At 46.4% G+C, this 57,148-nt stretch overlaps 5 protein-coding genes across 7 annotated transcripts in view; 4 read left to right on the top strand and 1 right to left on the bottom strand.

Moving 5' to 3' along the window:
* The window catches only part of ddr2l (discoidin domain receptor family, member 2, like), a 14,545-nt gene extending 168 nt beyond the window's left edge, over window positions 1–14,377 (top strand). Inside the window, exons 1-20 of one of the 2 annotated variants that reach the window (XM_037483396.2) lie at window positions 1–93; window positions 4,899–4,997; window positions 5,077–5,179; window positions 5,394–5,469; window positions 5,945–6,097; window positions 6,184–6,331; window positions 6,571–6,676; window positions 6,769–6,958; window positions 7,276–7,522; window positions 7,811–7,900; window positions 8,000–8,142; window positions 8,309–8,420; window positions 8,510–8,626; window positions 9,042–9,167; window positions 9,575–9,819; window positions 9,895–10,022; window positions 10,106–10,303; window positions 10,396–10,630; window positions 10,741–10,890; window positions 11,426–14,377. The exon at window positions 1–93 is cut by the window's left edge and continues 168 nt beyond it. In XM_037483396.2, the coding sequence (XP_037339293.2) occupies window positions 4,937–4,997; window positions 5,077–5,179; window positions 5,394–5,469; window positions 5,945–6,097; window positions 6,184–6,331; window positions 6,571–6,676; window positions 6,769–6,958; window positions 7,276–7,522; window positions 7,811–7,900; window positions 8,000–8,142; window positions 8,309–8,420; window positions 8,510–8,626; window positions 9,042–9,167; window positions 9,575–9,819; window positions 9,895–10,022; window positions 10,106–10,303; window positions 10,396–10,630; window positions 10,741–10,890; window positions 11,426–11,560 (2,763 nt within the window). In that variant the 5' untranslated portion in view covers window positions 1–93; window positions 4,899–4,936 and the 3' untranslated portion in view covers window positions 11,561–14,377. The remainder of the gene's footprint in view (window positions 94–4,898; window positions 4,998–5,076; window positions 5,180–5,393; window positions 5,470–5,944; window positions 6,098–6,183; window positions 6,332–6,570; window positions 6,677–6,768; window positions 6,959–7,275; window positions 7,523–7,810; window positions 7,901–7,999; window positions 8,143–8,308; window positions 8,421–8,509; window positions 8,627–9,041; window positions 9,168–9,574; window positions 9,820–9,894; window positions 10,023–10,105; window positions 10,304–10,395; window positions 10,631–10,740; window positions 10,891–11,425) is intronic. The other variant, XM_037483397.2, reaches the window with a different exon arrangement.
* A 4,268-nt stretch (window positions 14,378–18,645) lies between these two features.
* On the top strand, window positions 18,646–22,511 carry LOC119225276 (protein-lysine 6-oxidase). Its single transcript, XM_037483023.2, has 6 exons — window positions 18,646–19,171; window positions 20,194–20,302; window positions 20,663–20,794; window positions 20,895–21,051; window positions 22,103–22,198; window positions 22,392–22,511. Exons 1-6 carry the CDS (start codon window positions 18,646–18,648, stop codon window positions 22,509–22,511), a joined length of 1,140 nt encoding a protein of 379 aa, XP_037338920.2.
* Window positions 22,512–24,873: 2,362 nt separating this feature from the next.
* Window positions 24,874–31,037, top strand: sncaip (synuclein, alpha interacting protein). 2 transcript variants are annotated; one of them, XM_037483057.2, is made up of 12 exons: window positions 24,874–25,001; window positions 25,861–25,949; window positions 26,335–26,407; window positions 27,286–27,803; window positions 28,128–28,296; window positions 28,371–28,645; window positions 28,729–28,908; window positions 29,019–29,132; window positions 29,282–29,407; window positions 29,491–29,660; window positions 29,789–29,878; window positions 29,987–31,037. In XM_037483057.2, the coding sequence occupies exons 2-12, from the start codon at window positions 25,890–25,892 to the stop codon at window positions 30,876–30,878; spliced, it is 2,667 nt and encodes an 888-aa protein (XP_037338954.2). In that variant the 5' UTR covers window positions 24,874–25,001; window positions 25,861–25,889; the 3' UTR covers window positions 30,879–31,037. The 2 variants fall into 2 exon arrangements, with proteins under 2 accessions (XP_037338954.2, XP_037338955.2); XM_037483058.2 differs by having other exon boundaries at window positions 24,888–24,996.
* A 2,725-nt stretch (window positions 31,038–33,762) lies between these two features.
* rnf214 (ring finger protein 214) lies at window positions 33,763–38,437 on the bottom strand. The gene is made up of 6 exons (XM_037482525.2): window positions 37,642–38,437; window positions 36,440–36,669; window positions 36,228–36,361; window positions 35,893–36,121; window positions 35,294–35,503; window positions 33,763–35,211 (listed from the first exon to the last, which is right to left on the bottom strand). Exons 1-6 carry the CDS (start codon window positions 37,748–37,750, stop codon window positions 34,483–34,485), a joined length of 1,641 nt encoding a protein of 546 aa, XP_037338422.2. The 5' UTR covers window positions 37,751–38,437; the 3' UTR covers window positions 33,763–34,482.
* Window positions 38,438–38,497: 60 nt separating this feature from the next.
* snx2 (sorting nexin 2) lies at window positions 38,498–51,249 on the top strand. Its single transcript, XM_037482527.2, has 15 exons — window positions 38,498–38,701; window positions 40,736–40,826; window positions 40,916–41,070; window positions 41,349–41,415; window positions 41,688–41,731; window positions 42,014–42,155; window positions 42,262–42,340; window positions 42,695–42,770; window positions 44,101–44,214; window positions 44,528–44,621; window positions 46,509–46,714; window positions 46,808–46,951; window positions 49,702–49,782; window positions 49,873–49,944; window positions 50,285–51,249. Exons 1-15 carry the CDS (start codon window positions 38,603–38,605, stop codon window positions 50,333–50,335), a joined length of 1,515 nt encoding a protein of 504 aa, XP_037338424.2. The 5' UTR covers window positions 38,498–38,602; the 3' UTR covers window positions 50,336–51,249.
* The last annotated feature ends 5,899 nt before the right edge of the window (window positions 51,250–57,148 follow it).

The raw sequence follows: 57,148 nt of genomic DNA, 5'->3' as shown, positions 1-57,148 counted from the left end.
CGACCGGAGCTCAGAGACCCGCCGGCCCGGAGCCCAGAGACCCGCCGGACCGAACCGGGAGAAGCTCGCCGCCGTTCTGGAGCCGGAGGACAGGTAGTCAGCTGACAGGTCGTGCGCGTGCGTGCGTGCGCGTGTTTGTTTCCGCGGAGGGTCTCACCGGGGCCTGAACCGGGGACGTGTCCGGTTTGTTGTTCAGGCTTCCGTAGTCGATTAATCGGGAGAGAAGCTTATCGACTCAGAGTGAAAATCATCTTCAGCTGCAGATACAGAAAACATGAAGAAAGATAAAGATGAAAAGAAAAAGTAAAAATACTGTTGATCATGAGATGAAGGTAGCACACATTTATTAAATAAGCATTGTGTTTGTGTTCTGTAGTCTGTAAAGATATTATATTACAGGTATATTATTACTATCAGAGATTAAACACTGCACATTAATCACAATTAATAATTACAACTAATATATAAAAACAATTATAAAAAGTTTGTTATTGTTAGCTTCAGTTAGCCGCAACACTTAGCAACTACTGCTACTGCAGTCAGCAGCTACAAGTATCCATTACAGTTAGCTGCTACAGTTAGCCTCTATAATTAGCCTCTTAAGTTAGCCGCTAGAGTTAGCCTCTACAACTATCCATTACAGTTATTCTCTACAGTTATTCTCTACAGTTAGCCTCTACAGTTTAATAAAGCTTACAGCTGGTCCCTTGAATCAGTCAGTCGGGTTATTATAAAAACAAACACCGTGTAGATGTTAATACGAAAGGTGTCCATTAACCACCATGTGTGTTTATTAGCTCCTCCTCCAGGTTTAAAAGTGTGTTTCACTTTAACCCCGCTTCAGGTCATGGTCCTGCATCACTTCTGTTGCTGCGGTAACAGAGTCAGTTCATGGCTGAGATGTGGTGTTGGTAAATACGTCTGAAGTGTTATCATCAAGTTGTGTGTGTGTGTGTGTGTGTGTGTGTGTGTGTGTGCGTGCGCGCCCAGGCTTCAGCTGATTGACCTCTCAGTTTTAAGTCTTGGATGGAAGTCAAAGACATTATTTATTCATGAGCTCTTTCATGGCGTGTCCAGCACGTGTCTCCGGGTGTGTTTGATACGCTCACCTACAGAGCTCTGCATGTTAAATCATGCACTCCTCACATTCTTCAGATACCTGCAGCTCTTTTTAAACCATCTGCTGCTCTTCTCGGGTTCAGCCCTCGTCACCTGCTCTCAGGTTACCGTTGCATTCTGGTCCTGTGCGCCTTCAGTCCGGGTGCTTCAGGAGAGCTGAAGGACTCTTTGGAGGACACTTCATACCTTCTGCTGCTCCTCGGCACACTTTGAAGTGTCTTTTCTGCCCAAAAGGCACCGACTGAGGGCTGAATGTAACATGTGTAACACACACTAGGTCGGATAAAAGCTTCAGTTAAATGAAATGTTACAAATACTGACGTAAGGTGACACGTGGTACTTAATGTGCTGGCTAGGTTGTAATACCTCATTAACGTTCTAAGATATGCTAAATAGTGATATTTTATCTTTATTTTGGTAGGCTGGACGTTTGCAGTCTGCTTACAGCCTGTGTGTGTGTGTGTGTGTGTGAGGCCTCTGCTCAGCTTTGTGTGTTTTTTATTGTTCTTATTTTATGGCATTATTTTTATGGCATTACATAATAACAGCAGCTACAGAAGGACATTGTTCACATTAGAATCTGTTAAAACACATTGTGTGTGTGTGCCTGTGTGCGTGTGTGTGCGTGTGTGTGCGTGTGTGCGTGTGTGTGCGTGTGTGTGTGTGTGTGTGTGCGTGTGTGCGTGTGTGTGTGTGTGTGCGTGTGTGTGTGCGTGTGTGTGCGTGCGTGTGTGTGCGTGCGTGTGTGTGTGTGTGTGCGTGTGTAGCTGACGCTTTTATTCAAAGCGACTTACAATAAGTGCATTTTAACCATAGAGACACAAACCCAGAAGAACAAGAAACAAGAAAGTGCATTTCATCAAATAAGCTGACATCTTGTACATCTTGTTGCAGATAAGAACCATTATAAGTCCAGTTTAAGGTCTACAGTGTGTTAGTGGAGGTTTAGAGGTGTGTCTTTAGTCTTTAGTCTTTAGTCTTGGATACTTCTTCACTCCGAGAGGCCTAGCTGCACACCGAGACAACTAGCAGCTAATGCTAATGCTAGCTAGCACATGCCTACAGATATGAGGCGTTCAGGTGCAGGTCTTCTGGCACTCTGAGCGCTGGAAGTGTTGGAAGACATCGTGTCTTAGTCTTAGTTTTGCAGTTTGACTGCTTTAGTGAAGTCGGCAGAGAGAGAAACAAACACTTTTATGATGTCAGATAACTGCTCAAAAGGTGGAACGTTCATGTTGTAATAATGCAAACGATGCTCTGGTGACCTGGTGATTACCAGTAAAGATCTGAGTCTTTGTGCTCTTCTCTGTTCTGTTTCTCTCAGTGAACTTCGTCTTATTCACCCCCCCAACCAGAGGGAGAGATTCCTGTGTTCCACAGCGAGGGGACGACATGTGGATTCCTGTGTGGGGGGGGGGAGGAACAGAGGGAGAGAGGCAGAGAGAGGGAGAGAGAGGGAAGAGGGGGGAGAGAGAGTTGTGGGGGGGGGGGGGGGTAGAGCAAGAGAGAGAGAGGGTTGCGTTGAATTTTAGGAATGTTGAGGCTTTTGGCTCCAGTTGATTCTGACGGAGGATTTGATGGAGGAGGAGGCGGGGGCGGGTGGAGGAGGGACCAAACCAGAGGGAAAGGAGATCAGAAGGAGGGCCGGGGGAGGAGAAAAGGAGGGAGGAAGGCAGACGGAAATAGAGGAGAAGACAAAGGACAGGAAGCAAATAAAAAGCACAACATGTCCATGTATTGTTCTATTGTACTTGACCCTCCATGTCAACAGAAGATGCTAACGTTAGCATGTCCAGCTAAGCATGGTGCTGCTTTTATTCATCCTTTTATGCAGACTTTGTGACTCAAGATGACCTCATTTAAAGGGGCAGTGAAGGTTTTAGTGGCGTCTACTGGGTATGCTGTGATTCCCCCCCCCCCCCCCCCCCACTGGCTCTGGACCAGGCGGGGGGGGGGGGGTACGTTAGGTAGGATATCGTCCTACGCTGTAGTTATAGTTTTGGTCACCTCCTGCGGTAGACCCCGCCTGCCCGACGTGACTACCTTCAGCAGTCAGGGTGAATTCATGAATGAGTTCAAACCTTCTGCCACAACGATGTTACGTTTGATGGCTCTTCTGTTGCGTCCCTGACTTCTCCGTGTAGGTGCACGGCGTGTACCTGCGTACCACGTAGACTACCACGGGTTGTCTGTCATGTTCTTCTCTAAACACGGCAAACCGCATTATGTTTGTTCAGAGATGAATGGATTGAGTTTGTCTCAACGACTGTACTGTCAGTAACGAGAGACGTTGATGTGTACCCTTCACCTCACCTGCTTCACCTCACCTGGTTCACTCCACCTGGTTCACCTCACCTGCTTCACCTGGTTCACCTCACCTGCTTCACCTCACCTGGTTCACCTGGTTCACTGTTGCAGAACCTTAAACAAACTGTTTTCATGTTGTGCAACAGTTTGCATCCACATTGGATCTATTTAATTCATTAAACATTTTCTGAGTGATGACTTGAACACAGAAAATGCTTCTTTTCGTTTTTCTCCCTCTGGATCCCCTCTCTCTCCCTCTCTCTCCCTCTCTCTCCCCCTCTCTCCTTCCTCCATGTTGTTTCCTCCCTCTGCTCATGGGATAAAGCCACAGAGATGAGCAACAGTGCAGGAATCTGAACTGAAGCCAACACATTACATACAACTCTGTGTCTCTGTGAGGCTGAGCCCGGTCACCTTAGGGTGGAGACTCGTTTGCGGGTGGGAACGTAGACCGCCCGGTGGACTGCTCCATCCCACCCGCACCCGTGAACAGGAAGCCCAGGTACTCGGATCTGGAGGCGCTGACCCTGATGCCTGATGGCCCCAGTGGAGGCCAACAGGACCACAGCTCTCCACCTGCTGCGCCTTGATACCGTGTCTATGTGATGAATGCAATCCTGGAGGAGACCACCTGTCTGAGAAGAACACGGCTGTGTGCTAACGTAGCGTTCATGTGGCGCGTCTTATCTCCTGCAACCGTAGCATCGGAGCCAGCGAGCTAACAAGCTAATCTCAATTAGCTCGTAAAAAATACTTCAGCTAAACTTTAGGTCCTTCCGTCCATTGTTCTTCCTCCTCCTCTCTTTGTGTTTCCTCTGCTTCACCCAGCTCTCCCCCCCCCCTCTCTCTCTCTCTCTCTCCTCCAGCTGTTTCCTCCTCTGACTCCATGTGTTGCATAACCTCCGGGAGTGGGCCGCTGTTTGTATTCAGTATTTACCAAGCACTCTAACTTTGTGAAATCTCACACACACACACTCACACACACTCACACACACACATACTCACACACACACACACACACTCACTCACTCACACACACTCACTCACACACACACACACACACACACTCACTCATTCACACACTCACTCACTCACACAAACACTCACACACACACACACACACTCACTCATTCACACACTCACTCACTCACACAAACACTCACACACACACAGCAGTCACTGGTCAGCCTTCATGCCGTAGAAGCTTGTTCCCTTCCGGATGTTTTCTGTACTGATGACAATTGTGTTAATTCAGTTGACATGACGACACGTGATTAAATGTGTAAAATGAATAAATGAATGATCAATATTTACATTTATATGATGGGGTTATAAGATGAGATCCAATATGTTCCTTCGCTTTCATTTCTACATACATTTATTTTGGGTTGGGAACAGGAGCAGGTGACACTAAAGTCACAGGTGATCACCACATGATACGTTCTGATAAGATTTCTATTGTTGTCCCTCAGAGATGTAGCATGTGTGTTGGTGTGACCGGTGGACCATAATGCACCTCTTCCTGCTGCTGATCCTTCAAGCCACAGCAGCCTCCGGACAGATCGACCCTGGTACACACACGCACACACACACACACACACACGCACACACACACAGAGTGCGTTGTGTTATGTTGGTGTGTGTTTGCAGCACACTGCCGCTATGCTCTGGGCATGGAGGACGGACGGATTAAGGACGATGACATCACAGCGTCCAGCCAATGGTACGAGACCACGGGGCCGCAGTACGCCAGGTCAGTGCTGATGACACGTCAATAACTCACCGTTACAAAACAAATAACAATACTATTACTTATCTTTTTTATTATGTTGTTAACTTCATTACTGTGTTTTGCTAACTGTGTGGTCGACCATATCTAGAGCTGCATCGCTAACATTACTTACTAGATGAACTGAATCATTAGCTGTTTGGTTAACTGTATTCATGTTTTTAATGGTATGGTTCAGGTTGAACCGGGAGGAGGGCGATGGGGCCTGGTGTCCCAACGGTCAGCTGGGGCCTTCAGACAGTCAGTTCCTGCAGGTGTGTTTCTACTTCCTGTTTCAAAGAGACACACTGACACATCCTCCTGATAGCATAGCATCGCCATGCGTAGCATAGCACCGCATGGCATAGCGTAGCATAGCATCGCACACCGTAGCATAGCATAGCACAGCATGCCGTAGCATAGCACCGCATGACGTAGCGTAGCATAGCATCGCACGCCGTAGCATAGCACCGCATGCCGTAGCGTAGCACCGGATTACATAGCATAGCACAGCATGCCGTAGCATAGCACAGCATGACGTAGCATAGCACAGCATTCCGTAGCATAGCATAGCATGCCGTAGCGTAGCATCACATGGCATAGCACCGACTGACTGGAGCAGCAGTGAGCTGAGGGGTTTTTGTGAAAGGAGTGTGGTCCAAACGGTGTCTTCAGATAAACTTCACGGTCACATCAGTACCTGTAGGTGAAGTGTGTCAGCTGACTTGAGACCCCCTCCCCCTCCTCCAGGTGGACTTGGGTAGGTTGACCTTCCTGACGGTGGTGGGCACGCAGGGCCGCTACGCCCGCTACTCCGTGAACGAGTTTGCCCGGGCCTACCGGCTCAACTACAGCCGGGACGGCCTGCTGTGGAGGTCCTGGAGGAACCGGCTGGGGAACACGGTGAGGCTTTCACTGGGGGGGGGGGGGGGGGTGTCAATAGCACTGGAAACACAGGAAGTGACATCACTCCTCATCTCCATCCCCAGGTGATGGAGGGAAACAAAAACGCTTACACCTCCATCATCAACGACCTCCACCCGCCCGTTGTGTCCCGCTACGTCCGCCTCATCCCTGTCACCAAGCTCCCCACCTACGTGTGCATGAGGGTGGAGCTGTACGGCTGTCAGTGGGAAGGTGGGACACCCAGAGAGTGTGTGTGTGTGTGTGTGTGACATCATCACTGCTCTTCTGACTCCTCCCAAACCTCCCAAAACAAAGATTATTATTCGGTTTTAAATTGAAACTAAAAACAGCATGAGGCTGTCTCCGGGTGGTTGACAGTACTTCCTGTATTTTATTTTGACACGTCCTCGGGGCGCCTGTGAGGCCGCCATGGTGCGCTAAATGTGTGCGTCTCTGCCGCCGACCCGCAGACGGTCTGATCGCCTACGGCGCCCCGGAGGGCCAGCTGATGATGCCGCCCGGGTTCCCCATCGCCAGCCTCAACGACTCCACCTACGACGGAGCCCGCGAGAGGAGGCGAGTCCCACACACACACACACACACACACACAGACACACTGCCTGCTGTCCGCCAGCCCATGTGACCGGTCCCGCCCTCCCGTCCAATAGGAGGCTGTCCGGCGGGCTGGGTCAGCTGACGGACGGCGTGGTCGGCCAGGACGACTTCCTGCTGACGCGGCAGTACCACGTGTGGCCGGGATACGACTACCTGGGCTGGAGGAACGACTCGCTGGGAGCCCCGGGTCACGTGGAGATGGACTTCCTGTTCGACAGGCAGAGGAACTTCACCTCCATGAAGGTCCTCGCGCCTTTCACTTCTTGTGTGTTTCTGACATCCGAAACCAACGGACTCATAATAAGCAAACAATGACCTCGTTCCTCAGTGATGCGTTCTTCTTAAACTGCTGCGTGGTCATATGACATCACATGTCAGCTGACCAAGAACCGTCTTCACGACATTTAGAGGAATCAGAGGAAGAGGAAGCTAAGCAACAGCATGTTATTTAAAGAGCTATTAATATATATAATATTCTTATTAATCATTTTGTAGTTTAATTAAAATACTGGACTGTTAAAATGACCTTTATCTGATATTCTGTTCATGACCTGCTTCAGGTTCACAGTAACAACATGTTCTCCCGTGGAGTGAAGATCTTCTCCTCCGTGTCCTGCTGGTTTAAGCCCCGCCTCATCGCCGACTGGGAGGCGGAGCCTGTGGCGTTTAAGACGGTGCTGGATGACAGGAACCCGAGCGCCCGCTACGTCACCGTGCCGCTGCAGCGCCGCGCCGCCAAATCCATCCGATGCCGCTTCCACTTCGCTGACTTCTGGATGATGTTCAGTGAGATCTCCTTCCAGTCAGGTAACACACATACAAACACACACATTCATACAAACACACACATTTATACACACACAGACACAGGGACGGACACACACACCTACACCTGCCCATCATCAGGGAGCATTCACTCATTCACACAGTCACAGCTGTATGTGGGGTGAAGTCAGGGACAGGTGGGCGGGTCAAAGGGCGCTGGGATCGATCCTCTGATTGGAGGACGACGTGCTCTCCACTCGACACAGTGTGAGGACACACCTACACAAAAACACACACTAAGCGAACGCCCCTCCTCTGTTTGTCCCTCAGAGGACACCGTCCTCCCCACCCTGATGACTCAGAGCTCCACCTCCTCTCCGGCTAGCAGAGGCAGCGCCATGACAACCACACCTGTGCCAGGTAGGACCTCTGACCTTTGACCTCTGACCTTTCCACCACATCCACAAACGGTAAGAACTGAGCCGGGGTCAGCCGCTAACCAACGCGCTGCGTCCACAGCGCCCGACCCCTCGGCCAGCGCCGCCCCCGACAACGGCAACACGCCCGTCCTGATTGGCTGCCTGGTGACCATCATCCTGCTGCTCGTCATCGTCATCGTCTTCATCCTGTGGTGCCAGTACGTCTGCAAGGTGCTGGAGAAGGTGAGAGGTCAATATTCATCAACCAATCAAACAGTGTGTGAAAGGTTTGATCAATCAATCAAGTGCTCACAATGAAATACAAGTGTAGATGTTAATATCATTAATAAATAGAATAAGAAGTGAAATATTTAGATTCTTAGTGAAGCTCCTCCTCCTCCTCCTCCAGGCTCCCCGTCGGATCCTCAACGAGGAGGTGACGGTGCGGCTCTCCTCCTGCAGCGACACCATCATCCTCCAGACCCCTCCTGTGCCCCCCCGCTCCGGCCACGCCCCCTCAGGTAGATATTTATTGAACTCACCACTGAACTGAAACCTTTGTCGTCATGGATACGCATCGCAGATCTTGTAACGTGTGGCCTCTCCTCAGACTCCGCCCACACCGACCCCCACTACGAGAGGGTCTTCCTGCTGGACCCGCAGTACCAGAACCCGGCGGCGCTGAGGAGCAAACTGCCGGAGCTGTCTCAGAGCGCCGAGGCCTCAGGTAGGCTGTGAGAGGATGAGGTGATACGTGCTCCTCCCCTGCAGAGCTCACCCTTTCACCATCTTACTGCAGCTTAAGATCCACCAGTTTGAACTGGGGAGGAAGTGATAGATGTGATAGTATCACAATATTTTGCTCTGCGATATTGCATCATGCTTAGTATGCGATTTTACATATATATAATATTACCCTTTTTAACTATAATGAATCATATCATTGTGTGACTTGGGTACGGTGATATCATCAGTCTGCCCCCTGGGGGCCGTTCTTAGAACCTTGCGTCTCCTCACTTCCTCTCTTTGCTTCTCCTTTTCTCCTCCGTGGTGTTCAGCACTGATGAAGCATGCTCACTCACTCTGCAGCTCTCTGTCCACCCTTCCTCCTTCTCCTCTTTCTCCTCCTCCTCCTCCTCCAGCTCTCCTCCTCGGTAACCCTCTCTACGACTACCTGCTACTGACTTTGTGTCACGTGACACAGGTAAGAGCTGAAAGGTGTGGCTTTGGGGAAGAGGACGTCGTCTATGGATGCATTTTTCATTCCAGTACATGAACTTTTTTATTCTCTATTAAATGACAAAGTCTCAACTGATGAAATTACCAATAACCAATAAGTTTGATCGGTTTGCAGACATTTCGTTTTAATGAAGGTGTATCTCAGGATAACAAAGGATTCCATCACAGTAGTTGGTTCAGTTTTTGCCGTCTTTCCTGATATGTTGATCAGAACCACATTGATCCCACATATTTATAATATATCTGTCTATGTGTGTTTGAGACACCTTTACAGACGTGTGTCCACTCAATGCAACACAACCACGTTTTCATGGTAAATTGTGTCCTCTGATACAAAATGATCAATTATGGCCTTGGCCTTGAATGAAGCGATATCTAGTTAAGGATCACATGATCTCCTCCCCACCTAATGGAGCTGGTCCTCTCCCTCCACCAGCGTGTGGAGGAGGCTACGCCGAGCCCGACGTCACCCAGTGCACGCCCCACCAGTGTTTCCATAGCAACGCGCCGCACTACGCCGAGACCGACATTGTGCGGCTGCAGGGCGTGACGGGCAGCAACATGTACGCCGTGCCCGCCCTCACCGTCGACTCGCTCACCAGGAAGGACATCTCCGCCGCCGAGTTCCCGCGCCAGCAGCTCATCTTCCGGGAGAAGCTGGGGGAGGGGCAGTTCGGAGAGGTGAGCAGGAGGCGGGGCTAAGAAAACCACCCGGTGCATGTGATTGGTTCAATCAAGCCTTCCTGTCCCCTGCAGGTCCACCTGTGCAAGGCCGAGGGACTCCCAGTGTTCCTCGGGGAGGGCTCCCCCCCCCCCGGGAGGGACGGGCACTCGGTGCTGGTGGCCGTCAAGCAGCTGAGGGCCGATGCCACCAGCCAAGCCAGGTACGAGGTGCAGGAGGCGGTGCTTGTCTCCACCTCTCCGCCCACGCGTCTAACGCCCCCCCCTCTGTCCCTGCGTCCGCCAGGAACGACTTCCTGAAGGAAATCAAGATCATGTCCCGCCTCAACGACCCCAACATCATCCGGCTGCTGTGCGTGTGCGTGGCGTCCGACCCGCTGTGCATGGTGACCGAGTACATGGAGAACGGAGACCTCAACATGTTCCTGTCGCAGCGCGAGATCGAGAGCACGCTGACGCACGCCAACAACATCCCCTCAGTCAGGTTGGAGTGGAACCCCCCCCCCCCTTTACACACGCTAACCTCTGCAAAGCATCTCAATTCAAAATGCTCCCCCCCCGTTTCCCCCCCCGCAGCCTGTCCGACCTCCTCCACATGTCGGTGCAGATCTCCTCGGGGATGAGGTACCTGGCGTCCCTGAACTTTGTGCACCGCGACCTGGCCACCAGGAACTGCCTGCTGGACCGCCGCCTCACCATCAAGATCGCCGACTTCGGGATGAGCCGGAACCTGTACAGCAGCGACTACTACCGCATCCAGGGCCGCGCCGTGCTGCCCATACGCTGGATGGCCTGGGAGAGCATCCTGCTGGTGAGGGTTAGGCATGACACCTCCACCCGTTCCTCACAGGGGGGTCTGCAATGCTTGAAACTGCTTCACGCCTTCATGCTGACCACAGCGGCCTCTCGCCTGCTCTGCAGGGAAAGTTCACCACGGCCAGCGACGTGTGGGCTTTCGGCGTGACGCTGTGGGAGATCTTCACCCTGTGCAAGGAGCAGCCCTACAGCCTGCTGACCGACGAGCAGGTCATAGAGAACACTGGCGAGTTCTTCAGGAACCAGGGCCGACAGGTGAGGCGGACCAAAGGCGCTGTGGCTCCATGGGCTCCGAGTGGAGCACCAGGAGGTCGTCTCCTGGAAGCACCTCCTTTTGAGTGATTGTCCTTCTAGATTAGGACGCAGCTGGTGACTCACTGATAAGACTGGTCCAAGGATTGGGAACCTTTGAAGTTTGTTCTCTTCTTTTGAATCTACTGTTTGGCTTCTTCACACCTTTAATAATGACTCAAATACAGCAGACCTGATTTATTTATCTGTTCATATCTCATAGACATATTTAACTTCACACGTGAAGGATAGGAACCCAACCCACATCTCTGTGGTTCTTCTAGTTCTTCTAGATGTCCACCTGCTGCACGCTGCTGGGGGGTCGTTTCCGTGAGATAATCCACAACTACAGTCGCAGATTGAAGGGCTGTATTCGCTCTGCTGCGCTTCCTTTGAGGGATTTTAGCTCATTTCCACAGAACGGGAGATCCGAACAGGGTGGGCTACACGGGGGTGATCACTAACAACCTCTTCCACCTCTCCTGTGCCCCTGGACCAGATCTTCCTCTACGGCCCTCCGCTCTGCCCGCCGTCCCTCTTCGAGCTGATGATGCGCTGTTGGAGTCGCGACATACCAGACCGGCCCAGTTTCGAGGGACTCTACCGGGCCCTGAAGCCCCACGTCAACCAGTGAGCCGCTGGGACGGACTGGGACTGGTGTGGGACGAGAAGACTGAGGACTGGGATTCTGTTAGGAGTAGATGGCCTTCAGAGGGAATGAAGGAAGTGGGCTAGCTGTGGTCAGAAGGTGGGTTTGTTTCTGTCCTGAGGGACCACGAGGAGGTAGAAGGAGAGAAGCTGGTCAACAATCCTTTCATTCTGATCCGTCCCTTTAATCTCTTTAATCCCCTTTGACCAAAACCTGGTATCACACATGTATAAAATATCTCTCTGTTCTGTTGTCTTGGTGCTGAAGGTACCATAAGCTCTATATTCTTCTTCTCTGGCTTTTAAAGATGCCAAAAACTGGACGGACTCTTCGGTCTCGTGTCCCTGTGGTGTTTTTTATTGTTATTGTAAAGCACTGTTTGTGTATCTCAGTTATTCATGTTCATATATTAACCCACACTGGAGCTAGGGTAGCAGTTTTTGTGTTTGTATTGAGATAGTTTTACAGTAATTCCCTTTGGACGTGAACTGTGTTGTACCTAAAGAGAAATAAAGAGTGTTGAACCACGATATGATCATATAACATTAGTAAAACTCAGTATAACATTGTTAACGTTGGCCAGTTTGTGCCTTAAATCCGTGCTCCAGTCAGAAGCCCCTGGTTGTGCGTGAGGTGCACATTGTGGGTCAGAGCAGTGACGTGTGTGTAGTGGGTCGTGATGCTGCTCCTCAACGCTCCTCCTAAAGGCTCCTGAAGCTTCATGTTTGGCTCGTAGACGTTTATTCAACAGTATTAAGTCATTAATATATTGATTCAAACTAAACGAGATTGGCTTCATGTTCTGAAAAGTCTTATTAACGAAAGCTTCTATTTAACAATAAGCACAAAATGCATATTTAAACAAAGCAGATGATTTTGATAATGGAAGCAATTACTGAGCGGGTTTGAGGCCAATTTTCAACATTGTTGTCTAGTGTGTAGAAGTGTTGATGTTTTAGTTGTGTACTAGTGAGTATCACACGTGTGCAGGAGCTCAAATCCTCTCTGAACAAATAGTTTCAAATGTAAAATGGTGCAAATCAGCGTGAGCTTCATGTGAAAGAGAGAGGGGGAGAGGAAATGTCGAGTTTAGTGCATCCTCCAGTGTTTCCATGGTGACAGTGTGTGTCTGTACGGTGTGTGTGTGTGTGTGTGTGTGTGTGTGTGTGTGTGTGTGTTCATTACATCACATTACATGTCATTTAGCTGACGCTTTTATCCAAAGCGACGTACAATAAGTACGTTTCCACATAGAGATACAAACTCAGAAAACAAGTAACAAGAAAGTACATTTTTCATCAAATAAGCAGTTTCAAAATGTTATAGAAAAGTGCCATAAGTACAGTTTAAGTGCTACCATTTGTTAGTGCTACGGTTTGCTAGTGTTTTAGTCAAGGTAGAGTCTAAAGAGGTGTGTCTTGAGTTTGAAGATGTAGAGGCTCTCTGTGGTCCTGATGTCATCAGAGAGCCAGACTTCTATCACAGTGTGTGTGTACAGTGTGTGTGTGTGTGTGTGTGTGTGTGTGTCTGTACGGTGTGTGTGTGCGTGTGTGTGTGTGTGTGTGTGTGTGTGTGTGTGTCTGTACGGTGTGTGTGTGTGTGTGTGTGTGTGTGTGTGTCTGTACGGTGTGTGTGTGCGTGTGTGTGTGTGTGTGTGTGTGTGTGTGTGTGTGTGTGTGCGTGTGTGTGTGTGTGTGTGTGTGTGTGTCTGTACGGTGTGTGTGTGTGTGTGTGTGTGTGTCTGTACGGTGTGTGTGTGCGTGTGTGTGTGTGTGTGTGTGTGTGTGTGCGTGTGTGTGTGTGTGTGTGTGTGTGTGTGTGTGTGTCTGTACGGTGTGTGTGTGCGTGTGTGTGTGTGTGTGTGTGTGTGTGTCTGTACGGTGTGTGTGTGTGTGTGTGTGTGTGTGTGTGTGTGTCTGTACGGTGTGTGTGTGCGTGTGTGTGTGTGTGTGTGTGTGTGTGTGTGTGTGTCTGTACGGTGTGTGTGTGCGTGTGTGTGTGTGTGTGTGTGTGTGTCTGTACGGTGTGTGTGTGCGTGTGTGTGTGTGTGTGTGCGTGTGTGTGTGTGTGTGTGTGTGTGTGTCTGTACGGTGTGTGTGTGCGTGTGTGTGTGTGTGTGTGTGTGTGTGTCTGTACGGTGTGTGTGTGTGTGTGTGTGTGTGTGTCTGTACGGTGTGTGTGTGCGTGTGTGTGTGTGTGTGTGTGTGTGTGTGTCTGTACGGTGTGTGTGTGCGTGTGTGTGTGTGTGTGTGTGTGTGTGTGTCTGTACGGTGTGTGTGTGTGTGTGTGTCTGTACGGTGTGTGTGTGCGTGTGTGTGTGTGTGTGTGTGTGTGTGTGTGTGTGTGTGTGTGTGTGTGTCTGTACGGTGTGTGTGTGCGTGTGTGTGTGTGTGTGTGTGTGTCTGTACGGTGTGTGTGTGCGTGTGTGTGTGTGTGTGTGTGTGTGTGTGTGTGTGTTGTTGACACTCTGAAGACTGGCAGCGATGGGATCAAAGTAGTTCATTATATTATTAAAGGGACTTTTAAAGCAGTAAGACAAAGAGTAAGGAAACCACTAAACTCAATCTCCCAGAGTCCTTTGCTGCAGCGAGCCTACCTTTTAGTTGTGGTTCCATTAGAGAGTCTGACAGGGTGGTGTATAAGTGATCACAGTCAGTGTGTGATCATCACTGATGGTTTGTGGTTCTGGTCCAGGTTCCAGGGTTGAACGTGTCCTGCTTCAGACGAGTATGTGTGTATATTAATATATTGGGAGTGTTTCTCATGTTGGTTTTCTCTTTAATAAACATTTTGTCAAACACACTGTGTTGTTTTACACTCACTAACGTTTACGCGCTTTGACCTGACTAAAGACGTGTGTTGCTTTTGACACACGTTTCTCTCTATGATCAGCAGCCACATACACCGTGGTGTGTTTGAAGGATCGATCGATCAGGTGATCAATCATCGCAGCCGACTTCAAAACGTCCAATAAAAAGAGTGTTTTTCCCTGTGAGTGAACCACATGGCGAATGACCCGCCTCCTCTTCCAGCTGCGTTTCCTGCTGTGACTGCCTCTCAGTCGCCATCAAAGAGCCGGTGTGCTGGGTATCAGCGGGGGGGGGGGGACCAAATGATCACACCTTTAACCGATCGATAGCACAGCCCAGAGCCTTCACAGGACACCACCTTCTCGTTGTCTTCACTGCAGCTTAGTTTGGAGCCACTGGAGCTCTCGGGGGGGTTTAAGAGCTTCCAGTAGTCAGCAGATCTTTCTCCTTGTGAATCAACCTTCAGGTGGATTTTCTCCCCCCTTTTTTCCAGGATAAACAATGGCGGCTGTGTTGCATTTTAACAACGGGGTTCACGGTGGGCAGGAATGTTGCCCACGACATGGGTAAAAAGTAACAGCCAATAAACACAATGAAAAGGCCTCTTTTATTCAGCCACCAGGGGGCAGACGAGCTCAGCACCCTGACAAACAGCAAGCAGCTACTCCCACAAAGACACATGAAGATTCTCCTCCAGGTGAATCCAAAATGATCTCAACCAACTGGCGAGGCAGTGGTTCCCGGCTCCTTTCTTACTGGGGGTGTTTTCTGCTGAGCAGGTGGTGCCAAATGGCTTCATCACACCAGAAGGGTAAAAACTGCAGTTCCTCAGCTGGCCACTCGAGGGAAGGCAAACCGGCCCTTCGTGTTAAAATAACCAAACCTACGGGGACTAGATATAAAATCCCTCCTGCGTGTTCAGGAGATCTTACCAGAAGCCCCCCAAGAGGCCCCCAGGAAGATCCTGATCCGATGTTGAAGCACCTCGGCTGGTTCCGTTCCACCTGAAGGGTCCATGTGTCTCTACTCCTCTGCGGGGTCTAAGCTGCTGTTCCCTCGGAGGCCCGAGTCCAGCCACTCTGCGGGTGGAGATCTTTCTTCCAGTGACGAGCCGAAGCTCGGTGCTGAGGGTCTGGACCTGGAAGGAGATGTCGCTGGTGGACCGGACCTTGAGGTGGGGCAGATAGCGGGTCGTACAGGACATGATCTTTAGTTTCTTCAGCTGTATGAAACATATGTTCTCACACACCTGTGTCTGTTTTTCAGGTGTGTTAATTGGTAATCGAAGGCTCCTCCACCTGCCTGTGACTCTGGAACCTGGTGAAACACCTTCAGTTTGGATCATTCACTTCTGATTTCAGCATTTTAAGCCGCCTCCCTCTGGCGTTGGAGGGGAGCCGCGTGAAGGTCAGAGGCTCGTGGACTGATGTGGATTCAGGTCCTGCTGGATGGTTTTAATGAGTCTGGCTTCTGTTACAGCTGCTTTACAGCTGGAATGAGCTGCTGCGAGGGTGAAGACCACGTAACCAAATGTTCTCAGTGTGTAACTGATACACAGGAAGGGCCCACTGAACCCCCCCGTTTTTATTCTTTTTATCGGACTGAGTGAGGTTTCAAAAGTCCTTCTGGTCTCATCCGCCATCCGTAGCTACAGTAAATACTGTTTTATTCATGTAAATAGCATCTTATTACAGTAAATACTGTTTTATTCATGTAAATAGCATCTTATTACAGTAAATACTGTTTTATTCATGTAAATAGCATCTTATTACAGTAAATACTGTTTTATTCATGTAAATAGCATTTTATTACTGTAAATAGAATGTTATTCACTCATTAGCGTGTTATTCATGTAAATAGTGTGTTATTCACTCATTAGCGTGTTATTCATGTAAATAGTGTGTTATTCATGTAAATAGTGTGTTATTCATGTAAATAGTGTGTTATTCATGTAAATAGCGTGTTATTCATGTAAATAGTGTGTTATTCATGTGAATAGTGTGTTATTCATGTAAATAGTGTGTTATTCATGTAAATAGCGTGTTATTCATGTAAATAGTGTGTTATTCATGTGAATAGTGTGTTATTCATGTAAATAGCGTGTTATTCATGTAAATAGCGTGTTATTCATGTAAATAGTGTGTTATTCATGTAAATAGCGTGTTATTCATGTAAATAGCGTGTTATTCATGTAAATAGTGTGTTATTCATGTAAATAGCGTGTTATTCATGTAAATAGCGTGTTATTCATGTAAATAGCGTGTTATTCATGTAAATAGTGTGTTATTCATGTAAATAGCGTGTTATTCATGTAAATAGTGTGTTATTCATGTGAATAGTGTGTTATTCATGTAAATAGTGTGTTATTCATGTAAATAGCGTGTTATTCATGTAAATAGTGTGTTATTCATGTGAATAGTGTGTTATTCATGTAAATAGCGTGTTATTCATGTAAATAGCGTGTTATTCATGTAAATAGTGTGTTATTCATGTAAATAGCGTGTTATTCATGTAAATAGCGTGTTATTCATGTAAATAGTGTGTTATTCATGTAAATAGCGTGTTATTCATGTAAATAGTGTGTTATTCATGTAAATAGCGTGTTATTCATGTAAATAGTGTGTTATTCATGTAAATAGTGTGTTATTCATGTAAATAGCGTGTTATTCATGTAAATAGCGTGTTATTCATGTAAATAGTGTGTTATTCATGTAAATAGCGTGTTATTCATGTAAATAGCGTGTTATTCATGTAAATAGTGTGTTATTCATGTAAATAGCGTGTTATTCATGTAAATAGTGTGTTATTCATGTAAATAGCGTGTTATTCATGTAAATAGTGTGTTATTCATGTAAATAGTGTGTTATTCATGTAAATAGCGTGTTATTCATGTAAATAGTGTGTTATTCATGTAAATAGTGTGTTATTCATGTAAATAGCGTGTTATTCATGTGAATAGTGTGTTATTCATGTAAATAGCGTGTTATTCATGTAAATAGTGTGTTATTCATGTAAATAGTGTGTTATTCATGTAAATAGCGTGTTATTCATGTAAATAGCGTGTTATTCATGTAAATAGCGTGTTATTCATGTAAATAGCGTGTTATTCATGTAAATAGGGCGTATTTAGCCTGCATCAAGCTGACAGACGAGTGGATCCGTTTATCCTCGTTGAGTCACTGTTGATTCATTTGTCACATGACTAATTCAGTCACGTCTCTCGCGTGTCCATTTGAACCAGTGCAGCTTCATCACACGACCTGTGCCACTATACTGGTGCTGTGGGCGTTACTGGCATTACTGGTGCTGCAGGTGGTGCTGGTGTTACTGGTGTTACTGGTGTTACTGGTGCTGGGCTGCAGGTTTCCGTGGCTCTTTATGTGTCCTGTGTGCCGCCAGGCCTCATTAGGAAGCAGTTTAAAGGCCCGGCGCACACCTGCTTCTCGTTGGAAACAGCAGCGCCGGTCTTTTGTGCTCCTGAAGGCGAGTGCAGGGAGCCGCGATTAAACGTCCTGCTGCCTTTGATCTCCACGCAAACGTCATAAAAAAGGAGCTGTTGTTTGGCCTGAAATCACTTTTTCCTCTAGCACGACGGAATGGGTTTAACTGCGCCCACGTGTGGCTGCGTAGCGTGCTGAGCAGAACCCAACCCAGAACCCAATGGACCCGGCCTTCCCCCCCCCCCGGGTGCATGTTGCCCGCGTGGCGCTGCCAGGTCTCAGATGAATATCAATGGATGAAGACATCTCGCCCTGTGACATAATGTCCCTTTCTCTGAATGTTCAAGGCTTAGAGAAACAGAGCTGGAGTCAGGTGAGTCAGGTAGACGCCGACAGTGTGTCAAAGGTCTTCACTTTGCCCAGTTGAAGGTTGTATGTGATTGTGTGGGTTGGGTTAGGGGGGCAAGGGGGGGGGGGGTAATTCTCTTCAACCCACACCAAAGCAGCTTGAATGGATAGCGTTCTGCGTTCATGAATAAAACAGAACTGGTGTCAGGTCTAAAAAGATCAACCAGAGACACAGAAATGACCAATAATTGTAGAACCACTTGTTCCATCTGTCAAAGGGTCAAGGTCATCCACTGAGCCAGAGGTCACATGCAAAACCTGCCCCTCCCTCTCTCCTTCTCTCCATCCCTCCCTCCTTCTCTCCCTCCCTCCCTCAGCAGTACTCCAGTAGCTGCTGAGCCTCCCCTCTTGAGAGGAGTTCCAGGCTGTGTGGAACAGGTCTTCATTAGGAGCTCGCACGTACATCCGGGACATGAGGGGCCTCTCTGCGGACGCCGCGCTGCGGTCTCTGTCACATCTGACTTTGCTCTGCAGCTTTCTGGCCGGGGCCCCCGCTCAGGAGGCCGCGGGGGGTGATGGCGGTGGAGATGCGCTCCGGCGGGGGTTGACATGGCAACACAACGGACAGGTCTTTAGCATCCTCAGCCCCGGGTCCCAGCACCGGCCGTCCGGCGGGAGGCGGACCGGGTTCCCCGGCCTCGGTAACCCGGTGGTGGTTCTCAGCCGAGCCAACGACACGGTCCCGGTGGCGCCCCGGGGATCCCCGCGGGGCCCCGCCGCCAGCGACTACGCGCCATTACGCGCGGCCACGCGCCATCCTCCGCCGCCTCGGCGCCCCGGTGCCGCGGGCCCGGTCCGACCGGAGGACGCGATGGCCGGAGACGATCCGCACAACCCGTACAAGACTTCCAACTACTACCCGTACTATAACTACTACCACTCGTACTACCGACCCAGAGCCAGGGCCCACGGCCACGGAACCAGATACCACCAGCACGGTACGACCCGAACCGAAACCCGTCTGTGACCCGAATCTAAACATTAATAATCAATAGTCTTAATAGTCGTTGTTGTCTCTTTGAAGTGACTTTGTAGGGTTAGGGTTACCTCTTTATAATAGTTTTGTTTTAGTCTTTTGTTGTTTTCATTTCTCTGTGTAGAGTTATATCTTAGATGGGGGGGGGGGGGGAACCTTAATTAATCTCCTCCATGCTGATGTTTGGCAGATGTTTTTTGTCTGGTGCTAAAATGTTTGTTACAGAAAACTTTCTATAGTTAATGAAGAACACCAAAATGTTTCTTTGGCATTTGTTAGTACTAGCTGTAGTACTAAATGTACCTCTGAGTAGTACTACATGTACCTCTGAGTAGTACTACATGTACCTCTGAGTAGTACTACATGTACCTCTGAGCTCTAGTACTACATGTACCTCTGAGTAGTACTACATGTACCTCTGAGTAGTACTACATGTACCTCTGAGCTCTAGTACTACATGTACCTCTGAGTAGTACTACATGTACCTCTGAGTAGTACTACATGTACCTCTGAGCTCTAGTACTACATGTATCTCTGAGCTGTAGTACTACATGTACCTCTGAGCTCTAGTACTACATGTACCTCTGAGCTGTAGTACTACATGTACCTCTGAGCGTTAGTACTACATGTACCTCTGAGTAGTACTACATGTACCTCTGAGCTCTAGTACTACATGTACCTCTGAGCTCTAGTACTACATGTACCTCTGAGTTGTAGTACTACATGTACCTCTGAGCTCTAGTACTACATGTACCTCTGAGCTGTAGTACTAAATGTACCTCTGAGCTCTAGTACTACATGTACCTCTGAGCGTTAGTACTACATGTACCTCTGAGTAGTACTACATGTACCTCTGAGCTCTAGTACTACATGTACCTCTGAGCTGTAGTACTACATGTACCTCTGAGCTCCAGTACTACATGTACCTCTGAGCTCTAGTACTGCATGTACCTCTGAGCTGTAGTACGTGTGTTGCTGGTCTAGGTCTCCCTGACCTGGTCCCTGATCCGGACTACATCCAGACCGGCAGCTACGTGCAGAGGATGCCGATGTACAGCCTCCGCTGTGCTGCTGAGGAGAACTGCCTGTCCTCGTAAGACCTCGTCAATATCAATGTGATCAGTACAGATGATCAATCAGGACCCTACACCTCGACTTCTTCTAGTCAGTAAAAACACTTTTTAATACATGTTGATACTTTTTTTACTTGTACTAATACTTGAGTACTTTACTTTGGTACTTGAGTACTTCAATAGATTTTTCATATTTGTCCCATTTTAAAAGCGTATGAATTTGTTTGTAATTTGTATTCATTTCATTTATTGTGTCTCCTTTCCTGTCTCCTTCTTCCTTCATCTCCTCCTCCCATCCTCTTCTGCCCCTCTCCTCCTATCCCGTCCTCCCTCTGTCATATCTTCTCCTCTCCTTCCCGTCATCTCTCCTCCTCCTCCAGCTCCTCCTCCTCCTCCCATCACTATGACACCCGGGTGTTGCTGCGGTTCCCTCAGCGGGTGAAGAATCAGGGAACAGCTGACTTCCTGCCCAGTAGACCTCGATACGAGTGGGAGTGGCACAGCTGCCATAAGTAAGCTGCTCCTCCTCTTCCACGTCTTTGTGGAGCGACCTGAGTGGTGACCTCCTCCTCCTCCTTCTCCTCCTCCTCCTCCTTGTTGTTGTTGTCGCAGCCACTTCCACAGCATGGACGACTTCAGCCTGTACGAGCTGCTGGAGGTCGGCTCCCAGAGACGAGTGGCTGAGGGACACAAGGCCAGCTTCTGTCTGGAGGACACGTCATGTGACCCGGGGTACTACCGCCGCTACGCCTGCACCTCCCACACACAGGTACACACACACAGGTATGCACACGCAGGTGCACACCTGTTACACACACAGGTACACACACACAGGTACACACACAGGTATGCACACGCAGGTGCACACCTGTTACACACACAGGTACACACACAGGTATGCACACGCAGGTGCACACCTGTTACACACACAGGTACACACCTGTTACACACACAGGTACGCACACGCAGGTACACACCTGTTACACACACAGGTACACACACAGGTATGCACACGCAGGTACACACCTGTTACACACACAGGTACGCACACACAGGTACACACACAGGTATGCACACGCAGGTACACACCTGTTACACACACAGGTACACACACACAGGTACACACCTGTTACACACACAGGTACACACACAGGTACACACACACAGGTACACACCTGTTACACACACAGGTATGCACACGCAGGTACACACCTGTTACACACACAGGTACGCACACACAGGTACACACACAGGTATGCACACGCAGGTACACACCTGTTACACACACAGGTACACACACACAGGTACACACCTGTTACACACACAGGTACACACACAGGTACACACACACAGGTACACACCTGTTACACACACAGGTACGCACACACAGGTACACACCTGTTACACACACAGGTACACACACAGGTACACACCTGTTACACACACAGGTACACACACAGGTACGCACACACAGGTACACACCTGTTACACACACAGGTACACAAACAGGTACACACCATCAGCGATACCATGAAGAACCGTTTCTGTCTGAAGGTCCCCTTCTCCTCACGCCTTCACATCCTCTCTCCTCCTCTCCTTTTCTCCTCCTCACATCCTCGCACCCTGCTCTCCTCCTCACGTCCTCTTTTCTCCTCCTCTCCTTCTCTCCTCCTCTCCTCCTCACATCCTCTTTTCTCCTCCTCACATCCTCTCTCCTCCTCTCCTTCTCTCCTCCTCTCCTTCTCACATCCTCTTCTCTCCTCCTCACATCCTCTCTCCTCCTTTTAGAATGTTGAAGGTGTGTGTGTGTGTGTCTTCAGGGCCTGTCCCCTGGTTGCTATGACACCTACAACGCCGACATCGACTGTCAGTGGATCGACATCAGCGACGTTCCTCCGGGGAAATACGTCCTCAAGGTCCGTCTGTCTTCAGCGGGACGTTTTATTTTGTAAACCTCACTAAGCTTCCTGTGACAAGTTGATTTGGAAAAAACTGGATACACGTAACGTAGCAGATGATAAATTACACATAATATACAAAAAATAAAAGTCAGATGTAATAAATGTTACATATATGTATATATGTGTATATACACATGTGTGTGTGCAGGTGACGGTGAACCCTGAGCAGCGCGTCCCAGAGTCCAACTTCAACAACAACGTGGTCCGCTGTGAGGTCCAGTACACGGGGACCGCCGCACATGTGACCCACTGCACCACCACGCCGTGAGTTCACCCGCTCACCCTATGACATGAACAACGAGTTCATCCCTTCATAAGTTCACTCATTATTATGAACAACCAACAGAGTGTGGATGATTGACACACTCATAACAGATAAATAAATATATAATATATTATGACTATAGTATAATTATAAAATAACTATAATATAATTATAAAATAACTATAATATAATTATAATTTAACTATAATATAGTTATAATACAACTATAACACTGCATTGTCTCTGCGTCGGTTCTTTGTCTTTTGTCTCCTGCAGCCCGTGAGACGTCTCCTGAGGCCCCTGAGACGTCTCCTGAGGTCCCTGAGATGTCTCCTGAGGCCCCTGAGACGTCTCCTGAGGCCCCTGAGACGTCTCCTGAGGTCCCTGAGATGTCTCCTGCAGCCCGTGAGACGTCTCCTGAGGTCCCTGAGACATCTCCTGAGGCCCCTGAGACGTCTCCTGAGGCCCCTGAGACGTCTCCTGAGGTCCCTGAGATGTCTCCTGCAGCCCGTGAGACGTCTCCTGAGGCCCCTGAGACGTCTCCTGAGGTCCGAAGCAGCCGGAGCGAAGCTGGAAGAAATAAAGACTCAAATGATTAAAGCTCTGAGCTTCTTTACCTGAAACAAAGGTTTTGATGTTTTGTTGCAAAGCTAAAGAAGGAGTCCATGTATAAACACACAAGTGTGTGTCTGTGTGTGTGTGTGTGATCTGAAGGTACTATAGGATGCATTCCTCTCATTGTTGTCACGGTAACGAGAACGGCAGCCTGCTGGTGTTCCTGGGATTTGATTGACAGGATTCACTGCAGTGCTTCTGATGCCACGTGGTTCTTATTCTTTACAGCTTTTTTACATCAGAACACAAACACACGACTTCAAGTGAAGAGGAATCGCTAAATGATAGTTTGATGCAAAGGTTGTTGGTAAAAGTTATAAAAAGTTAATCAAGTTAAATAACTGGGATCTCATTGTTAATAGAAATAACACAGACATCGTTTTGTTGACGCACTGCAGCTTGATAAAAAATGACTCACTTTGTAGAATCATATATAATATCAAATGGTTACAAAAAGTACAAAGTGTGAAAGTAACAGTTGAATTTTCCGAATGTATTTGGTTCCAATCAGAATTGATGTTAAATTCAGTCTGGTTTTCACACAGGTTCATTCATTCATTCATTCATTCACACACCTATGAGTAGAGGAGCAGAACCCAGGACCTTGTGGTCTCCACCAAACCACCTGATACCACAATGAACACTACGCACATTACTCACCACTGAGTGACTTCACTGTGAAAACAGTGAACTTCAAACCATCCGTTGACTCTGCGAAATGTAGCACTATAAAAACCCAGATGGGTCAGAGATGAGGTGGAGATGGGGGGCTTTTCAGAGACACCACGTGACATTGTGACATATCAAATACCTGTGAAAGAGTCAATGGGCGTGGACACAGCACACTGTGCGTTAACGTTAACGCTGCTGAGCCTTTAGTTCCATAAGAACTATCATAATATCCCATAATAATCATTACTATAGTTCTTATGGATCCATAAAGCAGAGATCTGAGACCGCGTTTCCTCCCGATGAGCCGCAACGACTTGTTTGCTGATTTTCAACTTGAGGAAAATGTCGCATCAACACAAACTATCACCAAAGATGAGTGACATGATTTAAAGTGACGAGAGGTTTGAGGCGGGACCACAACTCCACGGTGTGTTATTACGAAGTCACGGAGGACGCCACCCACGGTGACGTCACAGACCGGGTGGCGCTGACGGTGTGACCGGCGGAGGAACGGAGACAATTATGCTCAGATGTAAATACTAATACTTAGTTAAACCTCACTGAATGAAATGAAACCCAGAGTTCTCCATAGGTGTGATTTTAATATAGATATAACAGATAAAACCTATCAGTAGTGGATCTATCGTAGAACTTTGTATTAATGGAACAAAACGTTATGTTTTGGGTCAGGATACATGTTTTATTCTTGCCGGAAATTTCTCAAAAAGTTCAATTGTACTTTTATTTATAAGAGTAACGGACCGATGTGCCTGCTACAAAGATCGTCTACAAGAGAGATGGCTCAGCTGGCACGAACACAAAAGACAAAAGTCAAAACAAACACAACTTATTGTATCAGTGATGCCAGGAACGAGTTACTTAGTATCGCGTTACTCTAATCTGACCACCATTTCAGTAACGCGTTAGTATGTCCACCCAGCTGCTGAATGTAATTAATAAATTAACTTGTAATACAACTACATGTGTAGATGAAACAAACACTGTAATTCTGCTGAGCAGAAATGGTTCCGGTATAAACGGCGGAGTGAGCCCTCGTGTCGTCACTTCTCCTCTGTGCCGCCCGTGTGAAAGTCTTTGTGCTTTTGCAGCCAGCGAGAGAAGAAGAAAACACGCACAGCTGGATCCGAGGAGCAGATCCCGTTAGCGGCTCCGCTGGCCGCGCATCCCCGAGCAGACTTCCGTAAGGTACCGTAACCCCGGGCCTCCCCGGTAACCGGGAGAACGCGCCTCCTTACCGAGGAAACCGGGGGGGGGCGGCTTTTATTTCGGTCGTGACCTAATTCTTCCAGCCGGGCTAGCGGGCTAGCTTCCCCGTTAGCTTCTGCGGAGGCTGATTAGCGAGCTAACGACGCTAAGCTAATTGGCCTCCCGCTGCCTCGCGCGCAGGTATCAACGGATCAGGTTGTCTGGGCAGAGTCGCGCGAGGACAACTTTCCATGTTTGCGACGGTTTAATCGCTTTTCTTTTATTTACCACAACGAGAGTCTGTTTCCTCCTCATACTGATAAAGTTACTACTAGGTTACCTCGGCTCTATCAGTAAGCTTTAAGTTACTAATGACATAATAACACAAAGCGAGATCTCATCGGGTTAAATGTTCATTTTACTATATGTTATTAAAACAGATTTTACAAGTAAAATTACTTTCAATAATAACATGGTGGAGCTTGAGTTAAATCACGTGTGTGTGTGTGTGTGTGTGTGTGTGTGTGTAAACATCCAAATATGTTATGTCCTCAGTGATTATTATTTCTATAATCATCTGTTGACTCGAATTCTCTTCGAGGTCAGAAACTTTGTTTTGATTTTGGCAATCACTGAACCGGAAGTGACCATATTTAGACGGAGGAAGATGTAGAGACGTCACTGTCAATCAGCATGTAGCCCCGCCCTAAAGCACCCCCTGCTTTATGGTCTATTAGAGACCTGTCAATCAGCGTGTAGCCCCGCCCCCCTGGTGCGAGTAAACCCATGTGTAATGGTCCGGCCCCATTAAGTCTGTTATTCCTAAGTGTTTACCTTGTTGTGTACGTGTTGTGTGCAGCTGGTGGCGGAGCCGAGGATGTCGCTGTGATGATGGAGGCTCCTGAATACCTGGACCTGGACGAGATCGACTTCTCTGACGACTCAGTGGTCAGTCGACCGTTTAATGATTAAACATTCCAGGAATATTTACTACTTCAATTAGAAGAGGGAAGGCCTTCTGTTATCTCCATATTAAATGTCTGATTTAATTAGGGGATGAATGTGATTTAGATTAATTTGATACCACAACTCATTGGTCCATTTTCATTATTTAGCAAGATAAATAGAATAAATGAATAAAAGAATCTCCATTTCTTTATTATTCTTGTATGTAAGCAAATAGGCTTTCTGGATTTAGTACAATAAATATGAAGACTAAATGAAAGCAGGTGGTAAAAGATGATGTAGTTTGACCTGATAATGTTCCAATTGTTATATCACATATATATATATATATATACATACATACATATAAACCCCTGTGATCCTGCAGTACTCTGTGACGTCTCTGAAGAGCATCCCCGAGTTGTCCAGGAGGAGCGATGGGACGGCCGAGGAAAGGCCAGGTAACAAGTTCACCTATTTGACCTTTGACCTTTTATGTAAATAGAAGAAACATGACGTGACCATGAACACGGCTTTCTTCATCATTCAGAACAATGCCTTCGTCATCAGCTTTACCTCCACTGCTCCCGTTGCCTAGCAACCTGCTGAGCTTAACAATAAAAGCCTTAAAACCCTAAAAACGTGACAGATAAGGAAGATAAACTTCTTATTTGATTTCATTTAGGAAGATGATATTTCAGCCTGAGAGTTATTTTAAATTCAAATGAAATCAGTTAATGTATAATATTTTACTAATTAATAATTACTGCTAAAGCCAAAAGTAAAAATGCAATGTTGTCAATAAAACCACAACAGCAGACACATTTATTCACTTGTATGCAAGGATTTATTTTTCTATTACAGGATGCAAACTATTTTAACTGTAAAATACACAGAATGTGTCCAAGTTACAGAAGCTGAAGGTCTCCATAAAACAACTACATGTAAAGTCAGTTTAGAATCAGGTGAGAGGGAAGCCTGGCTTTATGGGGGGGGCAGCATGACAGAGTTAACGTGTCACTAAGAGGTGAATTTAAAAACGGTTACGTCACATGACTTAAGTGATTGCATTAACTAAGATGTACATTATATTATAACATTTATATCGGTAGATAATTCTCTGACTTAACGTCACATATAAACGTGAACTCTTCTTCTCTGTCGGATTCATTATGAAATCTGTTGTAAATATTTAGCAGATCCTGGTGCTTTTATTGTGAAAGGTACGACCCGGAGAAGAAGGTTCTGGTCTGAAGCCCCTTTGTGTTCATTTAGTTATTTCTTTAATGCTGCTGTAACTCCTTTCCTCTTCCTCTTCCTCTTCCTCCTCTTCCTGCAGCTCCGGCCATCAACTGGAGTCGCAGCCCCCCCTCCCACGGGGGAGGCGGTGGGGGGGGAAACAAACCCACGGGGCTGGCCGAGGCCCCCGGTAAGTTCCGTCCGGTGAAGCGCGTCTCCCCCCTCAAACACCAGCCGGAGACCAGCGACTGCGACCCGGACGCCAAGAGCCAGGAGCCGGCAGGGGGGGAGGAGGCCAGGGAGGAGGTGGGGGGCAAGGACGATCCCTCCGCCGACAAACCCCCCCACGCCGCCTCCTCCTCCTCCTCGGGGCCGGGGGGGAAGCCCCCGGCTCTGTTCGGGGAGCTGGAGCACTACGACCTGGACATGGACGAGATCCTGGACGTCCCGTACATCAAGTCCAGCCAGCAGATGTCCACGCTGCCCCGCGTCCCCCACGACAAGCGCTCCGTGACGGGGAGCAACCTGGGGGGGGGGACCCTGGAGAGGAGAGGAGGAGGAGGAGGAGGGATGAAGATGCCCCAAGGCGAGCCTCTGAGCAGCAGCTCTCAGACTCAGGTTAATGAGGCTACATCTGGCCTTCAGAATAAAAGCATGACAGTTGTAATTCATATTTCACAGTAATTATTTAATTATTCGTTTTTATGGTACAAATAATATTTGATCATTACAAGAAAAAGCAGTCTAAACTCCAAAATAAAATGTTTAAAGAGACCACAATATAAATGTAAAAGGTAGAAATAAATCATGTAAAATATGAATAAAATGTTTGAAATACAGTTGTAAAAGGGAGGAAAAGAAACTTGAAAATAAAAATCCTTAAAGAAATAGAAACTTGTGATATTGAAATGATCCGTGGGGGTCTGGGGGTGTCTCCTGCAGTACTGCGTCCCGTCTCCGGTGAAGTGGTCCGACCTGAGGAAGTCCAAGTCCATGGACCCGGACCTCCACCTCCTCCATCGCTCCCCGGGTGCAGGAGGAGGCTTCAAGTCGGAGCTGCTCCCGTCGGGGCTCCTGGGCTCCTCCTCCATCTCCTCTTTCTCTGACGCAGGTAGGGACCCGTCCACCTTCCTCCTTTTGTGTCTCCTCCTCCGTCCGTTGACTCCACTTCCTCCGAACCTCCAGACAAGCTGCTGTCTGCTCGCGTCTACCCGGAAAGCCAGAGGCCGGGGGCGGAGCCTACGAGGCCGGGGGCGGAGCCTCAGGGAGTGATGTTCCCCCCGCCGGGGAGCGGCGTGGGCAGGCAGGACGCCACCATGCACTGGTCTTCTGGAGCGGGAGGAGGAGCAGGAGGGGGGCCGAGGGGGTTCGGAGGAGGAGCAGGAGGGGAGGTGGACGAGGAGACCAAGAAGAACCAGAACATCATCAACATCGTCAGAGAGGGACAGATCTCTCTGCTGGTGAGTGACAGGTCCTCGTGCTCCTCCCTCCTTAACGCCATCGCTCCTCCTCCTTCACCTCCTCCTCCCTCCTCCTCCTGCAGCCTCACCTGGCGGCTGACAACCTGGAGCTGATCCGAGACGAGGAGGGGAACAACCTGCTGCACCTCTCTGCCTGTCAGGGTCACGCTGAGTGTCTGCAGCACCTCACCTCCCTGATGGGGGAGGACGGCCTCAACGAGCGCAACAACCAGCAGCTCACCCCCGCCGGCCTGGGGGTCAAGGTCAGCCTGTCTCTCTGCTCCTCTATGTCCAATTCATCTGACACTCTCCGTCCAACTGATCTCAGCACGTGTATATACACACTATTTTCTGTTTTGTGTGTGTGTTGCAGAACGGTCACCTGGAGTGTGTGAGGTGGATGGTGAGCGAGACGGAGGCCATCGCTGAGCTGAGCTGCACCAGAGAACATCCCAGTCTGATCCACTACGCCGGGCGCTATGGACAGGTCTCACTCACACACACACACACACACACACACACACACACACACACACACACACACACACACACTTTCACTTTGTTTAAAGCTAAATATCAGAGTGAAGACAAGACGGTGACAGAAGCTCTGTGATTGGTTGACCTCTGTCCCTGCAGGAGAAGGTCCTGCTGTGGTTGCTTCAGTTCATGCAGGAGCAGGCCATCTCCCTGGACGAGGTCGACCAGAACGGAAACACCGCCGTCCACGTGGCGGCGCAGTGTGGACACCTCACCTGCCTGCAGGTGTGTGACCCGCCGACCGCTCGGTTCATTAGTTTAAAAAGCAGCTTTTTTCTTTCTCCAAAGTTCTCGTCTCTTGTGTCCAGACTCTGGTGGAGTACGGCTCCAACGTGACGGTGCAGAACCAGCAGGGGGAGCGGCCCTCCCAGAGTGCCGAGCGGCAGGGCCACTCCACGTGCGCCCGCTACCTGGTCGTCGTGGAGACCTGCATGTCGTTGGCCTCGCAGGTGGTCAAGCTCACCAAGCAGCTTAACGAGTGAGTGAGTGAGTGAGTGAGTGAGTGAGTGAGTGAGGGACCGTTTCCTCCACCGACTTCCATCACCAAACATCTCTGCACCGATTGGCTGTCGCACAGCGAGGTAATCCTGTGGTTTTGTGGCGCAGACAGGCGGCGGACAGGATGACTCTGCAGAAACAGCTGCAGAGACTGATGGACCCCAACAAGGGGGAGGGGACACCTTCCAGATCGTCCAGGTAACCACGGCAACATTGGATCTGGAGTTTAAGCCTGTTCTCTTCTACATTCTACATACATGTAGTAGTATACAAGTAAAGGATGCTGTCTGTCTGTCTGGACTCCAGCTCCCATCAGCCCCCGGGGGAGGCGTGGCCTGAGATGATGTTGACGGCGGAGGGCACTCCGGGCGACGGGTGGTCGGTCCGTCAGGGGGGGGCGGGTCCAGACCCGGTGCTGCGGCCGCTGCTGGGGAAGGACCCGTCGGCGGGCGGCCCGGTCGCCCCCGGGGGGGCGGCGGGGGCCCGCAGGGCGGGGCTGGTGGAGCGGCGGGAGCTTAAGCTGGCGCGGCTCAAGCAGATCATGCAGCGCTCGCTGAGCGAGTCGGACTCGGACAGTTACCCGCCGGAGGAGGGCAAGAGCGCGCTGCGACCCGATAGGCCGTCGCACCTGCCAATCGCAGAGGAGGAGCCGGGCCTCAGCCAGCCGACCAAGAAGAACCTCCCCGTCTCCTCCTCCTCGTGTTCCACGGCCGAGAGGAAGCAGGCGTTTTCCCTCAGCGGGTCCAAGTCGGCAGACAGCGTCTGTCACAACCCCTCCCCCACCTCCAGCGACCCGGAGGCGGCCGACGGGAAGACGCCGGACGCCGCCTGCGACCACAACGGCCAGAAAGCCGCCACCAGCCCCAAGAGCGCCCTGAAGTCGCCCACGTCCCGCAGGAAGACGGCCCAGAACCTCAAGCTGAGGGTCACCTTTGACGAGCAGGTGCACAAGAGCTCCAATCAGGAGGTGGAGCAGCCCAAGGTGCATCATGGGAAGGAGAGGACTCCAACGAGCACCGAGACCAAGCGTCCGTTCGGGGCGTTCCGCTCCATCATGGAGACGCTGAGCGGAAACACAAACCACAACAACAACAACAACAGTCAGCTGGGCCCCACCTGGCAGAACTCACCTGGCAGGAAGTCAGAGAGTAGAGGAGGGGGAGGAGCCAAGGTGAAGAGCAAAACCAGTAACGTTTAACCAAACCAGAGCCTGCTGGAGGACACGGGGGGAACTTCACAAACAAACAAAATACATCAATACGCAAAAAGAACTTCATTTAGAACCTTTCAAATACATCAAATGGCTACACAAATAAAAACCAGATAAACATCGAAATAAAGTAAGATTTGGGCAAAATAATACATAATTCTAACTATTAGTACGTATTAAAAACACATGCAACACTGTATACAATAAAGTATTGTTATTATTTGATCAAAGGGAAATACTGCGTTTGTTTCCTCATCTTCTGAAGCAAGCGACCATCAACAACTTTTATTAGTTTATTTTGTCTGCCACTCTGTAACCAAACATCACTACAGATGAACTATTTATGTTTATGTTGATGCTCCGTTTTATCATTTAAAGTGGTTAAAATCATGCATGTGGTTGACATGCACCAGCACTACAAACCTTTTTTTAAATCTATATATATATATACACACACAAAGTATTTAATGTTTTTGCATCATATCCCGCACATTTAGATTTTATTTCAGTTATAATTTTCTTTGCAGTTGGCATGAAATATTTTGTGAGACGGGGATGTTTAAAGAAGCTCCTCCCACTGGACAACGTTTATAGAAGCTCCTCCCACTGGACAACGTTTAAGGAAGCTCCTCCCACTGGACAACATTTAAGTAAGCTCCTCCCACTGGACAACGTTTAAAGAAGCTCCTCCCACTTGGACAACGTTTAAATAAGCTCCTCCCACTTGGACAACATTTAAACAAGCTCCTCCCACTGGACAACGTTTAAGGAATCTCCTCCCACTGGGACAACATTTTAATAAGCTCCTCCCACTTGGACAACATTTAAAGAAGCTCCTCCCACTGGACAACGTTTAAAGAAGCTCCTCCCACTGGACAAACGTTTAAGGAATCTCCTCCCACTGGGACAACATTTTAATAAGCTCCTCCCATTGGACAACGTTCAAAGAAGCTCCTCCCACTTTTATTCAGGCTGTCACATGTTGGTGAATTCAGGGTGCGTCAGAAACGAGAGCATCTGCCTCTACAGCTTAAAGCATCCAGCGCTTCCCTGCAGTATTAATTTACTTCTTATGTTAAATGATCGGTCACATGATGCTGTAAACCCCATCACAATAAAAGCCCAGTTAAAAGCTTTGATTCTGAAGCAGCCCAATGAGGACAGGACGTTGGTATTGGATATTTCAGTGTGATTGATCAGGTTTCTGTCGTTGTGGAGACTCAGCAGCGCCCCCATGAGGCGACAGCGTGCATCACCAGAGACGCAGGAAACATCAAAGGCACAGTCCAACACGTCATTACTGCAGTGTGTGGACTGCTTCAGTTTATAAAGATCGGGAAATAGTACCATAGCTTTATAAAGATCGTAAAATAGTACGATAGCTTTATAAAGATCGTAACTTAGTACGATAGCTTTATAAAGATCGGGAAATAGTACCTTAGCTTTATAAAGATCGTAAATTGGTACGATAGCTTTATAAAGATCGTAAATTAGTACGATAGCTTTATAAAGATCGGGAAATAATACCATAGCTTTATAAAGATCGTAAAATAGTACGATAGCTTTATAAAGATCGGGAAATAGTACGTCAATACTATGTGAATAACAATAAGAATTTCTACGGTTGCATTATATTATTTTTATACAACAACCAAAACCAGAACTCGATGGATGTGTTATTAAACTCTTTCAGTAGCATCACACCCCCCCCCCCCCCCCCGGTTATTTAGAGGACGATACTTTATGTCCACATCAGAAACAGTCACTTAACGGGCTGCGATTTATGGTGTTTGGGTGGCAAATTGGCCTTTTGATGGTTCCCACGCAGGACCGCCCCCCCCCCCCCCCCCCCCCCCCCCCCCACCATTACCCCATACACCCCCCCCCCCCCACGGGAGACTAATGTGGGCTTTGCCGTAATAGCCCCCCTCGATCATTCAGGCTCACAATTAGGGGGAGAACGCGGAGCGGAAGGAGGTGAAACGTGGAGGAGCTCCTCCTGGGACCAACAACAACAAACAAGCTATTCCTTTTCTCCTCCTCCTTTCTTTCAGGGGGGGGGGGGTGTTAAACTGATAAATTAGACCTCATTTATTGGACAACAGTTTGAGTCGATACCCGGGGGCCTCTGTTCTGCGGCGTGGCCGAGAGGCTCTGGAGCCGCTAATTGGTTCTCTGTGTGTGTGGGTGGAGGAGGGGGGGTAAAGGTGGGGGGGGGCACGTTTGCTGCACACACACACACACAAACACAGAGGCGTTTGTCTCTGCGGCGGCGGACGGCACACGCCCCGAAAACCGAAGAGACGAGCGCTGAATTTGACAGCCGGGGGGGGGGGGGGGGGATGTCACGTATGGATTTTTGTGTCCGTTGTTTTGGCTTATTTGTGTGCTTTCTTTTACTCAGTCAATCAAATATAATTGACACCGCTGGGGGCCCCGCGGCATGCTGGGATGACAGGCCTTTAATGCCGGGGGGGGGAGGGGGGTTCTTTTGCCCGTGAAGGATGAATTCTTCCCCCCCCCCCGTCAACGCCATTAATTGATGTACCAACAGCGATGATGGATACTAATAAATACAACCTTTTAAGAACGACAAAACAGGGACGGCAATTAGCTGATAAACACCATTCGTCTTCCTCGCCGTCCTGCTGCCGCTCGTCCACGTGCACGCCGTCCACGTGCACGCCGTCCACGTGCACGCCGTCCACGTGCACACCATCCTCTATCGAAGTTCAGCTGTTAGTCCTGGGGAAGATCCTAAAGTAAAGTGTAAAGAGCTCAAAGGGAAGAGTTTAACCTCCCCTCATGTCGGGGGGGTCGGGAGGTCGGGGGGTCGGGGGGGGGATTCATCTGGTTCATTCACACTTCTCTTAACCAAGATATCAAATAATGTTGCTATTTCAATGAGGATAAAAGATAATGGTGGAAGATGTGTCCAACTCTGGAGGACGGAGTAAATGTCGAGGCTTGTTGTGATGGCGTCAGATGATTTTACGTCGTCACATTGAGACGATCAGAAGAACATGAAACCATTTGAACCCAGATGTCCACTATATATAGAGAAATATTAGAAAATAAAAAGGTTGAATTTATTTTCCTACACTGAGAAGAAAAGACTGCTTCTGCTGAGGGCCCCCCGAGAGCCTCTGGTACGGCCCCTCGAGGGTCCCCAGGCCCCACTTTGGGTTGGGAGCGATCGCTTGGGGGGCGGGGGGGTATATATGTGGTCTCTACATGTCTCTGGTCCATCAACATCTTTAAAATGCCCCATTTCTATCAATATAATAATAATAATACAAATGGGATGTTTTAGGGCGGGGCTACATGCTGATTGACAGGTGTCTAATGGACTATGAAGTAGGGGATGAAATAAAGTGAACTAAAAATACCTCCAACTTGTACTCAAGTATTTGAGCCTTTAAAGTTGACTTTATTAATTCTTTCATCCAAAGCACACTTTGTCCAACTTCTGGATTTGTTAATAAAAATAGATTTCATCGTCGTGACAACAAATTAAACTGAGATACAGAAGCACAACGCCATCAACGCAGGTGTTGACCTCTGCCACTCGGGGGTCACCCCCCCCTTGGGGTCACTTCCCCGGGCAGAAGGGGCACGAGTTGTTCTTGCTGGACTGCAGCCAGACCCGGATGCAGTCCCTGTGGATGGCGTGGGAGCAGCTCAGCGGGTGCCGGCTCTCCGGATCCACGTGGTTCTGGCACATCAGGCAGAGTTTACGGGTTCCGACCGCCAGGCCTCCGCTGGCCGCCGCCCCCCCCGGCGCCGCAGGCCTCTGGATGGGGCCGGGGGGCACGTGGCGGCTGGCTGGCCCCGGCGCCGACCTCTCGCCCTGCGCCAGCTTGAAGCCCACCTGCTCGATCACCTCCTCCGTGGACATGCCGGCCAGCGTGCCGCGGGAGCTCTTCACCTGCTGCAGCAGCGACATCAGCTGGGCCCTGTTGCATTGTGGGAAACGAGCCCCCAGCCGCTCCAGGAGAATGTCCAGTTTGACGGCGGCGGCGGGCGGAGGAGGCGTGGAAGGAGCCGCTGGGTGGACGGGCGGCATGGGAGGCGACGGCGAGAGGCTGGGAGGGGGCGTCGCCCTCATGTGGAGCTGGAACTGAGGGGGGGGAGGGGGCAGGTGATGGGGTGGGAAGTGGTGACGGGGGGGCAGGTGGTGCAGGTAGCGGTGGCGGTACTGGGGATGGTAAGGGGGATGAAACGGAGGCGGGTGTCTCTGGGGGGCGAAGGGGCGGTTCATCGGGATGGGGGGAGGGGGGGGCATCTGCGATCGGATCACCTGATTGAACCTCAGGTCGGCCTGACGGGGGCAGGAAAGAGAAGATGACGTTAAATATGTGTAACGCTGTCCTGGACTGGTGGACGCGTGTCCTGAACCTCACCGTGGGGACCTGTGGCAGAGACGGCACGTTGATCCTGGGGAGGGACTCTAACCCCCGGCCCTCCTGCAGCTGCCGCAGGACCTCCTGGAAGCGACTCTGGAGCTCGGCCCGGTTCCTCCGGACCAGACCTTCCTTCTTCTCCCACTGCAGCCGCTCGTGATGGAAGTCCTGAGGCGACTCCACCCGCAGGGCGTTCAGGTACTGACCCACCTGGGACATGATGACATCATGGATGCCTTTCTAGCCTCTGATCATGTGACATTATCAACAGGAGAAGAAGCCAACAGAGCTAGCAGCTGCGCTAACAGCTAACAGCTAACAGACAGAGGTTCACTTCAGTTACATGACGATGCGTTCAGGCTCTGCTCAGTGAAGGAGAACATGATACAGTTCTGATGAGTTCAGGTGTAATCTGTAAACTGTAGCTTGTGAGAAAAATATGAATACATGAATGTAAAATAGATGTTAGAGATGCTGTATCCGAGTCGACCAGCTGCTACAATCACAGAGATCTGTATCCATGTTATTATTGATCACTAATGAAATTGATCGTTGATATCAGCAGAGATGAAACTTGATCACACATCTAAGGGCTCTACCTCTCTGAACCAGGCCTCGATGCGAGTCATGGCGACGTCTCTCTGCTTCTCCACGGCGACAATCTCGTCCTTTAAGGCTCGCAGCTCCACCTCCTGCGCCTCCTTCTTCACCCGCTCCATCTCCAGCCTCAGCTCCTCCAACTCCGCCTGCCACCTCCGCTGCTCGTCACTCTGCTCCTCCGTGAGGGCCGCCAGCTTCCGGTCGCTTTCCTCCAGCTCCTTGGTGAGCCTGGAGTGGAGGTGGGAGATTAGGAGGAGAGGAGGAGGAAGGGCCAAAGGGTTACAACAGTTGGGTGTTTGGGAGAATCCTGAGGCCTCCTCCTCCTAGTCTTCACCTGTTTGTCTCCTCCTCCGCTCGGTTCTTCTCCGAGGTCATTTCCTGTTTCTTAGCCAGGAAGTTCTTCCTGGTGGCCTTTGAGTTGTTCAGCTGCAGTTTGACTCGCAGAGACTCCACTTTGTCCAGAAGAGCCTGAAGAGGCACGCACACGTTAACAGGTGCACTGCACCGCCACACCCTCATGTGTGTGTGTGTGTGTCTCAGCCTCACCTGGTGCTGCTGCATGGCCTCCTCCTTCTTCTTCTGCATCTGCTGCGTGTGTTCCTCCTGCTCCTGCTCCTCCTCGTCCTGCTTCTTCATCAGAGCGTCGTACTGCACGGCGAGGCCCGCGCCGGACGCCAACATGGCCGCCACCCGGCCCTCCCAGCCCGCCTCCGTGTTGACCCCCACCTCCGAGGTCGAGCCCTCCGTCTGCACGGACTGAACCTGCTGCAGCAGGTCTGAGGGGGAGAGAAGGCCAGTGAGGACGGGAGGAGACGCACTGCTGAACAGTGCGTCTCCTTTTGTTTACTAGTTTCATCTCCTCTTGTTCACTAGTTTCATCTCCTCTTGTTTACTACTTTTATCTCCTCTTGTTTACTAGTTTCATCTCCTCTTGTTTACTAGTTTCATCTCCTCTTGTTTACTAGTTTCATCTCGTTTACTACTTTTATCTCCTCTTGTTTACTAGTTTCTCTCTCCTTGTTCACTAGTTTCTCTCTCCTTGTTCACTAGGTTCTCTCTCCTTGTTCACTAGTTTCTCTCTCCTTGTTCACTAGGTTCTCTCTCCTTGTTCACTAGGTTCTCTCTCCTTGTTCACTAGTTTCTCTCTCCTTGTTCACTAGTTTCTCTCTCCTTGTTCACTAGGTTCTCTCTCCTTGTTCACTAGTTTCTCTCTCCTTGTTCACTAGTTTCTCTCTCCTTGTTCACTAGGTTCTCTCTCCTTGTTCACTAGTTTCTCCCTCCTTGTTCACTAGTTTCTCCCTCCTTGTTCACTAGTTTCTCCCTCCTTGTTCACTAGGTTCTCTCTCCTTGTTCACTAGTTTCTCTCTCCTTGTTCACTAGTTTCTCTCTCCTTGTTCACTAGTTTCTCTCTCCTTGTTCACTAGTTTCTCTCTCCTTGTTCACTAGGTTCTCTCTCCTTGTTCACTAGTTTCTCCCTCCTTGTTCACTAGTTTCTCCCTCCTTGTTCACTAGTTTCTCCCTCCTTGTTCACTAGGTTCTCTCTCCTTGTTCACTAGTTTCTCTCTCCTTGTTCACTAGTTTCTCTCTCCTTGTTCACTAGTTTCTCTCTCCTTGTTCACTAGTTTCTCTCTCCTTGTTCACTAGTTTCTCTCTCCTTGTTCACTAGTTTCTCTCTCCTTGTTCACTAGTTTCTCTCTCCTTGTTCACTAGTGCATACGCACTAACAGAGTACGCTGGCTTGCGTTTACCTTCCACCGTCATGTCAGCTAACGCTAGCTCCAGCGCCTCCTCGTCCTCCTGGTTCAAATGTCGAACGTCTTCCGGGATCATGCTAGCCGTGTCCTCGCTAGCATGCATGCTAACATCGGCACTGAAGTGGAACTGAAATTCAAACCCGAACCCGGTTCACTTTTCTGAGGCGGTGTAATTACCGCGAGATGGCTAACAAGAAGCCAGCGACGGCTGCGGTCCCTGCGGCGCCTTAAACGTAGTTCAGCGGCCGGTATTCCTTCTGTTAGCTCTCGGTTAGCTTACAGTTGCCGCCAGTGATTCGCTAACAACACGGAAGTAAAGCAGCATGTGACGCCGCAGTGACGGCTCTGATTGGTTGTCTTTGCTCAAAACAAAACTTTATTGAACGGGAGGAACGGACAGAATAAAGTGGAAGGAGTAAATATGACTTAATTCAGTAAAAGTAGTAATACCACACTGATGAGAAGTACAAGTAAAAGTAGCTAAACAAATATTGCAAGTAAAACTACTGCTTGGAAAGTAAAACGTGTTTTCAGAAATTGTCAACGCATCAAAGTAGAAATTCTATTAAATAAAACGATTTAAGTTTTCTTAATTATATGTTATCTTATTATTATTCAAATGATTAACAAACTGATATAAAGAGATAAAGATAAGATAAAGATTTTTTTAAGCCAAAATTATAAAACGAAATGTTGGAAAATACTCAAAGTTCTCCTGAGGCCACACAGAGTGAGACCTCCTCTTTCTCCTCCTCTCTGTCTCCCAACAGGACTTCAGGTCGTCACATGACAGAGTGGGAAAACCTCCTGACTCCCCCCCCCCCCGATCTGTCAGTCGGCTGCCCGTGTGTGTGTGTGTGTATGCGTGCGTGTGTCGTGTGCGCGCGTGTGCTCGTCCGTTAGCCAGTAGCTAGTTAGCCATCGTCACACTCACACCGCAGGACCGACCGCGACCATGGCGGAAGCAGCCAGGGAGCCCCCGCCGCAGCACACCGACTTCCAGGAGCTGGAGGACGGGGAGGACCTGTTCCCGGAGCACAGCGCCACCCTGGAGGTGAGCGCGAGGGGGGAGGAGGTGACGGGGGAGGCCGGACTGAGCCGAGGCGTGATGCCTCCGGCTCAGCTAGAGGGGGGGTCGGTTCATTTTTCAATGGGGTTTGGTGTGGTGGTTTGTGGGGGTGGGGGGTGTTTGTTTTGCACACCTCCGCTTTAATACCGCTGCCAATTGAGATTGCAGTGTGCAACCACACGGACGGTGGCCTTCAGAGCCGCGGCGACGGCGGCCGATGAGGGTCACGTGAGCGCGGAGAGAAACGCAGCATAGGTGCGTTTGCGTGCTCGCGTCAGGTGACACTCACGTAGGTGTCGGTGATGCGTTCAGGGTAGACTGGGAACGAAAATAAAGAGAAATGCAGATGTGTGGAGTTAAACTCTTCAATTGAATAAATGTTTTCAAATAATACGTAATGTCTCAAAACAAAAAGTGGACTAATATCACAACATGCTATTCAGTCAAAATGCAATTCTTAATTATCTGTAAAAAAACAAGGTTTAGTAGTAAAAGGGAAGGGAGTTGTTGAGGTGTGTAAATAGTTTATATGTTAACTCTAAATGAAGATGATACACAGGAAAATGTCCATAAGCTCTCGTTTTAACCGTCCAAGCCGAATTGACCTCGACCCACGTGGAGAAGGCAAAGCTCTGTTAGCCGCTCAGAATCAACAACATGAGCTCACACGTCACACTGCGTGAATTATAGAAGCCGTTGAGTTTTGTTGGCTCAAATATCTGGAAGCGGTGTTATGTTTTACCTTGTGAGACAAACCCTGTAAGTTACACAAAGAAACAGTTTCACTCCGGATAATCTGATACTAAAAGCATTAAATATCCAAACATGTACTTCTTTGGTATTTTGGTGTACTATCCCTTTAATAAATTAACTGGTGGATAAATATCAGTAGGAGTGAGACGTCTCACTACGAACAATATCTCAGATTATCAGACTTCAGCAGTGTTGCAACTTCAGCTGAATATATGAACACAAACACACAAACATACATACACACAAACACACAAACATACATACACACAAACAAACAAACGTGTATATACACACTTTTTTCTGTTTTTGTCATGTCAGCACTTTGGATTTCATTCCTCGTGATGTTTGTCATCGTTGAGTGTCACAACACCTCACTGACCTGTGTGTGTGTGTGTGTGTGTGTGTGTGTGTCATCCACTTCCTCTGTGTGCGTTCATAACAGACACACTGCTTCACCAGGACCAATAAACACTGAAGGGTGTTAAACAGACCCACGTTGTGAGTTGTTTAAGGTGGACGGGGTTAAGTGGAGTGTTCAATGACCTTTGACCCCTTTCCTTTCTAGTGTCTCAGCGTTTCCGTTTCACAACGACATGAACTATCCCTGCAGTAACTAAAATAACATTTCTATTCGTTACAACAAATCTCTTTATTACAATGACTGTTATATTATATATATATTATATAATTGTAATAATGTGCTTAGATCTTGTGGTAGGATCACATCGTGATTTGTCTTCTATTTAATATTCATGTGAGAACATCTGGATTCATTCAAGTTCGTCACTAAAACCACATTTCACAGATTACGAGTGAACGCATCATCATAACGTTCATTTTCACTGAGCAGAGCCTGAACGCATCATAATGGAACTGAAATGAGGACCACCTTTTTTAGTTTTTTAATTGTGTGTGTGTGTGTGTGTGTGTGTGTGTGTGTGTGTGTGTGTGTGTGTGTGTGTGTGTGTGTGTGTGTGTGTGTGTGTGTGTGTGTGTGTGTGTGTTGCTGAGTCAGGAGTCAGGAAGCTCCTCTGTGTCATCGCTCGTTTCCTCTTTTCTATCCACTCAGCTAAATCCTCTTCCTCTTCCTCCTCTTCGTCCTGGTGTGTGTTGCTGGAGGAGGTTGAATGTTGTTTTTGCTGGTTTTTAATTTTAAACTGTAATTTTAAATTATTAAAATAAAATGATTATTTGTTTAATAATTTTCAATTTATTTGTAATGTTCTTTTACTGTGTGTGTGTGTGTGTGTGTGTGTGTGTGTGTAGTCAGAACCAGCCAGTCTCGCTGCTGAAGACATCTCAAATGGACCCAAACCGGATTCACTGTTTGATGACGACCCAGAAGACCTGTTTGCAGGTATACACACACACACACACAGACACACACACACACACACGTACACACACACGCATACACACACACACACACCCCCCCTCTGTGTCCAGAGGCCACGGAGGAGGTGTCCTTGGACAGCCCGGAGAGAGACGTCCTGCTCTCAGACGGCCCGTCGCCCGCCATCACCCCCGTGACCCCCCCCTGCTCCGTCATCACGCCGCACCTCGCCCACGACGACATGTTCACACACTCCTCCTTCGACGAGGTGACTCCACACACACACACACACTTTATCCCCTGATCGCCATGACGACACCTTTATTTTGTTCTTCTTACTAAAAGATGAATCCAGTTGTTTCACATTCTGCTTTTCTCAAACGGTTTCTGTTTCATGTGCTTTTATTTTGGAAGCTTTACTGCCGTTAGAGTACTAATACCACAAGGTTTAGGTATCAGCTTATTGTACAATATGTCGCCCATCTGAATAATATTTACCTGGTCACTGTCAGGTAGTTTAAATGTTTAATTTGTTCCTGTTTGCAGATGGAAGAAGAGGAAGGAGGCGATTCCTTCGACATGCAGATCTCAGTGTCCCACCCCGAGAAAGTGGGTGAGTACGGCTCCACCTCACTGTAGTACCTCACTGTAGTACTGCAGTACTCTGTGGTACTGTGGACTAACAGTAGTGTTCATCTTAGCAGGAGTATACATATATATTACTTGTACTTTATTGTCAACAATATTTCAGAATGTGTGAGTGTGATGTGAACAGCTACATTATGACTCAATACACCATGGGACTCACTCTCAACCAATCAGAACACCGCATGTCATCTACCCCTATTATAATGGTGTGTGTGTGTGTGTGTGTGTGTGTCCCAGGTGACGGGATGAACGCCTACATGGCCTACAAAGTGTCCATCAAGGTGAGCAACTGTGAACCGACCAGCTGAATCAGAAGGTTTGGGACACGTCCTGTGTAGGGGGGGGGGGGGGGTCCTGGTGGGACACGTCCTCTGTAGGGGGGGGGGGGGGGGGGGGTCCTGGTGGGACACGTCCTCTCCATCCTTTTTACTAGTTATTTGAGCGTCTCTTACGTCCCTTTACGCCTCTCTGACATCTCTTAAAGTCTCTCAATGTCTTTTGTCTCTTTATATACGTACTGTCTCTTAACACTGTCTCCTTATGTCCTCCTGTCTTTCTCCCAGACGTCCATGTCTCTTTTTAAGAGTCATGAGTTCTCAGTTAAAAGACGTTTCAGTGACTTTCTGGGTCTACACAGCAAACTGGCCTCTAAGTACCTGCACGTGGGCTACGTCGTCCCCCCCGTGCCAGAGAAAAGCATTGTGGGTAAGCACAGCCAGCTCGCGTTTGTCCGAGGATCTTTGTCTCCTTCTGGAGAATAAAGTCTAGTTCAGAACATCTGTCAGCACGCTGTGGACGTGTCCCTCTGCAGGGATGACCAAGGTGAAGGTGGGGAAGGAGGACCAGTCGTCCAACGACTTTGTGGAGAAGAGGCGCTCGTCTCTGGAGAGGTACGAGGACTCTCGGCGTGTCCCCCGCGGTGCCTTCAGGGACACCGTAGGACATTCTACACAAAGGCTGCAGCTTTTTATCCCTTCTGGTTAGAAACAAGGACAATAAAAACTTTAACTTTATTCAGCACCTTTTAAAATATTTGATCTAAATTGGTCAAATCGGTCGAAAGGTCGAACCACAAATATTAGCGGCGTCATTATCACGGTGTGTGTGAGGAGGTGGGGGGGGGCTGGCATTCTGCTGGCCTTCTCCTGCTGGTGTCTGATTGACAGGAAGGTCAAAGCCGTAGAACTCCACACTGATGGACACGTTGTTCAGGCTGGTTGGTGCAGTATTTGTCCTGTGTGCAGGTACCTGATGAGGACGGTGAAGCACCCCGTCCTGCTGAAGGACCCCGACGTGCTGCAGTTCCTGGAGAGCTCCGAGGTAAAACAGCTGCTTTTTACCAGGAGAGCCTGAACGCCTCTGGTCAGGTGACCCTGGTTCCTTTCTGAGCGACAGTCGGACGCCTCCGGAGGATCAGCAGGTGGCGTTCATCCTCTGGGGACCCTGAATGTCGAGGGGGGGGGGAAGATGTCTCACTCTGATCCAAAAACAAAAACCCAACAACTTTGACTTCTAAACGCGGTGGAAGCTCCGAGCCGCCGAAAACTGCTTCGGGGGTTAAGAGCCTGCGACAGCTTCCTGTTTCCTCGCTTCCCCGTCCTCCTAAATCCCCTCTAACACGCCCCCCCCCCCCCCTCACACACACGCACGATTGTGCTCTTTGGCTCCACAACAAATGGCCTGATGTCACAGATTTAACAGACGAATCACTCGGACGCCTGACCGAGCGTGTCGGTCCGACCGCTTAATGAAACACAACCCCCCCCCGCCCCCCCCGGGGACCGGGCCGCCCCGCTAAATGAGATTGGTAGAGGGGGGGGGGGGCTGCGTGTCCAGGGGAAAAGTAAACTTTTCCAAAATGAAGAAAAATGAGCCTATTTTCAGCTGTTTGTTGTTTTTTTCACGGCGGTTAAGTCGTTGACACATAAACGTTAAATCTGATTGGATAAAATGGCGGAGACATCACAATCAAGGGGGGAGGGGGGGGGGCACAGCTGCGATAGAGGTAATAGGACGGAGGAAAGAGGAAGAAGCGAGCGACGTTTATTAGAAGAACCAGAAAAACGGAGTGAAAGAGACAAAGAGGTGGAATGAGATTTAAAACTGAACGAAACAGACTTAATGGAAACAAATAGAAAGACAAAGAGTTTAAGTCCTTAAATGAAAAGAAACAACCAATCGTGTAGAGATAAAATCACTATAATTCTTTTTCTTTTAATGTGAAACATCCGCACAGGAAGTGTTTATTTGTACTGATTTCTAAAAGCCAAATAATAACGTAATAAAACCAGCAGTGACGCGTCTATAGTTTCACTAAAAACAGAACATATGAAAGTGTTTAAACTACAAGGTGATGTAAACCTATGAGGTAGCCGGGTCATCAGTGCCGTTGCCTTGGAAACGGAACTTAATTCCGAAAGGTAAAACTTAGCCGAGTCGTTGACAGGACGCTAACGGCTAGTTAGCCGCGAGCTAACGCGTCGTTCTCAACTTTGTTTCATGGAGATCAAACTCAAAAGTATCCGGGTCCCCAATTCTGTCCTTTCAAAATAAGACATCCGGCTTCAACGCCTGCAAATAGCGCAATAAGAGCAGCGTTGAATTGTGGCTCTGAGGTTGTTTGTTGTTTGTTTTTTTGTTTGTTGTGTAGTTGCCGCGGGCCGTCAGCACTCAGGCTCTGAGCAGCGCCGGACTCCTCCGAATGGTCAACAAAGCCGCGGAGGCCGTCAACAAGATGACCATCAAGATGAACGAGTCAGACGCCGTGAGTGCACCAGGAGGGAGGAGAGGAAACAGAGGAGACAAGCAAATAAGGATGTAGAGAAGATTGGAAGGAAAGGACAAAGGAAACTTAAGGAAGCAGCAAAGAATCCAATAAAGATAACATTAGAGGAGCATGTGGGGAAGTATGAAATGCAAATGAGAGATTAAATGAGGAAGCAGCAAGGAAGGAAGAAATGAAGAAGGAAAGGATAGAAGGGGGCAGAAGGGAATAAAATAAGCAGGAGGGGAGGAAGCCAGAAAGGAAATAAGGGCGTAGGAAGCAGGAAGTCAACGCAGGACGTGTCTCCCTCCAGTGGTTCGAGGAGAAGCAGCAGCACTTTGACAACCTGGACGTCCAGCTGAGGAAACTTCACGCCAGCGTCGAGTCTCTGGTGTGTCACAGGAAGGGTGAGACGTGTCTGTATGAATGACATCACGTGTATTTATAATATCACCATACATGGATGTTATATCACATGTATTTATATGTATTTATAACATCACTATACGTGGATGTTACATCACATGTATTTATAATATCACTATACGTGGATGTTATATCACATGTATTTATAATATCACCATACATGGATGTTACATCACATGTATTTATATGTATTTATAATATCACTATATGTGTGTGTTACATCACATGTATTTATAATATCACCATATGTGGATGTTACATCACATGTATTTATAATATCACCATACATGGATGTTACATCACATGTATTTATATGTATTTATAATATCACCTTACATGGATGTTACATCACATGTATTTATAATATCACCTTACGTGGATGTTATATCACATGTATTTATAATATCACCATACATGGATGTTACATCACATGTATTTATATGTATTTATAATATCACCTTACATGGATGTTACATCACATGTATTTATAATATCACCTTACGTGGATGTTATATCACATGTATTTATAATATCACCATACATGGATGTTACATCACATGTATTTATATGTATTTATAATATCACCTTACATGGATGTTACATCACATGTATTTATAATATCACCTTACGTGGATGTTATATCACATGTATTTATAATATCACCATACATGGATGTTACATCACATGTATTTATATGTATTTATAATATCACCTTACATGGATGTTACATCACATGTATTTATAATATCACCTTACGTGGATGTTACATCACATGTATTTATAATATCACCATACATGGATGTTACATCACATGTATTTATATGTATTTATAATATCACCTTACATGGATGTTACATCACATGTATTTATAATATCACCTTACGTGGATGTTACATCACATGTATTTATAATATCACCTTACATGGATGTTACATCACATGTATTTATAATATCACCTTACGTGGATGTTACATCACATGTATTTATAACATCACTATATGTGGATGTTACATCACATGTATTTATAATATCACTATATGTGGATGTTACATCACATGTATTTATAATATCACTATACGTGGATGTTACATCACATGTATTTATAATATCACTATATGTGGATGTTACATCACATGTATTTATAATATCACTATATGTGGATGTTACATCACATGTGTTTATAATATCACCATACGTGGATGTTACATCACATGTATTTATAATATCACCATACGTGGATGTTACATCACATGTATTTATAATATCACTATATGTGGATGTTACATCACATGAATTTATAATATCACTATATGTGGATGTTACATCACATGTATTTATAATATCACCATACGTGGATGTTACATCACATGTATTTATAATATCACCATACGTGGATGTTACATCACATGTATTTATAATATCACTATATGTGGATGTTACATCACATGTATTTATAATATCACCTTACATGGATGTTACATCACATGTATTTATAATATCACTATATGTGGATGTTACATCACATGTATTTATAATATCACCTTACATGGATGTTATATCACATGTATTTATAATATCACCATACGTGGATGTTACATCACATATATTTATAATATCACTATATGTGGATGTTACATCACATGTATTTATAATATCACCATAAATGGATGTTACATCACATGTATTTGTAATATCACCATACGTGGATGTTACATCACATGTATTTATAATATCACCATACGTGGATGTTACATCACATGTATTTATAATATCACCATACGTGGATGTTACATCACATGTATTTATAATATCACTATATGTGGATGTTACATCACATGTATTTATATGTATTTATAATATCACCACAGAGCTCTCGGGGAACACGGCGCTCTTCGCCAAGTCGGCGGCCATGTTGGGGAACAGCGAGGACCACACGGCTCTGTCCCGGGCGCTGTCCCAGCTGGCCGAGGTGGAGGAGAAGATGGAGCAGCTGCACCAGGACCAGGCCAACGCTGACTTCTACTTCTTCTCCGAGCTGCTGGGCGACTACGTCCGCCTCATCGGAGCCGTCAAGGTGGGGGGGGGGGCAGAGTGGGGGGCGGGGTCCCGAAGTGATGCTCCACTGCGTTCTGCTATGAGATCTGTGTGTGTGTGTGTGTGTGTGCAGGCCGTCTTTGACCACAGGATGAGGACTTGGCAGAAGCTTCAGGACTCTCAGATTCTCCTTCAGAAGAAACGAGAAGCTGAAACCAAACTTCAGTTCAACAACAAACCCGACAAAGTGCAGCAGGCCAAGGACGAGATCAGAGAGGTGAGGGGGGGGGGCGGCAGGTGGGGTTGAGAGGACAGGGGGACAGGGGGGGGGGGCAGAGCTACAGCGTCCCTGTGGTCCGTTTTAATTCAACGGTGAATTAAACATCTCATGAAGGTATCTAGTTTGTGTGATTACAGTACAGCTCCTTATGCTCTCAGGAAGCAACCCCCCCCGCCCCCCCCGCAGGCCGCTGGTGTGTCCGGTCGAGGAAAACAAGCGCACCTCAGCAGCTCAGTCATGTGAAAACTTTTTTTTTCATTGTATATAAATCTTTTTCTTTTTTTCTTTCAAAACGAACTCAGTCGAACGAACGAGAAGAAAAGTAGTTTATTAGAGCTTCAGTCAAAGCTGTCACACACACACACACACACACACAGACACAGACACACACACACACACACACAGACACAGACACACACACACACACACACAGAGACACACACACACACACACAGAGACACACACACACACACACACAGTGGTGGGGAGGGTTTGGTCTTTTAGCAGAGCAGCTGTCAGCCGTGTGGGTTTTGGTGTGGGCTGATGGGTGAGGGGGGGGCCTGGTGGGGGGGGAGCTGATGGGTGAGGGGGGCCTGGTGGGGGGGCTGTCAGAGGCCTGAGATGAGGACAGATCGCAGTAGAGTTACAACCAGCGTTTATTTGGAGGCTGTCAGCAGTCGTTTGTCTCCTCACACGAAGGACTTTACTGAACACAACAACAACAACAGCACTGGTCACTGTTGCCGAGCAACAGGACGCAGGTTTGTCCACTGCAGCACCATCATTAAATCATTAAATCATCGAGTTCAAACAAATGGTTCCATAAATAAACAGGAGCTCACAGTTGTCTTTTGTTGTTGTCACAAGCTTCAATGAAGTGACGATTCAACAATTCCATCCATTTATTAAACCACAGGAGCATCAATAATAATCATAGCGTATAAATGTTTACTGAAATATGCAAATGATGTCAGAGACGAGGCACAAATCAAGGTTCACATTAAAAGCATCATTTAGTTTGAAGATCATTTCTTCGTGTTTTGTTTCATTCAGTCAGCTCAGCGGTGTGTTCAGGGTCTGTGGGGATATGGAGGCCTGCTGCCCCCTGTGGGCCACAAACAGGAAGTGCAGACGCAGCAGATTGAATTCTGAGATCAGATCTTTCCTTCAACGTAATCAGGACATTGGTTTAAAGCTAAATAGAATAATAATAAAATAATGCATTTAATTTGACATTATGTAAAGAAAAGCACAAATGAATTGATTTATCGTTATTACCCAGAATTCATTTCTGGTGGAAGAAAGATAATGAAGAAGAATTTCATGACCGTAAACATTTAGAAAACAAATAGGAATAAATAACACAAATATAAAGATGTCTAATATCAAGTAATAAAGACAACTGCTAGAGATTTAAATGACCAAAAGGAGACGTCTCGTCTCTGGAACTGAACTTTATGAACAGAAAGCTTTAACATCAGAGTCCTGTGTTTCCACACATGATACATCGTATAGATGATATATACAATGGATAGATGTGTTATAACACATGATACATCATATAGATGATATATACGATGGATAGATGTGTTATAACACATGATATATACGATGGATAGATGTGTTATAACACATGATACATCATATAGATGATATATACGATGGATAGATGTGTTATAACACATGATATATACGATGGATAGATGTGTAATAACACATGATACATCATATAGATGATATATACGATGGATAGATGTGTTATAACACATGATATATACGATGGATAGATGTGTAATAACACATGATACATCATATAGATGATATATATACACAATGGATAGATGTGTTATAACACATGATATATACGATGGATAGATGTGTAATAACACATGATACATCATATAGATGATATATATACACAATGGATAGATGTGTTATAACACATGATATATACGATGGATAGATGTGTTATAACACATGATACATCATATAGATGATATATATACACAATGGATAGATGTGTTATAACACATTGTATAGATAATATATATATGATGGATAGATGTGTTATAACACATTGTATAGATGATATATATATACACGATGGATAGATGTGTTATAACACATTGTATAGATGATGATATATATACGATGGATAGATGTGTTATAACACATTGTATAGATAATATACTGTATATACGATGGATAGATGTGTTATAACACATTGTATAGATGATATATATATATACGATGGATAGATGTGTTATAACACATTGTGTATATATATTTATATATATATATTATATACGATGGATAGATGTGTAATAACACATGATACGTGATGCTTTGTTTTGTCCTTCTCTCTTCTCTGAATCTTTTTTTTTTGCTGCCCTTTTAAATTATGTTGCATTTTTCCCTCAATGCCTTCCTGCACCAGGAGATAGAGGAGGTGAGACCTGCTGCCTGTCTGTGTCTCTGTCTCTGCTTTGTTATACTTTTACTCTGTTGCTTCTGTTTCTTTTAATTTCATTAGTTTCCATGACGACCAGGGATTTAAGCATTGTTCTTTGTGTCCACTCAGCGAATATCTTTATTATGATGAATCCCAAATTAACATTTCAATAATAAGTAAATATTGATTCCCCTCAGTTTTATTTGTTTTCCAGTTGAAGTGGGATGATGATGATGATGATGATGATGATTCTAACCAGAAGCTCCGTGTCTGTTTTTGTCCGTCTGTCTTCCAGCTGGAGACGAAGGTCCAGCAGGGAGAGAGAGACTTTGATCAAATCTCCAAAACCATACGCAAAGAAGTCAGCCGGTTTGAGGTGAGGAGGACGGATCCATCATCATCATCATCTTCATCATCTTCATTGCCACGCATCATACGTGTGTTTCATGCTTTGCTTTCTCAACAGAAAGAGCGAGTAAAGGACTTTAAAAGCATCATCATCAAGTACCTGGAGTCACTGGTTCAGACACAACAGCAGGTGAAACCTTCACGAGTAGAAACTCGGTTTAACGTGTTACTGTACAGTAACACAACCATTTTGTTTTATAATTTAGAAAAAAAACAATACTTAGAACCAAATATGTTTATTCTGTTATTCACGTCAATTACATATTTCTGTTGTTAGCAACAAATTTGTTCTATTTCTCAATTGAAATGTTAATATTAATAAAATATTAACTAAAATATATGTATATTTTAGCTGTAATTCTTCATCATTATAGAAAAAAATAGTTTAAATGTAATCTCTACTGCTACTAAAAATACCTGTCTACTTGTCAGTAGTTCCAATATAATCATTTCCCTTCTTGCCTCCCCAGCTGATAAAATACTGGGACGCCTTCTTACCCGAAGCCAAGGCCATCTCATAGAGTCCCCACGGATCGTCCTCCTACTACACTACCCACAATGCACCGCTCCGCCTCCCCTTTAGCGCCCAGAGTGAAGGAGACAAGTGAAGGCAGCGAATCAGCTCCTCAAGTAACAAACATCAACGAGAGGAACTCTTAAATGTATAGTTTGTCGTCTTTTATTTGCTTCTTCTTTCCGACGGAACTCTGTGTTGTGTTCAGGTCCCGTCAGTGATCTTAGCTTCCACAATAATGCTGTAGTATCAACAACGCTTATATTCCTCATACTATTTCCCGCTTTTTTAATCCAAATTCTGCAAAATGAAAACTGACGACGTCTTTGTGTGAGATTTTGTTCACTAAAAAGCTCTTTACAGGCTAAAAGCTCATATTCCGTATGACTTGAACGCAGCACCAGTTTGAGGGCTGAAATGTTAGGAATGATAAAAGAAATATACAGATATTTATCAAATTAATACCTCTCTAAATCAATGTGTCATCAAAATTGGGGTTTAAATTCTGACAAATAGAAAATTCAGAATATTGAAAGCGCAGATTTATCATAATGAACAATGATTAATTCAAAACGCTTTAATAATAACTCTTATTCATTGACAAATTAATAAACACATTAAATATTCCAATAACTGCACGATGGTGTTTTTACATATTTTTGTACAGCTTATAAATGCTTATCAAGAGGACTCATTCGTATATTTGATCAATCCTGACTTCTCAGTCTTCTAGTACTACAACTCCCATGAGCCTTGGCGGTTGAAGTCAAGCAGAAGTAAAAAGTTTACTTTTTTTTTCTTTTCTTTTTTTTTACTTCATTCAAAAAATGTCCAACTGAGCCACAGGAAATCTGAAGCTACCTGATTGGATGCTGTCTTGCTGCATTTAACTATTTTTTTTCCTTTGCAAAAAAATAGATTTAAAGATATAGGTTATAAAAATATCTGCTCCTCCATGAAGAACAATTTGGACACAATTATCTTCAATTCATCCAACGCTCCGTCCCGTTATGCTAGCAGCGCTACGTCCTGTTATGCTAACGGTGCTACATCTCGTTATTCTAACGGTGCTACATCCCGTTATGCTAGCAGCTCTACATCCCGCTATGCTAACAGCGCTACATCTCGTTGTGCTAACAGCGCTACGTCCAGTTATGCTAACTGTGAATCTGATCCGGAGCCGGTGGTGGCTGCGTCTTGTACTTCCTGTTGCCCTCCTCTTCTCTTCTCTTCCTTTACTCGTTTCAAAAGAACTTCTTTCCGGTTGCTGTATGATCGCAAGTGAAGGCGACGTTTCCTTTTTGAGTCGAGGAGGAAGATTCTCAGTCTGTTCGCTTCACTGCTGTCGACACTTAGAGACCCTCTTTTACTTTGAAACGATTTTCCACTGATTAATCTGTTAATGTTCAGAAGGATTTGACACCAAATGTAATCCAGGTGTGAAGTGTGAAAAGCAGAAGAGATGTGAAGTTGTGAGCATTTTCCAGGACATTTCAATTATTCTCTTCTAAAAATATCTTGTGAATGTAATAAACAATCTGCAGCGTGAACGTTTAACCTTGTTAAGTTTCTTCCTCCGCTTTGTGTCCCCCAAAGAGGGACTTGAACTGTTGTGGTTTATTTTGAATCAAAGAAATCTCGCTTGTTAGCGCCTTTAGCTTTGATGCTAACCAGCGCGTTTCCAGTGCAGAGTGACGTGATTGTGGTCCGCAGGGTTCCTCCTCCGGAGACACGGAATGAGTTCCTCATTTTATTTTGTTGAACACTTCATCCGGGTCCAACCCGACGTCCTGAAGATTCAAATCGTTTTTTGTATTTTTTCATCTCAAGTTCTTCTTAAATCGCGCTGCATTGATCACTTTATGTATTTTGTCATTTCACATTTCAGTGCCGAACAATGAAGCGCACATCGATGGCACTTCAGTTGATTTCTTTTATTTCCCTTGATGAAATAGTTTACCTTTTTCTTGACATTCCTGCAGCGCAGATCTTTATTTACAATAAAGAAATGTACCTCATCTGTGATGCACTGCTTTTAATTATTATACTATTATTATTATTATTATTAATAAACCTGTTATTGTTCATTATTATTATCTCTGCTTCATTAACATTTAGAAATATATTTAGATTTATTGAAAATGAATTCTATTCTTTTCACTACGTTTTGAGTGTGTGAGTGAGAACGTGTGTCTCTTATCTTACTCTCCTTTTTTAATTCAAACATACTGTCAAACCTCAAAATGATAATCAGAGTCTGGACAACTCCGACTGTCAGGAGGCTTCACATCAGCTTCTCACACACACACACACAGACACACACACACAATGACACACAGGTCGTGTGTTACTTTGCATTGTGTCACACCATCGACTATCTGTCATATTCATGCTGCAGCTTTCTGTGCAAGACGAACAAATTCACATCTGACTTTATTAAGTGTGTGTGTCTGTGTGTGTGTGTGTGTGTGTGTGTGTGTGTGTGTGCGCGCAGATGTGTCACACATTAGGATGCTCTTCTTCTTTCACTTGTCACATTTCAGCAGGTCAGTGTTACCTCTAAAATGAAATATGTTAAATACTCCTTGTTATTTCTTACAGTGAGTAAAGTGATGACTAACCGATCGCTGCGACTAAAATTACAACATGGTTTGAGTTAGTGAAAGAAATGCCCCCCCCCCCCCCCCCAACCATTAACACTCCTCCGTCAGGTGGAGAATAATGTCGGTAAACCTGCTTCCTCCACCCCCCTAAACCACGGAGTAATGGCTCCCGCTCCACCTCCACCCGGAGCGCCCCACTTTGACTCCGGAATGATGCATCTGCATCTGTGCCCCCCCCCCCCCTCACGACCTCTTGCTCTACAGAATAATGGAGACGTATTTATTGTCTCCCCCCGTCGCTATGCTCACCCCTCACTTGCTGCATCTATTATCGCTACAATAATCTAGCTGATTCTTTTTCTACATGGGGGAGAAAATAAAAACAAGAGCTTCAAAATGATGCAGAGTTCATTTTATCAGCTCATCGTTTACACTTTGCATTTGTCCCCCGTCGGCTCCTCATCCTCTTCTTCCTCTCCTCTTACTCCCCCCCCCCCTCTGGAAACACAGACGTGGTGGGGCTGTAGGGGAACAAACAGCAGCAGATAACAGTGTTGTTGCCCCCCCCCCCCCCGCCGGTTTATTTATCATATCTGCTGTGTAGCTGCTGTGCCGTGGTCAGGATACAGTGACCTTAGTTGATCAACTACCCCCTCCAGGAGGCCCGATAAGAGAGCTAATATAACAGCAGCTTGTACTGTAATTATTCCTGCGCTGTCAGACCCCCCCTCCCTCCCCCTCCCGCCCCCCGCCCCTCCCGACGCCGATTCAAATCTGAGGGGTAACTAAAAAGAGGATGAGGAAGGCCGCAACGCCGGCAGTGAGACAAATATCAGCCCCCCGACACGCCTGGAATTGGACCAGTTTGTCATGCACAGGACTGCCAAACACACAAGCCCCCCCCCCCACACACACACAGACACACAACAAGATTTAGCTCTTACTTTAGCAGCTACACACCATGAGTGTGTAAGGGGTCATTTTACTGAGTCTGAATGAAAGCTTCTGACTAGTGAGAAAAAATTAACATGTCAGATCATAAAATCTCATGGAAAAGTGGTAAAGAATTAAGTTCCTTTTTAAATGAAGTGCAAATTTGGTATGAAAAAAAGTTAAAATATACCATTTCAAAAAAGGTCATGGAAAAAATGTCAAACATTACTAGGTCAAAAAATATTTTGAAAAAAAAGTCAACATATGTGATGTCATGGAAAAGAAGTCAACACCTATTATAGTACAGGTCAAAAGTTGGGACACTCTTTATCATTGAGAAAATTGTTTAGATAAGTCAGAAATTATAATATTACCATCCAAAAGTTAAAAACTGTATGTCAACAAATGTCATAGACAAAAAAAATATTATGTCGAAAAATGTTTTTAAAAAAGTGCAAAAATCTCAGGTTGAAAAAAGTGTCAATGTGTTGAGTCAAAAATGAAAGGTTCTGAAAAGTAAAAGAGATCTTAGGTCGAAAAACATTTTTGAAAAGTTTTAACAATATTAGGTCGAAGTATTTTTATGATCGAAAGTCAAAAAAGAAATTAGGTCAAAAAATGTTTTTGAAAAAATCGTCAAATATAAGTGAAATATGTGTTTGGAAACAAAAAAACAAAAAATGTAAAATAGAAAAATGCCATGAAAAGAAATGTTAAAAATGATCAGTTGAAAAGAAATATTAGTTTGCAAAAAGTGTAAATCAAAGAAGTAGAAAATCACAAGTCACAAGCATTTTGAAATTAAGTGATAAAAAATGAAGTAAAAAAATATTTTTTTTTATTAAATGTAATCGGTCAAAATATTTTATAATATAAAAAAATGTTAGGTCAATAAATACAAATGTTAGCTAGGAATTTTTTTTGTAAATTAATATTAGTTAAAAAAATGTTTGCAAAAAAGTCACGTTATTACGTAATAATTACGTAATGTAATGTTCAAAAAGGTCATGAAAAAAACAAAGGTGAAAAATATTAGGTCAAAGGATTCTGGCAAAATAAAATCCAAATATGTTACATCTGAAAAAAGTAAAAAAAATGACATGTTTTCTAAAGAGAGGTCAAACTTTGTAAAATCTCATAGATTGGTTAAAAACACTTTAGATAAAGTAAAAATATATGAGGTTAAAAAGTTTGTTTGAAAGTCATACTTTCAATTAGTATCCTCCTGTAGTTCTTCGCCTTCATGGTCTCGTCCTTTCACTCCTTGAATCAACTCATCGGGAGGGAAATTCAAACTTTCCATCCAACCGAAGTGATCCATTGGTCGCTTGGTTAGTTTTAGAAACTCCTGAATTCAGTTCGTTTGACCTTGAAAAACAAACAAAACAACAAACCCGGAGCTGTTTTCTAGCTGCTGCAGCATATAATTGTTAAGAACCACCCCCAAACAAAAGTGTCAATTGTGGCTTTTATTGTGAAGCCCGGAGGATGTATGGGCCGGTGTCGCCCGGTGATAGATGACACGATACCCGGCTTTCCTGATTTCGCAAATTTCTATGAAATGTGTCCCGAGTTCACGAATGGCAAAGAGATAAGAGGCTGGAAGAGACTCGCCGGCCAATGGGATTCATCCATTTCTGCCTCTTATCTGCTGATAGAGGAGGACCCTCTCCTCTCCTTTGCTTCTTCATCCCCATCCTTTACCCCTTGTCTTCCTCCTCCTTCGCTCTTCCTCTTTTCGTCTCTCTTGTCACAGATCTGTTGTTTTTCTCCTCCTCTTTCCACCTCTTGTTTTTCTCCACCTCTTCTTTCTTATTACCTTCTTCTCTTTTTTCTCCTGCCAATCATCTCCTTTCTTATCCGCCGCATTACTTTCCGCTCCCTCTTGCTTCCTTTTAAATTCTTGCTGCTCATCTAATCCTTTTAATATTATGATATTTTTTAAACGTATACAGGGTTTTTCTAGAGGACACAAAAGCTTTAAGCTTTTAGAAACACCATCAGGATGAGGATGTGTCCCATGTGAAAATGCCTGCTAGCCACAAGGACTCGTGCATTTCAGTAACAGAAGAGCACACATTAGTAAAACATTTCTCGTGAAAGAGTGAATACACAAGATAAAGACGGAAAAGCTCGTTGTTCTCCGGCTCCACTCCGTCCACGAGCCTCTCGTCACGGTGACAGGAACCGTCGGTGGTCAAATGTACCAAAATGTACAGAGATGGAACCAAGATGGCGACGGCTGAGATTCCAAATGCGGACAACCAAAAACCAAGATGGCGACGACCAAACTCATAACTCCAAACTAAAGCTTCAAACAGTCAACGGTGGTTACCCAGATGTTACCGACCTTACCCAGATGTTACAGCCGTTACCCAGATGTTCCGGTTTGGATGATGATGTTCACTGACTTACATCTGGAATGGCGTGAGGGTTTAAGCTTGAGGCGTTCCCAGTGAAACCGCCGGCGCTGCATTCCGTCCCCACTTGATCTTCTTCGAGACACTTCAACCCCCCTTTTTATTTTCTCCTGTCTTTTGTTTTTTTTAAAGATCCCTTAAAACAACATTGATCGTTTCCTAGAATGACTTCCTGTCGCCGTGGCAATGATTATGCAGATGAGCACAACCTTTCCGTTTGACGGGCGGTTCCCACGAGGAGAGGCGGTGACACGCTGGCCGTCGCCACGCCGACAAGCGACAGACACCCCCCCCCCCCCCGTCTCCTTGTGCTTAGTCTGGCCTTTTCTCCAGTGGTGGAGGAGGTGATTGAGGAGGTGACGGAGGAGGTCGGTTTAAATCAGAGAATGAAAGATTGTATTAACACATCACCATCACCAGATTCATCTTCTTCATCATCATCATCATCAACAACACCAATGAAACTTCCACCAGAACTTCATTAATTCCTTATTATGTCCAAAAGTATTTTGGATGGTTTGATTATGAATAGTACGTACTTCTTTTTTTATTGTTGACTGCATAAAACATTTGTATCTACACCACTAATATGCATAAAACATAAAAGGCATGTGATATATACTAAAATATAAAAACAGATGAGAGTAAGAGTAAAAAAAGTTGACATTTCATTTAAATAATACTAAAATGTATAAATAAAGTCGAACCAAAATAAATATGCAAATAATTAGGTTAATTGACAATTTAACTTGATTATTAACTAAAGGACTACATTTTCAATAAATAAAAATAGAAAATAAATAATGTGACCAAATGCAACTTTATCTTTTATATATCTAGCTATATAATTCTGCAACATTATAT

The sequence above is a fragment of the Pungitius pungitius genome, chromosome 5, assembly GCF_949316345.1.
Source record: "Pungitius pungitius chromosome 5, fPunPun2.1, whole genome shotgun sequence".
Taxonomy (NCBI): Eukaryota; Metazoa; Chordata; class Actinopteri; order Perciformes; family Gasterosteidae; genus Pungitius; species Pungitius pungitius.
Note: the sequence above shows the minus strand (reverse complement) of the source record. Positions and strands in the feature narration are given on the sequence as shown.

Bases quoted from the DNA above. Each gene is read 5' to 3' on its own strand.
- sncaip (XM_037483057.2), top strand. From the start codon at position 25,890: ATGATGGAGGCTCCTGAATACCTGGACCTGGACGAGATCGACTTCTCT. The intron at 26,408-27,285 runs GTAACAAGTTCA...CTCTTCCTGCAG, and splicing joins GACGGCCGAGGAAAGGCCAG to CTCCGGCCATCAACTGGAGT. The intron at 29,408-29,490 runs GTGTGTGACCCG...TCTTGTGTCCAG, and splicing joins GACACCTCACCTGCCTGCAG to ACTCTGGTGGAGTACGGCTC.
- snx2 (XM_037482527.2), top strand. From the start codon at position 38,603: ATGGCGGAAGCAGCCAGGGAGCCCCCGCCGCAGCACACCGACTTCCAG. The intron at 38,702-40,735 runs GTGAGCGCGAGG...GTGTGTGTGTAG, and splicing joins AGCACAGCGCCACCCTGGAG to TCAGAACCAGCCAGTCTCGC. The intron at 49,945-50,284 runs GTGAAACCTTCA...TTGCCTCCCCAG, and splicing joins TGGTTCAGACACAACAGCAG to CTGATAAAATACTGGGACGC.
- LOC119225276 (XM_037483023.2), top strand. From the start codon at position 18,646: ATGAGGGGCCTCTCTGCGGACGCCGCGCTGCGGTCTCTGTCACATCTG. The intron at 19,172-20,193 runs GTACGACCCGAA...TTGCTGGTCTAG, and splicing joins AACCAGATACCACCAGCACG to GTCTCCCTGACCTGGTCCCT. The intron at 21,052-22,102 runs GTACACACACAC...GTGTGTCTTCAG, and splicing joins CCTGCACCTCCCACACACAG to GGCCTGTCCCCTGGTTGCTA.
- rnf214 (XM_037482525.2), bottom strand. From the start codon at position 37,750: ATGCATGCTAGCGAGGACACGGCTAGCATGATCCCGGAAGACGTTCGA. The intron at 36,362-36,439 runs GTGAGGCTGAGA...GTGCCTCTTCAG, and splicing joins AGGCCATGCAGCAGCACCAG to GCTCTTCTGGACAAAGTGGA. The intron at 35,504-35,892 runs GTAGAGCCCTTA...ATCATGTCCCAG, and splicing joins TCGAGGCCTGGTTCAGAGAG to GTGGGTCAGTACCTGAACGC.